At 35.6% G+C, this 72089-nt stretch overlaps 2 protein-coding genes and 1 pseudogene across 7 annotated transcripts; 1 reads left to right on the forward strand and 2 right to left on the reverse strand.

Annotated features, from left to right (window-relative positions):
• Nucleotides 1-9013: 9013 nt before the first annotated feature.
• LOC136203528 (protein DETOXIFICATION 16-like) lies at nucleotides 9014-11683 on the reverse strand. The gene is made up of 8 exons (XM_065994696.1): nucleotides 11203-11683; nucleotides 10464-11014; nucleotides 10277-10363; nucleotides 10150-10206; nucleotides 9828-10066; nucleotides 9626-9744; nucleotides 9441-9527; nucleotides 9014-9357 (listed from the first exon to the last, which is right to left on the reverse strand). The coding sequence occupies exons 1-8, from the start codon at nucleotides 11458-11460 to the stop codon at nucleotides 9295-9297; spliced, it is 1461 nt and encodes a 486-aa protein (XP_065850768.1). The 5' UTR covers nucleotides 11461-11683; the 3' UTR covers nucleotides 9014-9294.
• Nucleotides 11684-16319: 4636 nt separating this feature from the next.
• Nucleotides 16320-34516, reverse strand: LOC136203199 (protein DETOXIFICATION 16-like). 6 transcript variants are annotated; one of them, XM_065994296.1, is made up of 13 exons: nucleotides 34310-34516; nucleotides 33971-34055; nucleotides 25225-25313; nucleotides 24566-25116; nucleotides 24394-24480; nucleotides 24267-24323; nucleotides 23938-24176; nucleotides 23725-23843; nucleotides 22915-23001; nucleotides 22751-22818; nucleotides 18225-18865; nucleotides 17108-17460; nucleotides 16322-17011 (listed from the first exon to the last, which is right to left on the reverse strand). In XM_065994296.1, the coding sequence occupies exons 3-10, from the start codon at nucleotides 25309-25311 to the stop codon at nucleotides 22756-22758; spliced, it is 1290 nt and encodes a 429-aa protein (XP_065850368.1). In that variant the 5' UTR covers nucleotides 25312-25313; nucleotides 33971-34055; nucleotides 34310-34516; the 3' UTR covers nucleotides 16322-17011; nucleotides 17108-17460; nucleotides 18225-18865; nucleotides 22751-22755. The 6 variants fall into 6 exon arrangements, with proteins under 6 accessions (XP_065850365.1, XP_065850367.1, XP_065850366.1 ...); XM_065994297.1 differs by having other exon boundaries at nucleotides 34261-34516; XM_065994293.1 differs by lacking the exons at nucleotides 33971-34055; nucleotides 34310-34516 and having other exon boundaries at nucleotides 16320-17011; nucleotides 22948-23001; nucleotides 25225-26711.
• A 2780-nt stretch (nucleotides 34517-37296) lies between these two features.
• Nucleotides 37297-41968, forward strand: LOC136201970 (protein DETOXIFICATION 16-like; annotated as a pseudogene).
• The last annotated feature ends 30121 nt before the right edge of the window (nucleotides 41969-72089 follow it).

The following is a 72089-nucleotide window of genomic DNA, read 5'->3' on the forward strand; positions in this document are numbered from 1 at the left end:
ACTATGCATTTGTGGCCACCAAAGTCCACTTTGGAGAATTTTAGCCACTGTCCTATCTGGCCCGAAGTGGCCGCCTGGTTCCCTAGAGTGGCACATGTTAATCTCTGACTCTACCTCTTCCTCAGGTATACATCTCCTAATCATGCCATCAGTGCAGAATCGAAATAAATAGGGTTCTTCCCAAAAATATTGTTTGCTTTAAAAAAAAACTTACGTCTTTTGTTTGAATCTAAATCAAGAGGAAGAATGTTACCGACTTTGTAGTTCGCGATGTCTGCAAACCAGGGGAGAGTTTTTACTGAATACAGCGTTTCATCCGGGAATACTTCCTTGATTGCCTCATGCTCTAAGGGTTGACGATCTGACTCTAACCTGGATAGATGGTCCGCTATCACGTTTTCTACCCCCTTCTTGTCTCTGATCTCGATGTCAAATTCTTGGAGTAGTAAGATCCAACGGATCAGCCTAGGTTTTGCATCCTGTTTGCTCATCAGATATCTCAGGGCTGCATGGTCAGTAAAAACAATTAACTTAGATAACACCAAATAAGATCTGAATTTGTCAAAGGCAAATACTACGGCTAGCAATTCCTTTTCAGTTATTGAATAATTCTGTTGTGCATCATTTAAGGTTTTGCTAGCATAGAAAATTGGGCGAAAAAGTTTATCCACCCTCTGCCCAAGACAGGCTCCTACAGCCAGATCACTGGCATCGCACATTAACTCAAAGGGAAGGGACAAATCCAGGCTTACCATAATGGGTGCTTCAATTAATTTCTTTTTCAGTAATTTAAATGCAAGCATACATTCTTCATTGAAATTAAAATCAGCATCTTTTAGCAATAATTGAGTGAGGGGTTTAGTGATTTTTGAAAAGTCTTTTATAAATCGTCTATAAAACCCCGCGTGTCCTAAAAAGCTCCTAACCAATTTCACATTGGTAGGAGGTGGCAGTTTTTCAATCACCTCAATTTTCGCTGGATCGACCTCGATCCCCTTCCCTGACACCTTGTGTCCTAATACTATACAATTTTGGACCATGAACTGGCATTTTTCCCAATTAAGTGCCAAGTTCTTGTCTTCACAACGTTCTAAGACTCGGTCCAAGTTTTCAAGACATTGGTCGAAAGTAGGTCCTACAACATTAAAATCATCCATGAAAATTTCTAGGAACTCCTCGACCATGTCAGAAAACATAGCCATCATTCAACGTTGGAATCTAGCAGGGGCATTACATAATCCGAAAGGCATCCGCCTATATGCAAAAGTCCCATAGGGGCAAGTGAATGTGGTTTTCTCTTGATCCAAAGGGTCCACAGGAATTTGCATATAGCCGGATAGCCCATCTAAAGTACAGAAAAATTCGTGCCCTGCCAACCGTTCCAACATTTGATCAATAAACGGTAAGGGAAAGTGGTTTTTACGGGTGGCATCGTTTAATTTCCTATAATCTATGCATACACGCCAACCCGTAACCTTTCTAGTTGGGATTAATTCTCCTTTTTCATTTTCCATTACCGTTGTTCCCCCTTTTTTGGGCACACATTGAACCGGGCTTACCCATTGGCTATCAGAGATTGGAAAGATGATACCTGCGTCGAGGAGTTTTATAACCTCGACTTTTACCACCTCTTACATGTTAGGGTTGAGCCGTCGTTGAGGTTGGGCAGATGGCTTAATCTCCTCCTCAAGAAAAATTCTATGTGTGCAGATTTTGGGGTCGATACCCTTGATGTCGTGGATTGACCATCCAAAGGCTCCTTTATGTTCCATCAGCACCTCCACCAATTTTTCTTCCTGTTCAACTGTCAACAAAGAAGAAATAATAACGGGTAAATCTGTGGGAGGTTGAAGAAAAACATATTTTAGGTTGTTGGGTAAGGGTTTAAGCTCCAATTTTGGAGGTTCTTCCAACGAGGTCTTAGGTTTAGGTTTGATCTCACGATCAAGGTCCTCTTTTCTACCTTTAACCCAATAACATTTTTCAGATGGGAGATCTTCAAATGGCTCACTTGAGTTTTCACATTCCTCACCACCTAGACCGAGTTCTAAAGAGGCATTTCTTATATCGAGATCAACTTCCTCAACACATTCATCTATAAGTGCATCCACAAAGTTACAACTTTTGGAGCGTTCTTGAGGAAATTTTATGGATTCATAAACGTTAAATGTTACCTCTTCGTCCTGCACCCTTAGGACCAATTTACCTCCATGGACGTCTATTAGTGTCCTACCGGTTGCAAGAAACGGTCTCCCGAGGAGAATGGGGACGGAGTCATCTTCTTCCATGTCGAGGACCACAAAATCGACCGGGAAGATCAGTTTGTCCACCTTTACAAGCACATCTTCAACTATGCCTCTAGGCCGTGCAATTGACCGATCCGCTAGCTGCAGTGTCATGTTTGTTGGTTTAGGTTCTCCGAGCCCTAATTTCCTGAAAATTGATAGAGGCATAAGATTAATACTCGCTCCTAAATCACATAATGCCCTATCTATGTGCATGTTGCCTATCCTACACGGGATGGTAAAGCTCCCTTGATCTTTAAGCTTGGGGGGTCATTTATGGGTGATTATGGCCGAGCATTGTTCTGTTAAAGCCACTATCTCATTTTCCCCAAACTTTTTCTTTTTCGACAACATGTCTTTAAGAAATTTTGCATAGTTCGTCATCTCCTCTAGTGCTTCCATTAATGGAATGTTTATTTCTAATCTACTAAGGATTTCCGAGAACCGGGCAAATTTCTTATCTAGGTTGGCCTTTTTCTGCTTCTGAGGGAATGGCAGTTTTGGTGTATAAGGTCTAACCACTTTTTCTACAGCTTTTTCAGAGGCTGAAGTTTCAGATGCGGGACCGGGGTTGCTTACCACTTCCGGTTCCCTACTTACCTGAGATGACAGAGGCATTTGCGATGGAGATGCCACGAGTGTGTCCATTTCCTTGCCGCTCCTTAGGGCGATGGTTTGAGCCACTTCTTCTTGCAAGAGGAACGCCTCGTGGCGTTCCCTTTCTTCTTGTCTGATTGTGGCGAGCTGGTCACTCAGGGTCCTGCATGCCTCCTCGTTGGCTGCCAGTCGGACGGATATCTCTTTTAGGAGAGTCATTATTCCTTCTGAGTACCCTGTCTGCCTGCCATAAAAAGTAGAGTTAGAATGAGGACATGGAAGGGTATCCATAGGTGCCATGTAGGGCGCCGGTGGATATCGTGTGTGCTCCTGATCGTAGTAGTTGTAAGTTGAGGGTTTAGAATTATACCTTTGATGATTACCCAAATAACTTACATTCTCACCTCTAGGTACGTAATAGTTGATGTGGCATACCCTACCGGGGTGATTCTGGCCGCATCTCTCGCAAAATGGTATCCTTGGTTGGTTATTTTGGTTGCATGAAGCCACCAGGAAGTCCATTTTTGTGTTAAGATCGTTCATGGACGGGTTTGATGCTTTGTTGTCCATAATTGCTGGAAGAACGATCCAATTTAAGTAATAGTATATCAACAAGTGTATATATCTATATAAATATGAATGATATTAACAAGGAAAGTATTCACAAAGAATGCCTAAACTAACAAGTCGACCTTTGGTTCGATATTGCAGAAGAAATAAATCCCCGCCAACGGCGCCAAAAACTTGATGCGTCCTCGGTGAAGACTCACTAAGGGATAAGTGTACCCCGTCGTTATCAAGTAATAAATTTCTGGTTTAAGTCCAGGTTATCGTCCATAGGATCTATTTCTGCAAGTACCAAGCTACTCGGTCTCTGATGTTATCTAGGCTTAGGGGGTTTTGAGTTTGGTTTGTTTAATTAATCTACTCCTAGGTTGAATTATACTAATCCTAGCTAAGTTATCTAATTCTAACTAAATTATCTAAGTTATTCTACGCCTAACTAAGTTACTCTACCCCTAATTGATCTTTTACCAAAGCAATTAACTGAATGAACATGAAGGAATACGATGATAACAATGATAGAATGTTTAAGCAATTGAATTGAAACTAAGTCTCTTGTGTCCAAGGCGATTAACCCGACCTATCCTCCTAAAGTCCCTAGTTCGTGATTCCCTTGTAAGGCCGAAACTAGCTCTAAGGCTCAGTAATTTGGGCTTAATCTTCTATAGGGTCGTCAATCCTATAGGCACTGACTAGGTCAGATTCAGCTCGCAATATGTGCCAACCTAATTTTGGGATTATCGAATGAGTTAAACCAATCAGACAAAGCGTGAGACAAAGATTAAAACATCAAAACAATTGAATGAACAAAAACTATATTATATATCAAAGATGAATGTATTGTCACGAAGTTACAATAAACCTAGAATTCATAGCATGTATCAGAGGCTAGACAGAATATAAAAGAAAAATCCCTTTCAGGGAACCTGTCTACCAATGCAGGCGTCTTTCTAGGATTTAAGGATGGAGCTTGAGTAATCCTCGGTGAACGGAGCTTCGAAGGTATCTTCAATGGAGGTTTGAAGGATATGGAGGAGGTGGAGAGGATTTCTCAAGGTGGAAGCTAAGCTAATTACAAAAGTAAAAGATATTGAATTACAATTGAAAAACCCTATTTATAGATGCGTCTCGAGCCTCGTTTTGACCTATTTTCGTGTCCTAGTTGGTGTAGGAAGACGTGGGGCCGAGCGTGGCTTCGTGGGGGCGGAATTGGTCTTTTTGACCAATTCCCGCAGGGCTGCTCGCCGAGCAGGAAAGGCTGCTCGCGCCGAGCAGCCCCCCTGCTCGCCGAGCAGGCTCCTGGCGCCCTGCTCGACGAGCAGGCTCCTGCTCGCCGAGCAGGCCTCTGGCGGCCTGCTCGGCGAGCAGGCCTCCAGAGGCCTGCTCGGCGAGCAGAAATGGCCCGTAGGGCCCTGCTCGCCGAGCATTTTCGCCCGAAACGCGCTCGATCCAAGCTCGATGAGTTCCGCGACCTTTTTCGTCCGACTTCACACCTGCACACGCATAAAAACTCCGGAAAACATTAGTCCAAAAGCCAAATTGATCCGTCAATCGCTTATTTTGAGCAAACGCTTCGTTTGGTGCGACTTTTGACGGACCAATTAGCTTCAAAAGATAACGGAATTCTAATACGCATGCTATTTCGGCCGTATTTGCCTAAATTGATTACAAAACAAGCCTAAACGACGAAAAGTAAATAGAATGTTCTCAATTCCTAACTTACTCACACAAAAGCATTTAAATGCGAGAATTGCTCGCTTATTAGCCAAATAACCCTAAAAACCGTCCTAAAACCGTACCCAAAGATAGGGGTTTTTGACCCCTATCACCCCCCAAATCAGACATATCAAATTCCCTTAGCATGGAATCTTTAAAATCACTCATCATAACTTCATCATCACGAGTGTATATTAAATCGTCTACATAAACACTTACGACAAGAATCTTACCTCCACTGTCGTTTTTGATGAACAAAGTTTGCTCACTATGACACCTTTGAAACCCTTCACTGACAAAATGTGATTCAAGACGACTGAACCAAGCTCGGGGAGCTTGCTTTAGTCCGTACAAGGCTTTTTGCAATTTATATACTTTCTGCTCCTTCCCTTTCTGCACATATCCCATTGGTTGTTCTACATATACATCTTCACTTATATCTCCATGAAGGAAAGCGGATTTCACGTCAAGTTGGAAAATCTTCCATCCTCTTTGAGCTGCCAAAGCAATGATCATACGAACTGTATCCATCCTTGCTACTGGTGCATAGACTTCTGTGTAATCAATTCCTTGTTGTTGTGAATAGCCCTTTGCCACCAATCTTCCTTTGTACTTATCCACTTTTCCAAGTTCATTGAATTTAGTGTTATAAATCCACTTCACCCCAATTTTCTTGGCACCTGCAGGCAAATCAGTTAGCGTCCAAGTTTCATTCTTCTCAATCGCCTCCATTTCAGCATCCATTGCTTGCCTCCATTTTAGACTTTTTTGGGCTTCTTCAAAAGTAATTGGATCTGGTGGCATGATTTGAGCCATGTTAACTTCAAAATCTTCATCTGAGATTTCCTCGCCAGTGACATAATCTGTCAAGTAAGCTGGAGCTCTTCGAATTCGTCCTCCTCCATCTAAATCATCTTCTGTTGTATCACCAGATGTTGCTGAATTTGACTCACCATTTGATTCACCGGATGTTGCTGAATTTGGCTCGCCATTTGAAGAGTCTGGCTCACCATTTTCTGCAACATTGCGTTCTTCTATTTGTTCATCAGCAATACAGTCCTCATCATCTCCCTATTCCAAATCCACCAACATTTGTTCTTCTAGTTGTTGATCCCAGTCCCATTGTTTCTCCTCTTCAAAAATAACATCTCGACTAACGATGATCCTTTTTGAGATAGGATCATATAGTCGATAGGCTTTTGACTCTTCACTGACACCTAGAAGAACACAAGGAAGGCTCTTGCTAGCCAACTTTGTCCGTCTTTCATCAGAGATATGCACATGGGAGACGCAGCCAAAGACTCTGAAATGTTTCACTGTTGGTTTCACCCCGCTCCAAGCTTCTTGTGGTGTGACATCTTTTACTGCTAATGTAGGACTTCTATTTAGAACATAAATTGCCTAATTAACAGCTTCAGGCCAAAAATTTCTTGGCATCTTTTTTTCAGACAACATGCTTCTCATTAAATTCATCACTGTTCGATTCTTTCGTTCCGCCACTCCGTTCTGTTGAGGGGTATATGCTGCTGTCAATTGTCTCTTAATACCATGCTCCTTGCAAAACTCATTGAATTCTTTAGAATTAAATTCCCCACCTCTATCAGTACGTAAGCATTTAATGGATGAGTTAGCTTCATTTTCAACAAGTTTTTTATAACATTTAAACATGTTGAATGCTTCAGACTTCTCATTCAAAAAATATATCCATGCCTTTCTACTGAAATCATCAATGAAGCATAACGAATACCTTTTCTTGCTATTTGACGCTGGAGAGATCGGACCGCATATGTCTGCGTGGATCAACTGCAACTTTTCTGTAGCTCTCCATGTGGTTTTTTTTGAGAAAGGATCTCTATGTTGTTTTCCCACCATGCAATCAGTACAAGTGACATCTGATGTTGGAAGTAATGGAAGACCATGAACCATCTCCTTTGTTTGTAGTGTTTTTAAGCCTTTGTGACTTAAATGTCCGTACCTACAGTGCCAAAGATGAGATAAATCTGAGGTAGTTGTGTGAAAACATGCCCCCTTTTTTCTATCGAACTCAGAATTAGCCATTAAAATGAACATTCGGTTGGCTGTCATCTGAGATTGAATGATAAGTCCTCTCTCCGGATGATAAATGCTGCATTTTCCTGATTGAATTAGAATTGCAAGACCCCGTTCTTGAAGTTGACCGATGCTTAAAAGGTTATTCCTTAGCTCTGGGACATAAAACACATCAGTGATCACATGATTGTTGCCATTGAAGTATAGTCTCACCCTTCCTTTTCCAAGAACACTCATGTTGGTGTCATTTCCCAATTTTACTGTTTCCCGAAATGCCTCATTCAACTCACAAAATGCAGCCTTGTTCCCACTCATATGATTTGAGCAACCTGAATCAAGAAACCATATCTCTTCACGCAATACATGGTTTACCTCAAGATAAGACATCAACAACATTTCTTCATGATCATTTATTTCTGCATAATTGGCTTTCTTCTCCTAAGTTGGGCATTCGTACTGAAAATGGCCAAGGTCGTGGCACCTATAGCATTCAATTGTAGCCTTATTGAAGCTTTGGCGACCTCTGCCCCTTCCCCTGCCTCTGTAGCTACCTCTTCCTCGACCTCTTCCTCCATATCTATCTTTTTCCATAGTCACCTTCAAGGCTTGCTCCTCACTGTTGTTCTTCCGAAACTTCTGTTCATGCACAATTAATGAACTTTGGAGCTCATCAATTGTGAGTGCATCAATATCCTTTGATTCCTCAATTGAGACAACTATGTAGTTGAATTTCTCAATTAGGGTTCGAAGGATTTTTTCTACAACAGTGACATCCTTCATCTGCTCTCCATTGCTCCTCATTTTATTTGCTATACCCAGGACACGAGCAAAGTATTCTGTAATGGATTCACTTGTTTCAATCTCTAGAACTTCAAAATCTCTCCTCAAAGCTTGAAGAGTCGACCGTTTCACCCGAGCATTTCCTTCGAACTTTGTTTTCATGGAATCCCAGATCTGTTTTGCAGTATCTTTCTCCATTATTTGCTCAAGAATTGTTCTATCAATAGCCTGAAACAAGTAATTCTTGGTTTTGAGATCTTTCAGCATCAACTCTTCTTGTTCCTTCTGTTGTGCTTCAGTCAACACCACTCCTTCAACTGGTTTCTTATAACCAGTTTCAATCAAATTCCAATACCCTTTGGATCTCAACAGATTTTCCATAAGCATACTCCAATGGTCATAATGACCATCGAAACGTGGAACAGAAGGGTGCATGAAATTCTTTTCTTCACTCATTCTCTCGCTTTTCTTCTTGTGTTTGGAAATCACTCAAAAAAAAACTGCTGGTTGTTTTTTTTTTCTTCAGGCCCAGTGGGAGGCTCTGATACCAAATTGTAAGGATTAAGTAAAATACTCTGCACAATATGGATGAATGACTTGTTTATTCAACAACTGAACTTTGCTTAAATAGCAATTACAAAACAGAAAAAGAGAAAGAATAGCCACTAATTTAGAGATACAAATATAACGATAACTCATCAAAAACTTAGCAGCTAACACCTAATAAATAGGGATTTATTCTAACAGCTAACACCTAATAAATAGGGATTTATTCTAACAAAACCAATCCTATGATAACTGAAATATCTTATCATTTTTAAGGGAGAATAGGAAGAAATTACAGCAATAATGTTTGGTAACGTTACAACTATATTTGTTGCTAAATTAAATTTTCAGCAACAACATTGTTTGTTGTTGCCAAAAATACATTTTCTAGAAGAGAAGGCTCTGAATCATTCATTTTTACAAAATTCACTGCTTTAATAATTTATCTCCTAATTAACTGAGTTTTTCACCAAATTAACTAGGAAAATAATCCTAAAAATGTGTTATAAATTATAATATGTATATCCCTTTGCAACTTGCATCTAAATATACTTTTTTTCTTTTTGTACATACATGATACATCTACATATACTACTAAGTAGTGTTCAAATTTACAAGTTTAGACCCTCGCCTTTGACCACGAATATAACCTGACTTTTCACCAATCATTTATTATCATTTGTGTATTATAATGTATCCAAATGAATCCAAGGACCCGCACCCCTGTTTTTGTTATATTAATTTGATTTCACCTGGGTTATGGCAATGAATCTTGAGGAGTAATGCTGTTGTTAAAAACTCTATCGCTGGCTTTCTTTGACTACAAACAAAGATAAAATAAAATAATGAATTAATCCAAATCTAAATGAACAAGAAGGAATTAATTTGGAAAAATTGACATACTTCTTTCTCCCAATCAGTGCTCAAAGTTATTGTCAATAGGCCTGCTGCTTGGGCAACCAGTGCTACTATAATTCCTGTCCACAGCCCCTAAAACCCAACAATTCATTGTCAAATAAGACACCATAGAGGCAAATGACAGACAAAAGCTAATTAATTTGTGAAGAAAAGGACATCAATGAAAGTACCTTTCCTCCAAGATGGTAAACAAAAGCTAAAATGATGGAACAGGGTATGCCAATTAGATAGTAAGCTCCCAAATTAATAAATGCTCCAATCTTCTGCCATCCACAACCTCTTGCAGTTCCTGTCAAAATCAATCAATTAAGAGTTTGTTAGATTGAATGCCATCAAAAACAAAACACTAAATAAATACAAGTGCAGACAGACCCGAAAGCACAGATTGAATGCCATCAATAACATGGAGTACAGCAGTCAATATCAGAATTTGTGCTACATAATTCACTACGCTTTCTTCATTGCTGTATGAGTATCCCCAAAGTCTGCGACCAAGGATTAAGATGGAGGCTACCAAAATGCCTTCTGTAATAACTATTCCCGATGCAACCCAAACTGCTATACGCGCTGCTCGTGGCCGTCCAGCACCCAGTTCGTTTGACACTCGCGTACTAATTAATCATGTATATATATATGAGAAAGTCTTGTCATCAGGACAAATTTAAGTATTTCAATCTTGATGTTCCAGGCTCACCTTACTGCTCCACTGATTCCTAGGGGTATCATGTATATCATTGCAGTTGTGTTAAGACTGGCAATTTACAACAACTGGTTAGAAACATTAGTGTAAAGGATAATTACAATCATTCCATGAGTCTAACCTGATAGATAGCACCGAAGTTTCAAGTTGTGGATTAGGAAGAAGACCACCTAACAGAACCATCATTTCAAATGACCAAATCTCCAAGCTATTTCAAAACATAAAATTACGAAAATTGAACTTAAAATAGAGCACACTCAATTGAATTTATACAGTAAAATTGAAGAGAGAAACAAATTGAACAACACCTGAGCATTACAGCTGAAGGAATTGCTAGTTTAAGGTAACTGAGAATTCCTTGGAGATGTAGAGCATCCTTGGAAAAGCCAGTCCATGTTTTGTTACAGGAAGGAGATTTTGTGACATAAACCATTAATAAGATTGCATTGATCCAATAAGATATAGCATTGGACAAAGCAGCACCTTTACTCCCAAGTCCAGACTTAAACACAAGAGTCCAACAAAGTAATATGTGAAACAAAGTTGTGATTCCTGAGCAAATCACCATTGGAATCACATTGCGTTGGGTCTGTAGGAATCTGATAAGACATTCTTGGATGGCAAATCCAAAAATGCTTGGAATCATGAAACGGGCATAGTGCCCAGCCTCAATTGATATGAGAGGATCCTGTTTGAGAAATAAGAGAATCTGAGCAGCATTTGCCCATATAATTGCAAGTGGAATGCTGGTGAGAAGAAGAACAACTATTGCTCTCTGTAAATGAACACCAAGCATTGAGTATTGCTTTGCACCATAAGATTGGCCACAAAATGTCTCTAACGCACTCCCCATTCCTTTCTGCTCATTAAACAACAAAACAAAGGACATTGTAGATCTGCTTTTGGCAGCACATGGAAAAACATGTAAAACTGGGTTGAATTGAAGAATTAATGGAAACAAAAAAACACTCTAGATCTGCTTTTGGCAGCACATAGAAAAACGTATAAAATTGGGTTGAATTGAAGAATTAATGGAAACAGAAGTACCAATAAGCTGAAGCCGGTGACGGAAGCAAAAGAAGTGGCAATGGAAGCAGAAGAAAGAGGCAACTCACCCAAATGTCCCACAAACATCACTGAAATCACCTGTATCATATACGTGAATAAATTGACACATACTAGACCTCCAGCTAACTTCACCTGCTTCTTCGCCTCCTCTTTTATCTCTTCTTTCTTTATTTTCTCTCTAATTGCTTCTGTTCCACATTTTATCAATGGTGCTTTCAGTACTCCTTCGTCTTCCATTCTCAACTTCTTCTTTTCCCAATTTTTGAGGTCTACAAGTCAATTGGATTTGGATCGTTTTACTTTTGTACTTTTGCTGTGGCTGCTTTTCTCTAGTTTTCAGATGGATCTAGAAAATGAGCTGAACAATATGGTTACGCTTGAGAAAGAAAATGAATCAGGTCAGGATTGGTTCTATCTGCTGAGGAATTCACTCGTGAACGAAAAGAAAATAAGTCAGAACATCTCATGTCAAAGATATCATATGTGATTGAAAAGAGAAATATAAATTAATAAAAAAAATAATTTTTTATTAAGTAATGATAAGAAGACTGAAGAGTTTCCTATTACGATTGGGGTGCATCAAGGTTCCGCACTAAGCCCATTTCTTTTTGCTATTATTATGGATGAACTAACAAGTTTACTTCAAGATGGTATACCATGGTGCATGTTGTTTGCAGATGATATTGTGTTGGTTGATGAGACGAAAGAATGAGTGGAGAGGAAGTTGGAACTATGGAGACAAACTCTATAATCTAGAGGCTTTAAGTTGAGCCGAAATAAGACAGAATATTTGGAGTGTAAGTTTAGCGGCCATAGGAGTAGGGAGGCAGGGACAATCACCCTAGATGGGAGAGTTGTTCAGGCTTCGGATTGCTTCCGGCATTTAGGATCTATTATCCAAACGGATGGAGAAGTAGATGGAGATGTTGCTCATAGGATTAAAGCTGGTTGGTCGAAATGGAAGAGTGCTACGGGTTTCCTTTGTGACCCCGGCATGCCCAATAGATTGAAGGAAAAATTCTACCGGACGGCAATTAGACCAGCATTGTTATATGGTACGGAGTGTTGGGCAGTGAAACACTGCCACATCCACAAGATGTCGATGGCGGAGATGCGTATGTTGAGATGGATGTGTGGTCATACAAGAAAGGATCGGATGAGTAATGAAATAATTAGGACAAAAGTAGGGGTCACATCTATTGAGAATAAAATGAGAGAAAACCGACTAAGGTGGTTTGGCCATGTGAGACGTAGAGCGCTTGATGCGCCGGTTAGGAGAACCGAATAGTGGCAAAGGGATGTAGTGGTGAGGGGTAGGGGAAGACCTAAGCAAACTTGGAGGAGGGTGATCGAGAGTGATATGAGTTTACTAGGAATTGAGGAAAATATGGTAGTCGATAGGACAGAGTGGAGGGAGCGAATTTGTGTCGCTGACACGACTTGATTTTACGGTTTTATATGATGGTTCATGTTAGCCGACCCCGAATCATTTCGGGACTAAGGCTTTGTTGTTGTTGTAAGTAATGATAGGCATGTATATCTAGAGTTGAATAATCAGATTCGATAATTTCTAAGTCAATAAAGATACATGGATAGATAGAATCTTGAAAAAAAATATATTTTTTTACTTAATTACCCTTTATAAAAGTTTATCAAAATAATTAAAGTTATATATAAATGTAGCTACAAATTTTTGTTTCAATGTGATTTTATTTCCAATGTAACCTAATCCACAAATCCATTCCATGACTAATGTTCCAATACTACTCTATTATTAAACTTTTTTTTATTAATGTCATCATAAAACTTCTCAATTCTACATATTAACACCTGTAAATTGCATTCAACTTTTAAGATTGAAAAAATCATATATAAGGGCTTTAGGTGATGCGGGGGGGAAAGTGGTATAGGGAGTGGTGTAGTATTTGGACAATATAGTAGTCGAAGAAGGTGTTATAGGAAGTTTGGAACTAATTTGGGGTTGATTATATTGAGTATAGGAAGTTTGGAACTAATTTGGGGTTGATTATATTGAGTAGTGGGCCATTAGATGGAAGTGGGAAGCTTTGGGATGGGGTGGAGTTATGTGGTGTGAGGTGAGATAGAAGGTAAAGGTAAAAAAAATATTGTTATTAGGGGTGGTAATGGGGTGGGAAAAAACCGAAAATCGTGGGGATTCGAACCGACAGGATCGGGGAAAAACCTAAAATATTGGATGCGGGGTTGGGGACGGGAGAGATTTTAGCCCCGAACATTAAAATTGAGTGGGGGTAGGTATTACTATCCCCGAACCATGAGGATCCGCAAACCGCCCCCCGAAAAACCGACCGTAAAATCCCCGCAAAATCCTCAAACAATAAAATAAAATATTATATATATATCTAAGATAATTAGTATTTAAATGTGATTAAAAAATAATTAGTATTGTGATAAGTTAACTAATACTATTATCTACATCTACAACAATTTAATTTAGTTTTATTATACTGCTCTTGGCATATCACACATATTTAGATATAGCAGTAGTGAATGCTGAGTTTTTTATTATATCAGTACTTTAATTTTGTTTTATTGCTACTCTTGGTATATCACATGTATTTAGATATATATTGAATGCTGAGTTTTTTTTATTATATCAGTACTTTAATTTTGTTTTATTGTTGTTCTAAACTGATATTTTACACTAATAACATGTGGTGAATTTTAAATTTGGGGATTGAGTAATTTTTTAATTTGGAGAATTTTTTAAATTTTATTTGGGGATCGGGGATTCCTCGAAACCCGTAGAGAACCGTGCGGGCGGGTGTGGGTGCCAAAAAATCCCCGAACATTTTTTTGGGGATTCTTCGAAACCGCCCTGAAAATATTGGGGGCGAAATGGGGGATGCAAAACCGCCCCTGCCCCGCCCCGTTGCCACCCCTAATTGTTATCATTCTGTGGGTTGAAAGGTATAAGTATGTGTTCTGAGGGATATTATTAAGAAATTGAGTATGAGGAGGAAATGAGATATAGTCAAAAGGAAAAATATCCTCACAAAATATATGTCACACCCAACTCTAGACGACCTCAATCGGCATCGAGCGTGAAATAGAAAGATCATAGTTCATATTCCTACTACATTAGTCATTCGAGGACCTCAACATATATTTACCAACTCCATTATATTACAATTGAAATACCAAAGTTCTAACCATAATTCTAACAAGGGTAAAGTTCAAATAAAACCTCTGTGGTTTCACTAATTTTCAGATAAAGGACTGTGGTTTACTTTTTGTCAAAACGAGGATTGAAGTTTTTAACTTTAACAAAATAAGGACTTTTTCGATTGATACTATTAAAATCACCTTTGACGACTTCAAAAATGACATATTTTAAGAACTACTAATATTCTAAGCAACTTTAATTCTTCAACTTTTTTATTTTGAGCTTGTTTAGAAGATGTTTGGTAAAGAGAGAGAAAGTTAGTGTTTAGAGAGAGAAAGTTCCAAAAAAGATGATTTTCGAAAATCGAAAATGTAGTTCCATAGAAAATATGACATTGAACAACTTTAATTCTTGAAAATTTTCATTTTCAGGTCGTTAAAGATGGTTTTAATGACATTAGTTTGAAACCTCAATCCTTGTTTTGACAAAAAGTAAATCACAGTCCTTTATCTGAAAATTAGTGAAACCACAGGGGTTTTATTTGAACTTTACCCTTCTAACAATAAGCAACAACTTCCAATCCTCACCTAATCGGTCGGTAACCTGCTCTATACCTTGTACTTTCTCACCTAAAAACATTAAAACATTTAAAAAGGTGAGACAGAAATCTCAGTAAGAAACTATCAGCTATAAAAACCAACTTTATTTAACATAGCTACATATATACATTTATAAAGGGATTTAATCAAAACCTTATAAAATATACTCAAAGCTTAAGTTCATAAAATAAAATTTGTGTATGTGTATCCATCCTCGAATTCCACCCGTGTAGCTTATCATAACATCAATCATATCAATAATCGAGATATCCCATTCATATCTCGTTCGTTGCCTAACGTTAGGACTACCAGCCGTGCACTCTGGCCACACCGCCATTATGTATGGTCTTACAATTACAACCCTACCCCGGGCAATCCTAGATGGATAAAACCATTTTATCTTTCGAAATATCACAACTTATAAAAATCATATCTGGACTTCAATCCTAAACTTTTAATTTACACATAAAACCATCAAATTAACTCCAAACTTTTCCTATAGCACCGTATTAACTTCACACACACAATAATTATAATATATACTAATATCCAAATATAAATTTTAGAAATTTAGACACGGACGTGACAATATAACATCACGTGTTATACAAACTTGACCACTTTGTATATTATAAACTTTATAGGCTTTGTGATCAATTGCATATCCCACAAAAATACCTTGAATAGCATGGGGATCTAATTTATCACGGGTAGGGTGTAAGTTAGAAAAATAACATATTTACACCAAATAAACCTTCAAAAATTTATAATCAGGTAGCCTAGAGTATAATATTTGGTAAGAAGTTTTCCAATTTAAAACTTTAATGGGTAGAATATTAATTAAAAAATAGTTGCTAATAAAGCTTCTCCCCAAAAGGTTTTTGGTAATTTTGCTTGAAATAAAAGAGCTCTTGTAATCTCTAATAAATTTTTATATTTCCTCTCAACTATCTCATTTTGTTGAGGAGTATAAACACAAGATTTTTGACGGAAAATGCCTTTATATTGGAAAAAATCCTTACAATTATTATTGATAAACTCAGTACCATGATCAAACCTTGTATTTTGAACTTTAATTGAAAATTAAGTTTCAACCATATTTATGAGAACTTTTAAGGCATGTAGTACTTGAGTTTTACTTAGTAACAAAACAGTCCATGTAGTACGTGTATAGTCGTCGATAATGGTAAGAAAATATTTAGCTCTGTTAAGGAAGTGAGTTTATACGGTCCCCAAACGTGAATATGTATTAATTGAAATTTATGTGTAGCAGTTATGTTTTTAGAAGTAAAAGGAAGCTTGTGTTGTTTGGCCATGGGACAAACATCACATGTATTTATTTAATCTGAAATTTACAATAGGTATATGTTGCATTGTGATGCAGAGGCATATCCGAGGCGAAGGTGCCATACAGGATCAACTACTGGATCATTTACATAATTACTTGAATGCAAAAAAGAATTAAATTATCCAGAAACATCATTATTACTACTACATTGAGCTAAGATGTGTGGTGAAAAGGATGATGAATTTAGTTTATAAAGTCCTTTATGATATAATCCTACAGCAACAGGTTTATTAGACTGTTGGGCCTGCAGTAAACAAATATTAGGAAGAAATCTAACAACAAACTGAGAATCATGGATCAATTTTCCAACAAATAACAAATTATCTTGAAAAGTGGACGCATGAAAAACATTCTGTATAAATAAATCTGGTCCTAATAGAACGAAATCGATATGTTTAACCAATTTATTACTACCGTCATGTAAGTGAACTCTATTATTAGGTAATACTAATTTATAAGAGTGAAACAAATTGAGATCACCACACACATGTGATGTTGCAACCGTATCTACTATCCAAATAGTAGAACTCGTAGCATTTATAGTATTTGTATTAAAACAGAATGTATTATTGATTAATTGAGAGGAAAAAAAAGAGAATTAATACCTACATAACTAGAAAATCCAAAGAAAGAGTGATTTCCTTCATCAGCATACTCTGTTGGTCCATTTCCCTTCATAACTTTCTGAATCTCTTTCTGAACATACTCAGCAAAACCAGGAGGGAGATTAGTGTAAGATTCTTCATCAAAATTTTCCATTGGAGTTTCAAGTTGAGTAGAAACAAAATTTACCTTAGCTTTATTATTTTTAGATTTCTTCTTAAACTCCTGAAACCACTCAGGATAGTCGTGCAACTTAAAACTTGATTCCTTCTCGTATCCTGGTTTATTACAATGAAAACAAAACTGATCAGATTTGTTTCCTGAGTCACGTTTCTTTCCTCTATCATTAGTATTCGGCTTAGAAGTAGAGATATGCGCTGCAATTTCGAGATTAGAAGTTTCAGAATGAACTTCCCTCTTTTTTTTCACATTCTGAACCATGGAATAAGCTCTATGTTGTCCGGACATGGATACAGATATGGTATCCAACACGGAAACGGATACGGGAAACGCCATTTCTATAAAACACAGAACACGAAAACCTGGAGGAAACATGTAAATATTAAAAATATTGGGGCACATTTATAAATATTAAAAATATATTTTTATGTTTGAGACTCAGTTTTTTGTATTAATTAGGAGTTTCATTGCATTGATTCCCATGTCTTTGGTTATGTGCACTGAATGCAAATGCTCTGTTTCACTCTGATTTTTTATATGATTCGTATCCAATCTATAACTGCTCTAAAACTCTGTCTTTTGGTTTATCTAAGATTTTAATTTTGTTGTACATACAGATCCACACAATCCTTTGCATATTCCTACTCTTTCTTACCTTCAAATAACGATCTATCGATCTTGCTGTTCACCTCTGTTTTTTTCTGGAATAAAATCGACTGGTTTTTTTCTCTGGGACACGCGTTTCCTACACAGACTCGCGTGTCCGACTTTTTGATATTACGAAAACGGCTCTGAAACGTATCCCAGCAGTTTCCGGGCGTTTCCGTATCAGATACATGATACGTAGGGTTGTTCACGTATCCAAGCTTCATAGAATAAGCCTTCTGGATATTTAGTAAAAGGTCCATCAAAAGCATCTGGTGCTTGACATGAGCATACTCATCCTTTAGTCCCATTAGAAACTGGACCAATTGATCCGCATTATGAGAACTATATGTCTTTTTTGGAACAAGATACGAGCACATTTGTGAAGCTTCACAAGTACATGCAATAGCAGGGCACATATATGCAAGCTCATCCAAGAGTCGCTTCAATTTTGTAAAATAAATTGCTACAGACAAATTACCTTGTTTGAAATCCTTTATCTCTCATTTAAGTTGATATAGAAGCGGTCCATTTAATGCACCAAATCGATGCTCCAACTCTTTCTAAAGATCTCGTGCCGACGTTGTAAAAATAAATGCATCAATAAGATCTCGTGCAATGGAGTTCATAATCCACGAAATCACCATAGAATCAACTCGTTTCCAGTGCGAATACATTAGTGAGCCCTGAGTAGGCTGAAAATCATCACATAGTATGTAGTTCAACTTTTACTTAGTTGATAAAGCCAAGATTATGGCTCTACTCCAGGAAACGTAGTTGTTTCCGTTCAACGTAACAGTAACCAAGCTTACTCCAGGATTATCAGTCGGAGAAGCTGATACTGAAAAGATATCTTGTGATCAGGTCGAATAGAGGAGAAATCAACAGGAGGAGGAACCTGATTAAGAAGTTGAGAAGTCGGATCTATACCACGACTGTTATGCTTCTTCTTTTGAGAGAGTTGGAGGTCAAAGCGTGGAATAGGTGGAATCGATAAAACTTGAGGCAGAATCAGTCCTTCCACTAGTGATTTTCCAGCAACCGAGCGAACAGATGAAGAAGGTGAAGAGTCTGATGAAACTTCTTCATCCTCGAAACTAACCCGATCAAATCCATGTAAGTCTGCCATTGTTGATAAATGCAAAAGAAAAATTAAGTGCAGATTTAGGTTTAGGAAGAGGGTATAAAGTAAAAGCAAGTACAGAATAAGAAAGAGGATGGAAGAATTGAGAAAGTTATTGAACCTTATGCTCATTATTTGATTGTCACATCGAACTTTACAAACAAGTTTCTAGATAAAATGGAGTAGTTTCGTGCATCTTAACTTGTGGTTTGTAACTGTATTGATAACATAGTAAATATTTTAGGTTGTATTTTTATGAATTTATATGTGATATCGGAATATCCTTGAAATGTCGGAATACAACTCCTTAAGACCTCTAAAATAGAATGCAATTAAACAGGGGGCCGGAGACCGGCAAACCCTCTCTGATGCCTAAGTTAGTATGTGAATACCAAGCTTAGAGAATATCAATAAGTTTGAGTATATAGAATTGAGTACCTTTCTTTTTGAATTAAGCTCATATTTATAGACATTTGAGCTTAGACCTAGATATATGTGTCATTGTCGTATTGGTCCGGAATCTACATTTCCTCTCCAAATAGCTTTAGCGTGTATTTGAGGTCTGAAGCCTTGTTTCCTTCAAATACCTTTTGGGGATCCTAGATGGGCCGGCCCAAAAGTAGACCATGGGCCCTTAAGAACCACCTTAGATCCAAAAGATATTATTTACCATATCAATATGTAATGGATTTGAAGACTATTTAAATCCGCTTTTTGAAACATCTTTTTAGCTTTTCACTTCAAAAAATAGAGACTATAATGATCGGTGTATTTTACATATCCCCATTTGGTGTATCAGATTCCTCTAGCCCTTGGGAAGACCTCAATAGAGGATACACAAGCATCGGTTGGCGAGGTTCCCTATTTCATCGAAGCAATCAGAAGTTGACGTACTTTAGAGGTGATGATGCCTAGTGGGAAAAGGTTGAGGAGAATGAAATTTTGAGCCTTCTTTCACCCTTTGCTCCTCCGATGCTTATGAGGAACGACACTTGAAATGACCCATTAGCTCCGATACGTGGCACTCAATCCACACGTCAGAGTTAAAGGGTTAGCGGGTCTTCCATCGGTTTGATGTCCCACATCCGCTCTGGGTGGAGAAGCTTTTAGATGATGAAAACGCTTATATTTAAGGGATTTCGGATGATTATAAGATCCTAAATCAAAGGCCTGATAGGTATCCGTCTTCTTCGGATTTAGACAGTCCTTTCATGGGTCCATTGCAGCTGAGGAGCATTGTTTGTGGGAAGTCTTATTGTAAAAGGATCATCAGGACCATCCCTCCTAATTTGCGCCATGTGATACAAACAAGCATTTCCGAAATGGGTAACATGGAGCGAATTCGGAAGGATGGTCCCGATGTGAAATATATTTATCATTTTCACGATTCCAGCACAGTCAAATTGTGGAGGGAAAGTAGAGTGCAATTTACAGCAATAATCTTTTGTCACAGCCTAAGAATTCGTTACTAGAGTTCATTGTTAGTAACCAATTTTCCTATTGTTGCCAAAAAAAATCTTTTATTGTAAAAAATATGCTTATAATAATATTTCTTTAATATCAGTTTATAATATTTTAATATTCAAATTAATAAATTTTACATATATATAATACTTATTGTTATTAATATTTATAACATATAAATAAACTAAAATAGTATGTTATATATTTTGTAATTCAATTTGAATTGTATATAATTTACTAAATTTTAAAAAAAAAATTGAAAAAAAAGTTAAAATTTATTTTGTATGTATTTAATTTTTAAATATTACTTAAATCTATTAATATTACAAAATAAAATAAGAAATTTACAGTAAATTTTTGATAACATCACAACAATATTCGTTGCTAATGTTCCTTATTAGCAACAAGATTTTCTTGTACATGCAAAAAGAAAAGGCTCTGATCATCCTTTTTTACAAAATTCACTGTCTTCATAATTTATCTCCTAATTAACTGAGTTTTTTTTACCAAATTAACTAGGAAAATAATCATAAAAATGTATTATAGATTATAATTTGTATATCCTTTTGCAACTTGCATTTAAATATAATATTAAGTAGTGTTTTAATTTAGGTTTAATACATTATTTGCCCCTTAAACCTGTCCAAAAAGGTTGATTGGCCCCTGAACTTTCAAAGTGTCCCGATAGTCCCCTCAACTTGTATAAAATGTTCAGTTAGCCCCCTGAACTTGCGCAAAATCTAATCAATCGATCACTCGATTGCAAAAAAGTAAGTTAAATGTAGAAGATGTATTGCACGCGTCTTAAAAAAAAGTAAAACAACCAAGATCGGGGGTATACGGCTTTAATATTAGCGAAGACAAGTTTTATAGTTGAATAAGTAATAACTTCTTTTTTAATTTATTTTTTAATTATGTAATAACATTTTAAGATGCGTGGAATACATTTTCGGCATTTAATTTACTTTTTTACAACCAAGTGATCAATTGATTACATTTTACGCAAATTCAAAGGGCTAACTAGACATTTTACGTAAGTTGAAGGAACTATCGGGACACTTTGAAAGTTCAGGGGGTCAATCCAGTTTTTTGGACAAGTTCAAGGGGAAATAATGTATTAAGCCTTTAATTTACAAGTTTAGTGTGATAAAAAAAAAAAAAAAAAAAAAAAAAATTACAAGTTTAGACACTCGCCTTTGACCACGAATATAACCTGACTTTTCACCAATCATTTATTATAATTTGTGTATTACTGTTGCCTTTTTTAATTCTATCTTGAGATTGGACATTACCAAAAATCTTAAAGTACATTTTCCTACGCACACAAAAGGAAAAAACAAAATTATAATTAAAAAGTTATAATAGGAAAAACTAAGAATTAACGGTTAAAATGACCCTCAAACTTGATAATTATGAAAAATTTAATCCAAATCGAAGTTCAGATATCAACTTACTACTTAAGTTACCAAATTTTGACAAATTGATCAAAAATTTTAATATTAAAACTGATTGTATTCAGAACATTTTGTCAAAATTTGTCAATTTCGATTTGGATTAAATTGATCCACGTTGCAACATTATGGAACATTTTGACCCTAAATTCGAAACGCACCATCCCATTATTGGAGTCTAATGAGGAAATTGTAAGCAAAATAATATTTTGGGGACCAGTTTTTGGACAGATGTTAGAAAGAACACGGTCATTTAAAGGGTTAAGATGCAAAAATACCCCTAACGTCTAAAATGGTGCAATTTTACCCCTAACGTTAGAAGCCAAGAGCAATTTTACCCCTCACGTTAGTAAATTGGATCAATTTGAGAAATAATTCATCAAACTATCTTCTCGGTCATGAATCTTGTTATCTACACTTCATACGTTTGTTATTTTATCAGTAACAAATCACAAACATTCGTTGAGATGTGAAAAAAAAAATAAAAAAAATACTGTCTTTTTGTACGGATTAGACAAAAAAAATTCAAAAAATCTACCGAATTTATAAATATTAATCTCAAATTCTATTATTAAATTATAAAAAAACATGAAATCCTTTTTTTAGAACGAATTATTATGCAATTGGTGCAGAATAATGAACAAAAATATCTATGTTTTATAATAGTGTCTGAAATTGACCTAATTTATTAACGTTAGGGGTAAAATTGCTCTTGGCTTCCAACGTTAGGGGTAAAATTGCACCATTTTAGACGTTAAGGGTAAAATTGCTCCTGGCCCAAAACGTTAGGGGTATTTTTGCACCTTAACCCTCATTTAAAAGGACCCCAATACATTTTGCAACATGGTTGTGAAGTACATCTTTCGCGACATGCGTCGCAAAATGTATCCAAGGTCCCGGACTCCTCACGAAACCCTCTGTTTTTGTTAAATTTTAACTTTGGATTGTTGAACTTTAATGTGATTTCACCTGGGTTATGGCAATGAATCTTGAGGAGTAATGATGTTGTTAAAAACTCTATCGCTGGCCTTCTTTGACTATAAACAAAGACAAAATAAAATAAGGAATGCAAATCTAAATGAAGAAGGAATAGTAATTGGTTGTAAAGAAATAATTTGGAAAAATTGACATACTTCTTTCTCCCAATTAGTGCTCAAAGTTATTACCAATAGGCCTACTGCTTGGGCAACCAGTGCTACTATAATTCCTGTCCACAGCCCCTGTCAACCACATTTAACAACTTTCAACGTGGCTTAATACATCATCTGCAACTGAAATTGTCCAAAAAGCTCAATTGGTTTGTTAAACTTTTAAAGTGTTCCGTTAGCTTTTTCAACTTGCTTAAAGTGTCTCGATAACCCCCTCAACTTGCTTAAAATGGAGTCAATTAATCTTTTGGTTGCCAAAAAAAAGTTAGCTGCATGCTTAAAGTTGTTGCACTCGCCAAACTTTTCATCTCTTATATATTAGAAACTCATACTCCAACCTTGGTCGTTTTACTTTTCTAGACGTGTGCAACACACTTTAGCATGCAACTAACTTTTTTGTAACCGAATGATCAATTGACTACATTTTAAGCAAGTTGAGCGTTCTATCAGGATATTTTAAGCACATTGAGGGAGCTATTGGAACACTTTGAAAGTTCAGGAGATCAATCGAACTTTTTGAACAAGTTCAAAGAGCAAATGATATATTAAACCTTTCAATCTTGTAACCCAAATATCATATATAAAACACATAACTCACTTTGATTTTATTTCAACTGTGTTCTAGTAAAATATATATATAGGTCATTAGAATTAAACATAATTTTTAATTTCTGACTACTTAAACGGAACAATTGATTGTCAATTGAAGTTTAAAGATAAGATTTGTGAAGACACTATGGAGGCAAATGGCAGACAAAAGCTAATTAATTTGTGAAGAAAAGGACATGAATGTACCTTTCCTCCAAGATGGTAGACAAAAGCTAAAATGACAGAACAAGGTATGCCAATGAGATAGTAAGCTCCCAAATTAATAAATGCCCCAATCTTCTGCCATCCACAACCTCTTGCAGTTCCTGACAAAATCAATCAATTAAGAGTTTGTTAGATTGAATGGCATCAAAAACAAAACAAAACAAATACTACAGTAAAATACAAGTGCAGACAAACCTGAAAGCACAGATTGAATGCCATCAAAAACATGGACTACAGCAATCAATACCAAAATTTGTGCTACATAATTCACTAGTCTTTCTTCATTGCTGTATGAGTATCCCCAAAGTCTACGACCCACAATTAAGACAGATCCTACCAAAATGCCTTCTGTAATAACTATGAAGGATGCAACGCATACTGCTATACGAGCTGCTCGTGGCCGTCCAGCACCCAGTTCGTTTGACACTCGCGTACTAATTAATATGTACACATATATGAGAAAGTCTGTCATAAGGACAAATTTAAGTATTTAAATCTTGATGTTACAGGCTAACTGAGCTTACCTTATTGCTCCACTGAGTCCTAGGGGTATCATGTACATCATTGCACTTGTGTTAAGACTGCCAATTTACCACAACTGGTTAGAAATATTAGTGTAAAGGATAATTACAATCATTCCATTAGTCTAACCTGATAGATAGCACCGAAGTTTCAAGTTGTGGATTAGGAAGAAGACCGCCTAACAGAACCATCATTTCAAACGACCAAATCTCCAAGCTATTTCAAAACATAAAACTTAAAACACGCATACCCAATTGAATTTATATAATTAATTTGAAGAGAGAAACAAATTGAACAACACCTGAGCATCACCGATGAAGGAATTGCCAGTCTAAGGTAACTGAGAATTCCATGGAGATGTAGAGCATCCTTGGAAAAGCCAGTCCATGTTTTGTTACAGGAAGGATATTTTGTGACATAAACCATTAATAAGATTGCATTAATCCAATAAGATATAGCATTGGAAAAAGCAGCACCTTTAGCTCCAAGTCCAGACTTAAACACAAGTATCCAGCAAAGTAATATGTGAAACAAAGTTGTGATTCCTGAGCAAAGCACCATTGGAATAACATTGTGTTGGGTCTGTAGGAATCTGATAAGACATTCTTGGATTGCAAATCCAAAAATGCTTGGAATCATGAAACGAGCATAGTGCCCAGCCTCAATTGATATGAGAGGGTCTTGTTTGAGAAATAAGAGAATCTGAGCAGCATTTGCCCATATAATTGCAAGTGGAATGCTGGTGAGAAGAAGAACAACTATTGCTCTCTGTAAATGAACACCAACCATTGAGTATTGCTTTGCACCATAAGATTGGCCACAAAATGTATCTAAGGCACTCCCCATTCCTTTCTGCAGATTAAACAACAAAACAAAGAACACTGTAGATCTGCTTTTGGCAGCACATAGAAAAACATATAAAAATGGGTTGAATTGAATAATTGATGGAAACAAAAGTACCAATAAGCTGAAGCCGGTGACGGAAGCAAAAGAAGTGGCAATGGAAGCAGAAGAAAGAGGCAACTCACCCAAATGTCCTACAAACATCACTGAAATCACCTGTATCATATACATGAATAAATTCACACATACTAGTCCTCCAGCTAACTTCAACTGCTTCTTCGCCTCCTCTTTTATCTCTTCTTTCTTTATTTTCTCTCTGGTTTCTGTTCCACATTTTACCAATGGTGCTTTCAGTCTTTCGTCTTCCATTCTCAACTTCTTCTTCTCCCAAATTTTAAGGTCTATTCGCAATCGCTTTTATACAATGGTATCTTTCTTGTTTATATTTATTTCAGGCTAAATTTAATTAGTTTTCTTGAAAATACAAAGCATCAAAGTAGTTCAAAAATTCAAAACGCTACTTGATTTAACGCTCATAATATGCTGTCTTTCTCGATGCTGACGAGGTTTGTTTTTCTTTTTTTTTTTTTTTTTTTCTGTGGCTGCTTTTCTCTAGTTTTCAAATCAACCTAGAACTGAAACTTGCAAGTTTTTTTTTTTTTTTTAATATGAGCATAACATTCAATGATGAGTCTGAGACTTTTTGGATTTTTGCCTTTTTTAATTCTATTTTGATTGAAAACGGGCCAACAATCGAAACTCATCGCTTTGTCATGACTTTAGTCGGTTTTCAGCTAAATTCCATCAATTAGGATCTAAAAAACGCAAATTACTAATTTTTGGGTCTTTATGTAATTTTCCTTTTTCTTTATCATTAGGATTAGGTTTTAAGGTTTGCTATATAAAGCCCTAAAATTGATGTACTAGACAATTTTTTTTATTAATAAGAATTGAATTCGTTTTTTCCCAAGTTCTTGTTGAATTTTGAAGGTTTCAATAGAAAATCATGCACGATTCAACGATTTGGAACAAGTCTGTTTATTTTGCTGCGTTAGTTGGTATCAAAGCCTAAGCATATTCACCATGCTCAAAGAGACGAACGGTAGAGGAGGTGTATGGTCGTGAGGATCTACAACAGATCGAACAGAGTCTTGGATAGCAGGTTGTGCAAGTGATAGGTCAACGGATGGACGCTATCATGGATCAACTGACACGGAGAACGGGCGTTTTGGTCATTGAATAGGAGCAAAAAACCCTAATCCGCAATAACCTAATCATGACGATCGATGAAACACGAATCATGATGATCAAATGAATCCTTTCACTCAAGAGTTCGACGGTGAGGAGGAAACAGATGATGAGTATTTCGAAGCACCGAGGGGTCGTCGACATCCGCACGCATATTGCGAGAGATGATAGATGTTGGCAGGCTGGCATGCGGACCGAGATCCTTGAGTTTCATGGTTCCCTTCAACCCGAGGAGTTTCTTGATTGGCTGGCCATGGTAGAGGAGATTCTGAAATTTAAGGGTGTCCTGAAAGATAAAAGGATCCCTTTGGTTGCTACTCGACTCAGAGATAGAGTCATGGCGTGTTGGCAACAACTGAGATATATGAGGGTTCTGATGGGAAAGTCAAAAATTACAAGCTAGGAAAAGATAAAGAAGCAGATGTGGGCAATGTTTCTGCCATAAGCGACTAATATATCAGAGGTTACATAATTTGAAGCAGGAAGGTCGTACAGTTGATGATGAATACACAATTGAATTCTATCATTTGATTGGTGTAGAACGACGTGCAAGAGACAGAAGATCAACTGGTGGACAGATATATTCGGGTATGCGGGAGCAGATCAGAGAGACTGTCAATCTTCTTGATCTAGTGTCAATTTCAGCAACACATCAGCGGGATGTACAACTTGAGAAGAGGCGTATTAGTGGTATCAGACAAGCGCTTAGCTAAGGGTTCTCCTCGAGTGGAGGTTTCAGGGATAAAAACTTAAGCGAGATACAAAGGCAACAACCCCAATGGGTGCGGGTCCTGGTGCAAATAGGAGGGCCAGCCAAGGAAGCAGTGACATAATGTGCTTTGCATGTGGTGAGGTGTGGCACATGCAGACTAACTGTAGGAGGGTAGGTAAGAAGGCGTGGTTTGCTAATATCGACGAGGATGACGAAATTGATAACGACCATGTGTTTGTTGGTGGTCTAGTTTTTTATGAAGGCTCTGTCGATGAAGATGAATGGATGCAGAGTAATATCTTCCGGTCGACCTGAACCATTAAAGCTAAAGTGTTTAAATTCATGATTGATTCTAGTAGTTGTGAGAATATAATTTATGCTGATGCGGTCTAAAAGTTAGAACTCGTAGCTGAAAAACAAATGAAACCTTATAAGTTAGCTTGGTTGAAACAATGGGGAGAGATTACTGTGTCCAAACGGGTGTTAGTATCATTTTCAGTGGGGTTTCGCTATAAAGATGAGGTTTGGTGTGATGTTGTGCCTATGGTTTCATGTCACATGCTGTTGGGACGTCCTTTGCAGTTTGACAAGGTGTGATCTATAATGGGAAAACAAACACTTACAGATTCGTGTTTGAGGAAGTGAAAAATATGCTAGTGCCTAATGGAGAAGATAATAAAAGCGGTATTAACCTATTATCCTTAGCTCAGTTTGAAAGAGAGTTGCAAGAGACTGGGGTAGTATATGTGTTGGTTGGGAGAACAGTAAAGAGCGAGGCGTTGGTTCCAGATGTGGTTAGGCCGCTTCTAGAAGAATCCAGTGATATGTCCCCAAAGGAGCTGCCTGGATTGCCCCCAATGCGAGACATCCAGCATCAGATTGACCTAAAGAATATGGCTGCGATACCCAATCAGCCCCATTACAGAATGAGTCTCGGGGAGCATTTAGAGTTGAGGAGGCAAGTGGAAAAGCTGTTAGCCAAGGGTTACATCTGGGAGAGGTTAAGTCCTTGTAGAGTTCTAGCTCTGTTGACCCTAAAGAAGGATGGCACATAGCGGATGTGTGTCGACACTAGAGCCATCAATAAAATCATAGCCATGTATCGTTGTGTTATTCCTTGATTGGATGATCTTCTGGATCAAATTAGTGGTGCAATTGTGTTTACAAATATGAATTTGAGAGCGGGTACCACCAAATTCGTATCCGAGCAAGTGATGAGTGGAGGACAACCTTTAAGACAAGGGAGGAGTTGTATGAGTGGATGGTCATGCCATCCGGGTTATCCAATGTACCCAGCACTTTTATGCACATTATGAATCAGGTTTTGAGGCTTTTATCGGCAAAAGTGTTGTAGTGTACTTTGATAATATTATGATCTATAATGCTAACCCAGAAGATCATCTTGATGTGCTGCTGGAGGTTCTTATCGTGCTATGAAGAGAAAAATTGTATGCAATAGTGGAAAAGTGTGTTTTCCTCACATCCATGGTGCTCTTCATGGGTTATGTCGTGTCTGGTCTGGGATTGCAAGTCGACAAGTCTAAAGTGGAGGCTATGAAGCACTAGGGGTGAGCAAAATAACCGGTAACCGATTACCAAACTGATAACCGAACCGAAGTTTTAATTTGGTTCGGTTATTTTAACATTTTGGTTCGGTTCGGTTTTAATTTTGGTTTAGTTTGGTAATCGGTTCGGTTACTGAAAAAATATATCGGTATACCCGATAACCGAACCAAACCGAACTTATTATATAAATATAAAAAAATATAAAATATAAAAACCAACCCCTAAAAAATATACTTTTATCTTTGTATATATAAATTTTGGTTCATTAGTCTTTAATTTCTTCAATTCTTCAATTGTAACTTTTATACAAAAGCATTATTTGAAAACCAATTAAACAAAAATATACAAAAAAATATTATGAGTCTTCGATTATTCGGTCGGTAACCAAACCGAAAATTTTCAATTAAATAAAATACGGTTACCAATCTTGTTCGGTTCGGTTATGAAAATAGCACAAACTTCGATTCGGTTACTAACCAAACCGAACCGATGCTTACCCCTATGAAGCACTTGCCAATTGGATTCTTTTTATCGGCATTTCATTCCTCACTTCAGCAGTATAATGGCTCCTATAACTGATTGTATGAAGCAGGGTGGCAAGTTTGCTTGGACAGACAGGCAGAAAAGGCATTTGAGCTCATCAAAGTGCGTCTAACTACAACTACCATTTTAGTACTGCCAAATTTCCATCAACCTTTTCAGTTGCATTCTGATGCTTCCGAACTAGGAATTAAGGCTGTTCTGAGCCAACACAAGAGATCAGTGGCGTTTTTTAGCAAGAAATTGTCGTGTGCGAAGCTACGGTATAGCACCTATGATGTTGAATTTTATGTGGTGGTCCAGGCTATCAAGCATTGACGCCATTATCTGTTTCAGCGGCAGTTTATCTTATATACAGACAACGAGGCTTTGAAGCATTTGCATAGCCAAGATAAAGTTTCTACGAGACATGCGAGCTAAATTGCTTACCTTCAACGGTTCACTTTTGTGGTGAAGCATAAATCACGGGTGACTAACAGAGTTAATGATGCGTTGAGCAGGTGTAGGGGGTTGTTAATGAAGCTTTCTATCAAGGTACCTGGTTTTGCTTCCCATGCTGAGTTGTATAAATATAATCCATATTTTTCTAGTGTGTTGACAATGGTTCAAGCAGGCGAACGAACAGATTTCCACATACATGATGGGTTCCTTTTGAAGGGGAATCCATTGTGTGTTTCAGATTGTAGCTTGCGGGTGAAGATTATTCAGGAGCTGCATGGTGAATGACATGTAGGGCGAGATTGTACTTTACGGTTGGTGCATGCTAACTATTGTTTGGCCTACAATTCGAAAAGAACTAGAGAAGTTGGTGTAGAGGCGTTGGGTTGCCCAACTGTCTAAGGGAACAACAACAAATGCAGGCTTATACATGCCACTACCGGTTCTATCTCAGCCTTGGATGGACATTAGCATGGATTCTGTGCTTGGATTGCCACGCACTCACCGGGGTAATGATTTTTTCTATGTGGCGGTCGATCGATTCTCTAAGATGGTGCATTTTATTCTATTTAAAAAAGACCACAGATGTGTTAAGGTGGCACAATTGTTCTTCAAGGATGTTTACAAGTTGCATGGTTTACCTGTGTCTATTGTTTCTAATCGTGATACCCGGTTCCTTAGACATTTTTGGCATAGCCTGTCGAAGATGGTGAATACGAGTTTGAATTTTAGAAGTGCCTACCATTCGCAGACAGGTGAGCAAACTGAGGTTGCGAATCGTTCTCTAGGGAACCTGCTGAGGTATTTGGTTGGTGAAAATGTGAAGAGTTGAGATTTGAAGCTGTGTTAGGCAGAATTTGCTCATAATGATGTAGTTAACAGGAGTACTAGTTTTATTCCATTTGATGTGCTATATTTGGTTCTTCCTAAAGGGCCACTTGATCTGGTGCCCTTACCGGACAAGACACGGGTTCATGCAAGGGCTGAGACTTTTGTGCATGAATAGCATGTACATCCGGTAGTTCACGATAATCTGCTGAAAAATCTACCAATAAATATAAGAAGCGGTTGATAAGAAGCGTCGCCGCGTGGAATTTGAGGTGGGAGATTTCGTATGGTCAGTTCTTTTACAAAAGATAGGTAAGCTATCAGCCAAAAAGATTGGGCTCGTGGAGATCATAGAGAAGATTAATCTGCATGCGTATCGTTTGCAACTGCCTGGCCACTTTCGTACTGCCAACATTTTTAATGTCAAGCATATGTTTCCTCAAAAACCTTTATCTAAGTTGGTTTAAACTAATCAAGAATGTCTCTGAATAGAGTGACAATGATTGTGTTTGCTAGAAATTCTAGTTTCGATTCCTTAATCTTGATCCTCTCTCTGCACTGAATTTTGTCTCGTATTTATAGGAAAAAATAGGGTTTCAGGGGCAAAAACATAAATTTAAACCCCCTAAAAATAACCCTACAAATAAAAGGAATGGTCAAACAGCCCAAATGTAAAAAAGAGTCGGGTTGTCAGCCCGTTAAATGGCCCAACGGACGACACATCTACAATAAATAATTTGTCTATGGCGGTTGTCCCTTGGGAAACGCACATAGAAAGGCGGACATTGAATTTCTTATCTTACATGTAATGATTTGAAATACACCTGGGGGGCATCTGTTATGAATCCTCTAAATTAAAGATCCAAAACCAAATGTGCCTGAAGCTTTCAACATCCCTCTGAGGGATCCGAAAAGCCCTCCCTTCCTATACCGACCTACAGCCACTGTCTTACCCAAGGGTAGCAAGGTAACTTCACTCCTCGGGACCCTATAAAAAGTTATTTTCCCCTCTTTCTATGAAATATTTTACTTTCCACTTATAGTAGTTTTCCTCACAACCTTACTGATTTTGGCATCAGAGTGTAAGGTGGCTCATCCCAGCCCAGTCAATCTCTGAAGACAGAGTCAACAATTGAGCTTTGGGGCCAGAGCCAACACAAAATAATATATTTATTTTTATTTTTTATTTTCAATTAAAGTTTATATTATAATAACAATATATATTGTTTAAAAACGCATCAACAAAAGACTATAAAAATAGAAAAACGTGAAAAATCGAAAACAGGTGAAACGTGGAAAACAAGAAAAAAAACATGATAATAGAAAAATGGAAAAATGAAATAAAATATTAAAACAGGAAAACGAACAAAAACAAACACATAATTTGTTTTTTACCATTTTTCTTGTTTTTCACGTGTTTTTACAATTTTAAAGGGTTTTTTTTTTATTTTTCACATATTTCACTTTGTTTCCGTGAAAATATTTTGTTACGTTTTCCTTTTTTTTATGTTTTTTCCTTTTTGCGTCTTTTTTGTTTTTTTTTTTTACCATTTTTCTGGTTTTTCACGTTTTTTACAATTTTAAACGAATTTTTTTCCTTTTTCACGTATTTCACTTTGTTTTTGGTTTTCACGTTTTTTTACCGTTTTCACATTTTTTATTTTTCATGTTTTTCTTTTTTAGAGATAAGGATCAAATTTAGCCCTAACATACCAAATGGTTCAATTTTAACCTTAACGTTTTCAAGAAAGATCAATTTTAGCCCTACATTATCGAAATGGCAAAACGGTTGGTTTGACTGTTATTTAACTGTCACATCACACATTCCAAAGAAGTTAGTCAATAAATATAAGCAATTTCATACATTTTTGGTTCGTTATTTGTAACTATATTAGTAACACACTAAATATATTAAAGAGTTTGACAAAAAAAAAAAATATTAACTTAGGCCTTGTTTGATAACTCATTTAATTATTTAAATTAAAATGTTAAGCACTTATTTAATTTAAGTGCGTTTGATAACGGTTGTTCCTCTGCCACTTAAATTAGTTAATTAAGTGAAAAATCACTTATTTTGATAAGTCAAAATATTTAACTTAACATTTTAAGCTAAATATTATCAACTAATATTTTTATAAAAGTTACATCATTCAATACATTCAACACTTATATTATTCAGCACTTAAAATTCAGTACTTATTTTTTCAGCACTTAATTTTCAATTTTATCAAACAGCACCTTAGTCTTTGTTTGATAACTCACTTAATCACTTAAATTAACATGTTAAATACTTATTTAATGTAAGTGTGTTCGATAAAGATTATTTCTCCACCACTTAAATTAGTCAATTAAGTTAAAAATCACTTATTTTGATAAGTCAAAATATTTAACTTATCGTTTTAAGTTAAACATTACCAACCACTATTTTTTTATATTCAACACTTATTTTTAGTATTAATTAAGCAGTTACATAGTTGTCAAAAAAAAATTAAGCAGTTACATCATTAATACTTTCAGCACTTAAAATATTTAACACTTAAAATTCAATACTTATTTTTTTTCCAAAACTTAATTTTCAATTTTATCAAACAATACTTTAGTTTTTAGCATTTTAACATGTTTTTTTTTTTGTAATTGTGTTAATAACACATTAAATATCTTACGCATAATTGATATTTGAAAGGTCTAATAAGACAGTTAAATAACAGTCAATCCGGTCTTTCCAAATTTTAGGTGACATAAGGCTAAGATGGACATTCCTTGAAAAAGTTATGGTTAAATTTGGAACATTTTATACTTTATTAAATCTGTATTTCATAAAAAACGTTAGGGTTAAATTTATTTCTAATCCTTTTTATGGTTTTTTTTTTCTTTTGGCTTATTTTTTCCTTTTTTTAATGTATGGTTAAATTGGTCTCATATTTAACAAAGGAAAAAATGTAGAAGAGAGTTGGAGTTAAAAAAAAAAAGTGTTAAGAAAATATTTTACCATTAATAAGAGGGTAAATTATTCCTTTAATTTTCTTTTTATCTTCGTTTATTTTTTCTGTTTTGATCAACATAAATTTCAAGCACTGTCTATGCATCTAAGCTTATTAAATTTAAATCTTACAATGTTTTAAATCTCAGGTTAAATGCATCATTGGTCACTGAACTTACATGATTGTTTCAAAATGGTCACTCAACTCTAATTTGTCTTAATAAAATCGCTCAACTTTAAGTTTTGTCTCAATTAGGTCACTCTGACGATTTCAGTGATTAAAAAACATCGAAAATGATGACATAAGTGATACACCAATATGAGAAAACTCATATTTCTAACCGAAATGAAATATGACATCCACATGTCAGGTATTTAAACCTTTAAATCTCAGCCCTAGAATTCTAATAATTAAGATCCATGAATCAATTAAATTTCCCCTTCTACTAATTCTATTAATCAAACCAGCATTGAAAAATTAGAATGATATTTATCTGCACGTTAACAAACAAGACTAAATGTAGAAAGTAAGCACATAATTAGAAGTTCACCTAATTATGTACATCCCATCAAATGGGATGCAGTGTCAACTTCAAGCAAGACGTGCAGAATCTGAAACATACTTGAAAAGTGAGCCTACAAAGAAGATCAGAAATGAAATCAGTATGGGTGAAAAAAATCAAAGATGAAGTGAGAAATTAGTACATGAAAGATGAAATTCAAAATCACCGAGTTAGATAGTAAGAAATTTAAGCAATTTCGGTTGGGCAAATTCACAAGCACTTGGTGTTCAACCACAATACGTTGATCAACGAAGAAGAAGAAGGACGAACAAACTGACCTTGTTGAATATAAATTGCTGAGTCGCATGTGCTACAGATTTAACATACCTTCTAATTGTTCATTTTTCCGCCGATAGCAACGAATGAAAATAGCTCTCACGTATCCTTTGTTGAAAGGATTGCTAGCCAGTAATACATCTCTCTAAGGCTTCTCGCCCGGATAATTCCTCATTTGGAAGAATTACAATCTAATTTCATTTCAGAATTCTTTATCAAACTAATATGCCGTAAATTGTATAGGCTGTATTGACAGTCACATGGCAGCAAAAGATATAAAAATTATTTTTACTATTCACTTACCGTTTGAATTTGAAACTGGCATGCGAAAGCAAACAAATTTTATCTTTTATTTTTGGCCTAGTATAACAACGGTTCCTAAACTTATCCAAACTAGTTGATTGGGTTCCTGAATTTTATAAATGTTTCACCAGCTTTCTAAACTTGCTTATTTCGTATCACTAGCTCTTTAAACTTATCCATAAAAATATATTAGCTCCCTGAACATTGCAAGTGTCTCATTAACTCTCCAAATTTGTTTATTCTGTAACAACTAAATACAAAAACCATAATATTAACTTTCGATCTTCATCCATTCAATCTCTCAAACCTACAACACTAACTCTTATAATAGGATGAAATGTATGAGAAGCGAAAAAATTACCTCTCAAATAGATGAGGATATATTTTTAGAATTTAGGTTCAATAAGATTTTGTATTTAGTTGTTACAGAATAAGCAAGTTTAGGGAGTTGATAAGACACTTGTAAAGTTCAGAAAGCTAATCTACTTTGATGGACAAGTTTAGGGAGCTGGTGATACGAAATAAGCAAGTATAGGGAGCTGGTGAGACACTTGCAAAGTTCAGAGAGTCAATCTACTATTTTGGACATGTTCAGTGAGCTGGAAATGTATTAGGCCTTTATTTTTTTTAGGTTTAATACATCATTTGCCTCATAAACTTATCTAAAAAACTTGATGGGTTTCTGAATTTTAAAGTGTCTTTATAGCTTTCTCACTTGCATAAAGTGTTCAGTTAGCCCTCAATTTGCCTAAAGTGTAATCAATTAATCACTCAATTGCAAAAAAAAAAAAAAAAAATTAAATGCGAAAGATGTATTGCACACGTCTTAAAAAAAGTAAAACGTCCAGGTTAGGGTATGCGGTTATAATATTAGAGATGATAAGTTTTACAGTTGAGCAAGTAAGTACTTCATTTTTAATCTATCATGTGAATTATGTAATAACATTCTAAAGTGTGTGCAATGCATCTTTCGCATGCAGCTTACATTTTACAAACCGAGTGATTAATTGATTACATTTTACGTAAGTTGAGGGGGCAAACTGAACATTTCATGCAAGTTGAGGAGGCTATCGAAACACTTTGAAAATTCAGGACGCCAATCTTTTTGGATAAGTTAAGGGGGTTAATGATGTTTTAAGCCTATTTTTTAAGTTGTCATGTGTATATCATATAACATGTAAAAATAAATTCTTTTTAACGTGATTGTCATGTCATTATTCCAATGAACTTCAATCGCATACGCTAGGATGGAGCTGCTGTCGAGTGAGGATTGGTCGAGTGGAGTGCCATCATGTAGCCGGGTACAAATAAGCCAGTGAAATAGGACTAGGAAGTGTACGACGAGGCACAAGTCACGCGTGGTACGTAAGCGAATACGGATCACGTGGATTTGTATTGATCCGCTTACGTCCCCATGGCCCTTCCGCGTGGCGACGTAAGGGCGAAAAAAGAAAAGAGAGGGATGAGGTTTCTCTCGCTTTTGACATGGTCTTTTTTTTTTACCATTGATCAAGTCAAAATAACCAATGACGACCTTTAAATATGGAAAAGTCCAAGATTCAAAGTTTTTTAGAACTTTGTTTCCATGAAAACAAGGTTTTAGATTTTTCTAAATCACAATTTTCAGAGTTTTCTCTTTTTAAACAACTATTTTATCATTCCAACCAAACAACGCCTAGTATCTTTAAAATTAAAAAATTAAATTTAGTTAGAATATCATATTCATCAACTCTACAATTAAGTGTTGTCTATTAGTAATCATCTTAATCAACTGTAAAATAGATTATTATGTTAGTAAAAATGCAAAATTCAAGAGCCATAAATGTATGAATTTAAAGTTCACGGGCCATAACAAAAGTAAGAGAAAAATGAAGGAGTCATGAGTGTAATTTAACATGGGCTAATGCCTAAAAAAGTGTTCTTGAAAAATATTGAAAAACTTTCATACTCTATTGAAAGAAAAAGGCATAATACCTTCCGAGCGTGCAACTGACCCTGAACCTAGACTTGTGATATCTTTGCTTGTTTGGAACAAATAACCCCTCAAATGGGTTAATATTTGTAATTTCGGAAGTTTTTCTTTGCCTTTTAGTTAATGTATCACTAGATTAGTTAGATGTAGCAACCGATAATTTGGAAATCTCCTTATTTTTTATGTAATATTATGTTGAATGTTTTTTGGGTTTAGGGGTTATTTGTTCCAAATAAGCAACTTGACGAGTTATTTGTTCGAATGGAGCAATTTGAGAGGCTATTTGTTCTAAATAAACAAGTTGAGAGGGTTAGTTGTCACAAGTTCAAACAATTTGGGGGATTGTGTTTGGGCTAAATTATTCATCAAATACAAGTTGAGAAGCAAATTGTGATTATATTTGTATCCAATCTGGAATTACTTTTGTATAAGGCAAATTTGTTAGTTTTTGAAAAATTAAAAACAAATACAAATACAAACTCTTGAGTTTAAATTTTATAAGAGAAAAGGTTAACAAATTTTAGAAAATAAATAATATACAAAGTCTGATCCTATTTTTAGCTAAAAAAACTAGCATTTTGTAGCAACAAACTTATAAACATCTTTTAGATTGCGTTACCAAAAAATATAAAATAAAGGAATTCAATTCTTCTTTCTTGTATTTCCAAATCAATTATTTTAAAAATACTTCCACCGTTAGAATCTTCATATGGTTACTAATTTACTATATAAATGAAGATGAAACAATCAAGGGAATATAAAAATGGATATAGAAAAACATGAACAATGTCCTAAACCACCACATGAAACTCAAAAAAACACTTGTATATCAATAAAAGGATACGTGAAAGATGAGATTACGGCGGAGCTGAAGCATCAGCTAGTGTTAGCAGGACCGCTAATATCAGTTTTCTTAGGCGTAAGCTTAATACACATGATCGGTATTATATTTGTCGGTCATCTCGGCAGCTTCCTCTTTCGGGTGCCTCAATTGCCACTTCCTTTGCTTCTATGGCAGGTTACACTTTGTTGGTAAGTAAGACATTTTACACATTTTACACATTTTTTTCCTTTCTTTTTCGCGCTTTTCGCGCATTCTATAGAACGCTGTAATTCACTATCTGATCCATTCTTTTGTTGTGAATAATAAGAGAGGATTCGGAGGTGCATTAGAGACATATTCGGGGCAGTCGTTCGGGGCGAAACAGTTTCACTTACTTGGCATACATTTACAAAGAGGAATGTTAATCCTTATTGTCATTAGTATTCCTATTAGCTTCATATTTGGTCACGCCGACGAAATTTTGAGGCGTTTGGGGCAAAATCCGGATATAGCGGATGAAGCTGGGAAGTACATCCGTTTCCTTATACCGGGACTGTTTGCGATCTCACTTTTTGAGTGTCTTATCAAATTCTTGCAAACTCAAAACAAAGTAATGCCTTTGATGATTACTTCAGGAATTGCAACAGCTTTTCATATTTTTCTTTGTTGGGTTCTTGTGTTTAAATCTCAACTTGGAATGGTTGGGGCTGCTCTTGGAATTAGCATTTCTAATTGGGTTATTTCATTGATGCTAATAGTTTATGTGTGGTTCTCTCCAACATTTAAGGAAACTTGGACAGGGTTTTCTAAAAAGGCATTCCATGGAATTCCTAACTTCTTAAGACTAGCCTTTCCTGCAACTATAATGCTCAGGTGATCTTTTTTTCCTTTTCGTAAGAATGGGGTAGAAATCAACTTATTTCTGAGTTTAGGGTGAATTTAATTCACCCTGCTGCGAGTTGTATTGGCGGACGAGTCCGCTCCGTCAATGTAAACGAGAGAAGTCAGAAAAATCTGAACTCACATACTAAAGTAGGGGACAGAGATATCCTAGGCCATCCGCCTTTCGACAGGCAGATGCACACTGTTCGCCTGCATAAAGGCGGTTAGAGCATGTCTAATGGTGGCACCACCAAAGTGGTGCCACCTAGACATAAATTGGGTCCAGAAGTAACAAGCCAGTAGAGGCTATGTAATTTTAGTATTTTTTTTAGGCCAAAATAAATTTAAAAATAAATAAAAAAGGATTAAATTATTAATTAATTTGTAAAAACAAGATAGTGGAATCTTTAGTCTTGTACATCTATACAGGAATAAGAAGAACAAAAACATTAAAAAAATTATGGTGGCAGACAAAGTTCACATGGTTCAAGAATTCAAAGTTACTATAATATGTAACTTACCTAAATTAGAAACAAAGATGCAACCTACCCTCTACTGGTTGGGTGTTGCAAGCAACAAGCTTGCAACACCCATTAGACTTGCTCTTAGGCATAAAGTTCCACTGAAGAGTAAATTGGTGGAACTAGCATAAGGGTGGAGGCAGGGTTGGTATCCCAACATCTTATAGGCCATGGGCAAGATAACAAATTTGGGCCTTTTATGTATATTCTAAAATGTAAAATGCATCATCTTTAAAAAAATTCTAGCTGCCATAAGTATTATCTTCAAATCTTGAAAATCCGAGGAGATGATAATTTGATTAAATCTGGAAGCGGACTTGAACTTGAAAAGGCAAAAGGTTAGTAATTGCGAGATACAAGGGGATTAGAATTGAGCATTTAATTTATTTATTTTTATCTTTTCGTGAGAATCAGATAGGGAAGGGAGAAGTTATGTAGTAACTCTATCAATATAATCTTCGATTATTTGTCATGTGTGGAAAGTGAAAATGTTTTTTTCTTGATGGACTTTTAATTACTTTTAAAAGAATTTTGGACCCTTTTAGTTTATGGGCCCTAGACAATCGCCTATAATTCATAGCTGAGGTCTGACCCTGGATATACGTATGAAGCTTGGTCGCCTTTATAGCAGGCGGATAGTGTGCACCTGTCTGCCACAAAGGCGGATGGGGAGCAGGGAATGTCTGCCCTTACTTTAACACATGAAATTATACTTTTCTTACTTGTCGTCGTTTATATTCAGACGTATTATGTCTGAACATGACTGGCAGGGTGAATTAAATTCACTCCTAACTCGGAAATAAGTTGATGCCATATCCGTGTAAATAAGTTAAAAATTACCCTTAGATTCCAATTAATCACTTTTTTTTTTGCTTGAACCAGCTTGGAAGTATGGGCACTTGAGATAACAATTCTGCTATCTGGTCTTCTTCCAAATCCTAAGCTTGAAGCATCGGTTCTGTCCATCTGGTTTGCATTCCAAACCATCTTTAAACACATGTTTTTTTGTTTCACAATAGTCCACAACCATACCATTCAGGTACTGATATGTCAACATTATTGACATGTTATCTCCTGAGTGATCCAGGACCAGTTAGTACCAGAGCACATTTTAACTTCTCTATCATATGAAATTATTATCATCTTAGAAATGAATCCATATAATTTCTTTTTTCACAGCTTTAACTTGCACATGTTCGTTTACATGTTACCATTTGGTCACAGCGGAGCTGTAAGGTACCAAACATATCCAATCAAGAAAATTTCCTTTTTCTTATGGGTTCTAATTAAGTCATCTTCTAAAATGTTGTGATTAGTACAAGAGTTTCAAATGAACTGGGAGCTGGACGACCACGGTCAGCACGTTTAGCAGCCTATGTTGCAGTTACAATAGTTGTGGTTGAGGGCATTTTAGTAGCAACCATCATTGGATCAGGTCACAAAGTTTGGGGCTACATATTTAGCAACGACAAAGAAGTGGTGGATTATGTAGGAAAAATGTTACCATTGCTTGCATTTTCACACTTTATCAATGGAATTCAAACGGTTCTTTCAGGTCCGAAATATTCAACCTCAAAACTTGAAATAGTGCAAAAGAAAAGATATGATATGACTACAAAATTGACAATTGTAGGAACCTGCAGAGGATGTGGATGGCAGAAAGTTGGGGCATTGATTAATTTCGGAGCTTATTATCTTGTTGGGATTCCAATTGCCATAGTATTAGCTTTTGTGTACCATATTGGAGGCAAGGTATATTCCTTTAGGTTCTATTAAACATATGCTCACTCGGGATAAGTTCCAATTTTTTCCCTAACATTAATTATTAGAGCTGATCAATACGATCTCTAACATGTAAAAATGAAGAAGTTTTATAGTGGACAGTGTGCAATAGACTCAAGACAATAAAAATAAGATGCATACAACTTCATTGGTAAATGATTGGTGTAAAAAATAAAATTATACGGTTGTCATAATTTCATTGGTAAGATCCAATAGACCGGGATCATACTTTTTTTTTTTGTAAAATATGCACTGCCACCCTTATGATTAAACGAGATCTTCATCAAAAAATTATTCATATTAGTTCATCTTTAAGTTTGTCAATATTTACTTAAAAGATGTGTATATTAAGGTAGAATTTGCACCATATAATAGAGGAGGAGGGAGGGGGAAGCTGGGGTGCTCTAGCACCCCCACCCATCATAAACCATCCTTCTCTAGTGTGGTTTCAGCCTTTTGTCGCTTTAGTTAGGGTGAAAAATTACAGCCCCACACAAAAACACCAATTATATGGGTTGGACATTTTTTCCATCCCATACTAAAATAATGTTGCTTTTGATATGGGTTGGGCAAAAATAATTAAGCTCAATCTTTTTTTTATCTAAGCCTAGGCCAAAATGATGTTGGTTAGGTTTAGCTAGAGGAGCGGTAGAATTTTTTTTATGTCCAACCGTAAAGTCAGCTTTTTTCTTTATTCTTTTTTTGAACATATGATAGAACATTGCTTACCCCTACTAATAAAAAAAAAAAAAGGGCGGCCCGGTCGCATTACGCGTCCCCGCTGAGCGAGGGTCCGGGGAGGGGTCCCACCACAAGGGTGTATTGGGGGCAAGCCTTCCCTTGCCAAATTAATTGGCAAGAGGCCGCTCCTAAGACTCGAACCCGTGACCTCAGGTCACACGGCAACAACGTTTTACCGTTGCGCCAAGGCTCGCCCTCTTGCTTACCCCTACTAATATTGAACTAAATTTATAACTTACCTTTATATATATTGAAGATCCATGTTAAGGCTAACAATGGTTTAACTACAGGGTCTGTGGATTGGGATTATGGTGGCAATGTTTATACAAGCAACTTGTCTTTCAATCATAACTTCATGCACTGACTGGGAGATACAAGTATATATGCACATAAAATAGTCCATCTTCTAAACATTATAGGTACAATTGAATGCCATTAATTTCATGCTCTTGCTTTTCATTCTTTTGCAGGCAAGGAAAGCCAAAGACAGAGTGCAGAGTGCAATGTTTGTCATAGATGCTAATACACTCAAATAAAAATCCAACATTTAGGTATATAACATTAAAGTTGATATTGATATGTGTTGAATTTGCAAAGAGTATATTGTACTTACTGTGGTTTTGTATATAGCAGATTTACTCATTCATAGTTTGTTAGCAAGTTAGTTAAGCTTGGTGAGAAATGTAACTAAGTGCCACAAAAGCTTTCTATGTTGCTATATAAACTACTTATGTGTATTTCTGCAAATAAGGATGAATGAATAATAGATTTCCTTCTCAATTCACCGTATTTCACATGGTGTGGGAGCTCTTTGGTTAAAAGCATCCTTGTTTTCAAAAATGGTGAAGAAGACAGGAGAGCCATTGTATGTTGGAGTATTTGACAAAGCCAAGATCCATAATAGTGAAATTATCATGAAGAAAATATTCAGTGGTATAATCTGATCCTTTGAAGAACATGTATTAACATTGTTGAATTGTTAAGTGATTAACATATAATTAATCATGCAAAAGATCATAAAACATGAATCAAACATCATAATCATATTACACTAACGACGAACTATGAAAGTTACTTTCATGGTATAAATACCTCTTAAGTAGAAACTCTGTTGATCAATTGCAAAGAAGAAATTTGAGAGATGAGAGGAAGAGTTTTATGTTTCTTAGTTTTATTTAGTTATAGTAAAAGGTCATGTCTTTTCATTCAATTGAGTCGGATCCCATCAAGGGTGACCCACCTGGAATATCCAACAAACATAAATAATTAGAGTTGTAAATTCTATATTCTCCTCTTTTTATATGGACAGTGGTAATGAGGTAATATTTGAAAACCAAATTGAAATAATTTCAAACATTTGTTGTTCTACTATCTCTCAGCATGCTTTAGCCCATAGAATGACTTAATCAACTTGGTAGTTTGTCCCTAAGCTGCTATTTTATAACCTTCTTGTGGCAGCATATAAAAATCTTCTTCAATAAACCTAAGAAATAAACATGTTTAAAATCATATACTGCTACTATGGAAATAAACTTTTTTACCATCATTACTTTAGCCATAGGTGAATATGAATCACTGTAATCAAAGCCATAAGTTTGGTTATACCTTTTGGTTACTAACATGGCATTGTAGCTATGAATAGAGCCATATTATTTATGCTTGATGGTCCCAGATAGAGTATAATATATTATAAAGGGGTGAATATGATATATTATCAAATAAAAATTATTTGTTTGAAATAAAAATATTATTAAAAATAATCTTTTTAGTTCAAATGTATTATACCCTTAAAACAAGTGTTACAAAAGATGCGTAACTGAGTGTTTGTAAAACTTATTAAAACAGTTTAAATATGATTGACTGGATATATTAATTTCTCTAAATGTTTAAGAAGTAAATAATGACAATCTTGCTTGAATAATAAAAAGAGTATGGATAGAGAAATTGTGGCACAGAGAAATTTATAGTGGTTCGACAAAACTGGGTCTACTCTACTCCTTAAAACTGCATCTTGAGATTTGTATTGCGATCATTTAACAGGTACAAATCAAACATTCTTTAAGCTTACGAGTGCTTAAGAAATCTGAGTTAATATTACAGGTGCTTAACAAACTTGAGTTAAGCTCACGGGTGCTTAACAACCTGACAGTACTTATTACAAGTTCAAGTACCAAAAATTTCAAGACTTCCATGTGCTTGACAAACCGGTACAATTAGTTTCTCCGGTGAGAATCAAACCATTGATCACTTTTATACCTTGAGTGATTAAACTATTCTACACACAAACTAGTGTATTTATAATCTTACTTTTAGAGATTAAGTAAGAAACTTTACAAGATGATTGAATATTTGAATTACAAAGAAATATAAAGACTCAATCTTTGATCTGTTGAAGAATGTTGGAAAAGACTTTAGATTAACTCAATATAACAAATTGTTTTAAGTCTTCCTTAAGTTGTAAATGAACTTTTGATCTTTTTTTATAATTGAAGAAAGTTTGTCTGTTGTAATATGACTATTGTAAAGAGTATGTTATTTTGTCTTTAGTGATTAAAGCACTTTACAAATAAATGTCTTAGATAAGTCTCTTGATGATAAAGATCTTGTATGAATTTTTTTATAATAAAGAACTTTTGAATAAGACTTTTTATAATAAAAAAACTTTATTGTATCCGGCCCAAAAAGGCTTGTTTTATAAGAATCCTATTTTAACAAAGGTCTTCTTTTGTAAGACTTTTATGTTATGTTCATTCTTTTGAAGCTCTTTATAAGTATACTAATTCTTTGTCTCTTATCACGTCAATTCTTCAATTTAGATTGTAGGAGGTCTCTTTGTCTTTACTATTATTTTCTTTAATTGTACATTGAGTGTTCATGTAATAATATTTTGTATACTTTAAGTACTTTTGTATTTTGCTATTTAATTTCATACTCAGAGTAATACTAAAAAATATTATTTTTATAATTATTAATTTACTCAATATTCGTAAAATATTTATCACTATGGTGAATAATTCAACTGTTTATGAATAGTGATGTCATCAAAATATATCATAAGTCAACAATGTTTAATTTTGAAAATCCACTTGGAAGTAATTTCCTTCTTCCCTGGTGGTAATGTGGTGAGAATTTAGATTTATTTCTTTTCTAATGCCTTTAACTCTTGATTTATGGCTTGATTCATGGCTTCCTGCCATCTAAGGTTTGTAGATGAGATGTAATAAAAGAAGGTAAACGACATATAGCTTGAGAGGAAGCTCGTAAAATGGGTTTTGGACACAGAATTAGGCAAACTGAAAGACTAAATTAAAGTTTAGGAAATCAAGAACAAGTATGTATAAAAATCAAAAGTATAAACGGACTTTAGAGGGTCAAAAACGGAGATGCAAAGTAGTTGGGCAGAAAGTGTAAAAAAACAGACAGAATATGATTTTAATGAGTTTTGATCTATGAAATTGTTAACTGTTAGACTTAGGATTTGACAATTGAACGTAAAGAACTTAAAAATGGTTTGCTAAAGAATCGAATTAGGGCTAAAAAGAGTTTGTGGACTGAAAATATGGTTGGAAATTATGAGGCACAATACTAGAAATCTAAGAAGAATGTGACATTGTGTAAGTGTTTTGTGGGATTGTTAGTTTGGGGTCTCTATCTATTTATAGTTTTTTTGGGATTTTTTTTGGTGGTTCAATATGTTTCCCACTTCCCTTAAATTTCTCTCATCTTCTTCCCATCACTTGCATTCATCCCTAAATGCCTAATTTTGCTCCATGTTTGTGCCATTTCATCCCACTTCTCTTTGATTTAAGGTTTAGTCTATGGAACGTAGTGGATGGCCTTTTTACATATGATTAATTGAGGTGTTAGACTTAAGTGGCTAGCATTTGGTCTGGTTGGTGGCTCATTGTGGTGTCCCAGTCGTCTTGAATCTTTGCTATTGCGTATGAATCATTCCTGATTTTCTGTACCACACGACGTGTGAGCTAAGTCACATGGCGTGTAGGTTGATTCCTGCCTAAATATAGGCTAACTCTCAAACCCACACGACGTGTGGCATACCTCACATATAATGTGGTTCGATCCATTTAAGAGCAGGGACCTTACATCGAACTCACACGGCGCATGAGTTCTATTTTTTGAACTTTAGACTAAATTTACTATATGCTTTCATTTAAATACAATTAAAAATAAAATTTATTTTTATGGCTTAACATCAGGTTTATAAAAAATTTGCTGCTTGATTATGAGAAGGCCTCAGGGCAAGCTGTTAATTTTGATAAATCAAGCTTTATGTGTAGCGCCTATGTGGTTCTGAAATGGCGAATGGTGTATCTCATATTCTTGGAGTCTCTAATCTAATCAATATGGGTCGATATCTTGGGTTACCGTCAATAGTGTCGAAAGAAGATGGCGATTTTTCGTATTTTAAAGATAGATTGTGGTAGAAACTCTAAACTTGGCATAATAAACCTCTTTCAAAAGTAGGTCGGGCTACTCTTATTAGAGCGGTGGGATATGCAATTCTCATCTTTTTTTATGAGTGTGTTTTTGCTTCCTATTTCTATAGTTGATGAACTTGAAAAGATGTTAAATTCTTTTTGGTGGGAAAATAAGAGGTTGGGGGGAACGAAGTTTGAATTGGCTATCTTAGGCTAAACTGTCATCTCCAAAAAAATTGGCGGGTTAGATTTCCAAAATTTTACTGCTTTTAATTTAGCAGGATTAGGGAAGCAAGATTGGAAGCTTGTTATAGATTCCACTTCTCTCGTTAGTCGTGTTTTCAAAGTTAAATACTATCATTAGGGGGACTTCATGAATGCTCGATTGGGTCATTCACCTAGTGATATTTGGAGAAGTATCTGATGTTCTCAGTGATATCGGACTATCCTTGAAGTGTCTAAATGTTACTTCCAAAGACCTGGAAGATAGAAAATTGTCAAGTAGGGGGCCGGACACCGGTAAACCCTCTCTGATGCTTAAGTCAGTATTGAGAATACATAACTTAGAGAGAATGTAATAGTATTCAGTTATTTAGAATTGTGTACCTTCCTTCTTGATCTTGGCGCTTATTTATAGACATTTGAGTTTGTGCTTGGACACACGTGTCACTATCAGATTGGTTCGGAACCTAAATTCCCACAATAAGTGACTTTGGCGTGTGCTTAGAGGTCCAAGGTCTTTCCTTCTTTCTGTCTCCGTAAAAGCCCTTGGAGCTCTGAGTGGGCTAATTGATAACATGAGATAATGGGATTAAATGATCCTCTTTAGGCCCAGTTCACATTTCATACTATATCACTCAGTTTTTGCTGAAAGAAGGGTATATGTGGAAGACTGGAAATGGTACTTGTTAGGACCATATTATATAGAGTCTCGGGTATAGTTTAGGCCTCATTTATGTGCTTTTATCAGCTTTATGACATGGTTTATGGTGTCTTCTCTCTATTATCTGTCTGATGTATGTTTTGAGTTGTTTCAGGACCAATCGAGCAAGAAACAAAGTGAAACGGAGTAAAAAGAGACCAAGGCTATAGGATGCTCGGTGAGTAGTCCACACTATGCTCGGCAAGTAACCTCATTGCTCATCGAGATTTCTCACCAAACAAGCAATCAACCAGTGCAAGACCAATTCACAAAGTCAACATTCAAAGGCACGATTTAGACTTGTTACTCGGTGAGTAAAGCAAGCCTCTACTCGATGAGTAACAACGAATTACAGATATATTGCTACTTCAACTCTTACTTGGATGTTCCATTCTGAATCAATCTCAATCTTCATAATCCGACTCTAATATGGAAAGAAGACCGAACTAGGCCAGGGATAGGAATCAAAGCACTATAAATAGAGGCATATGCTGTGTAGTTTAGATATTCAGTTTTTATCATTAGTTTAGTTTAGTTATATTTTACGCTTTTAGTTCGTTTTTACTTTCAAGTAAGTTCAGATTCGAATTTTGTACAATCAGCCAAGGTACATTCGTTCCTTAATTGTAAGATATCAATATCGGTTTGTTTTCACCCTGTGTTCATTATTTACTTATTGAATTCAATTCTTTTCATCTCGTATTCCATTAACCATCTTGAATTTTAATAACGTATAATCAATAAACTGGGATCATCCTCTATACATCTTTCCCACATTCTGTGTTTTAGATCAAACATGAGCTAAATCACCTTTGGCTAATATTATAGTGAACCGTGTTTAACGAGTATGGTTTAATTTAACTATTGTTTAAAGTGTGTTGTAAGAAGTATTAAACGAAAGATTTAGCTAGGATTCTTTACTATCTTATGCTAAGAAACCTAAACAAGTAATTAGCAAAAGGGGTTGAATTGTGAAACCTAATCAAATAAACAATTCAACAGAGTAACCTAGCTTTACCTATACCTTAACCAGATAGTGCGGCTTTGTAGTCTAAGTTACGGCTTAACTTTAGCTTTCACCATAATTCATGCTTCTTAGTAACTTAGGGATTTTGCCTAACCAAGCATCGACCTAAGGAATTAGGAATAGAGTTAGTTCTACACCGAGATTATTATCTTTTTAAGGAAAGCTACCATCTTTAGTTTATATTTTTATTGCAACACTACTTAGTTAAATAATAGGAGTTAGACATGGGGACCCTACATCTTAGCCTTTCACTCACTCATTAGATAAACCAATATAAATCTTTGCTTTTATTTATTCTTAGTCTTAGATCACATAACAATTCAATCAACTTTATTACTCCTTAGTTAACATAAAACTTTAGTCGGGTAGGGAAATGGAAACTAGTCTCCGAGGGATCGATACCGTTCTTAGAAATGTTTACTACTTGTAACGATAGAGTCCACTTGCTCTTTAGAGTTAGTCATACTTTATTAGGCTATCAATACTACTATTAATTTCGGAAAGATCCTTGGTATCGTGATAACAATCAACTTCGTGTTCAAAATCCTAAAATTTATATGTTGGAAGCGCTAAAAATTTGCGATCTTTTTATTACCAACTCTTTTGATTGGGATGTTGAGCTCATGAATGAGCCATTTTTGCCTAGGGATATACATGAGGTGTTGAAACTTCCATTGCGTTGGCGAAATGCGGGTGGATAGAGTTATTTGACATGTTAACACATCTAATACCTATACAGTAAAAAATGCTTATAAACTTGCCATTGCTTTGGTTGCTATGGAGCAATATCACATTCAAGGAGAGTGGGAATCTATTTGGAGAGCTGAAGTCCCTTAGAAAAGTTTGCATCTTCGCATGGAAGCTTGCCCGAAATTGTCTTCCTACTAGACCTTCTTGGAAAATGAGTTATGGTTGATACTCTTTGTGTGCATTGTAATGGGGATATTGAAGACTCTTGGCACTTATTTATTGAATGTCCTATCGCTCGAGACGTTTGGCGTTTGGCTAGTCTTGCGAATTCAATGGTGGGTGCGGCTCGAAATGCGGACAACTTCACTCTTTTCTTCTTCTATTTACTCTCTCGTCTGTCCAAAGTAAACTTTGTCATATTCTTGATGTTGTTGTGGAGCCTTTGGATATTTCGTAATGACAAATTCTAGAAACCTATCTCCACATCGCCGGGACATATCAAATTGGTGGCCATGGATACAGTTTGTTCTTGGTTATGGGCGAAAGAAATTCGGTAGCTTCACTTCTTTGCCCTAAGGGCTACCAAGCTTGGAATCCTCCTCCTTCACCCTTTTACAAATGCAATACTGACGCTGCATTTTTTTTTGCAATGTCTGCTGAAGTGGGTCTTGGGGTTATTCTTCATGATGTCCAATGAGGTTTCATCGTCGCTCGGTCGACAATCCTTCCAAGTTTGCTGGAAGTAAAAGAATGAGGTTTTGGCGTTGATCCAAGCAATGGAATGGATAGCGGATCAAGGGTACCAATATGTTATTTTTTTAGACCGATGTCAAGTTTGTTAATGCTATTTATTCTAGTAATGAAGATCAGTCGGAGTTCGGTGATTTGGTTGGTCGGTATCGATTCTTGCTTCTTCTAAAAATGTCACTTACTCAGTCAAGTTCATTCGAAGACAAACTAATGAGACGACTCATGTTATTGCTTAATTGACTTGTTTATATCCTTATTTTATATTTTTCTCTAATATTCCGAATTTTATTACTAAAATAAAACTTGATATGAAAAAAAAACTCAAATAAATTTTAGGATTCTTAGTTTGAAAGGACTAAGGTGCTGTTTGATAAAACTGAAAATTAAGTGCTGAAAAAATAAGTACTGAATTTTAAGTGCTGAATATTTTAAGTGCTGAAAATATTGAGTGATATAATTATTATAAAAATATTAGTTGATAATGTTTAACTTAAAATGTTAAGTCAAATATTTTGACTTACCAAAATAAGTGCTTTTTAACTTAATTTATTAATTTAAGTGGTGGAAAAATAATTGTTATCAAACGCACTTAAAATAAATAAGTACTTAATATTTTAATTTAAGCTATTAAGTGGCTTATCAAACAATGCCTAAGTTTAAGGCCTAAGTTTGATGAGATTTTTACATAATCCATAATTTTCTCGATATAAATTAATTAAAATTTATCAAGATGAACTTTGAGAGAGTATGTTTTAAATTGGAAAAATTACACAAAAATTCATCTTCTAAAAACTATTTACAATTAACTATGTCAAGTTATAATTGTGAATTATGTCAAACTAGTAAAATTAGTACTTTTAATATACTTTAAGGATTAGAATTTATAAATTAGAATTTTAAAATATATTTTCTAGAGTTTATGATTTATAAATTGAAATCTAAATTTTTTAAATTATAGTGTAAAATCATAATAAATAGAAAATAATAACATATTTTTTTTGGTAAGAAGAAAATAATAACATATTAATAATAAATAGAAAATAATGACATATTAAAAATTAAATTTAATGATATAACTTAATTGTTATTATTGTATTTGACCTTTTTAAATTCCGTTCAGTTATGAGTTTTAATTCATCAAAATTTCTGTAAGTGATCGATTTATTTGGACAATGTCGATTTATTTCCAAAAGTATGAAGTAAAGTGAAATACTACTTTTTGGACAATATCGTAAAAGGTTCTTTTATTCGGTTATCTAAAAAAAGAAAAACGGTTCATTACTCTCCTATGAAATTAGCACGTAGCGTATGATTAGCACGTAGCGTAACTCATACACTTCCGTTCACCTTTATCTTTTCTTTGCCATGTAAACAAGTTCATTTGATCAACGTTGACTTGCAAGTCAAGATTGTTTCTCAGCCATTGAATTTCAACTTGACGGCTGATATTCCGTGCCTATTATAATCATCCATGCGGCTAATTTTTATTTATCTGTACATAAACCGTTGATCATGGTCTCTTTGTCTTCAACCACTATAAAATCCTACTACTAGACCATTAAAGAAACCCTAGCTACCATTTTCATCTTTCACTTTCTCACTCGTCTCCAACAATCCGAAGGTAACAAAAGAAGCTCCTTAGCCTCTTCTTCTTATAATGCTTTCATTTTCTGTTTCAGATGCTTTATATACTGTATCTTCATGGTGTTTATCCATGAAATGGGTTTTGTTGCGCGTAAAAATGTTTCGTTTCTTTCGTCCTTTATCGTTATTTTAACGTCAAGCTCTAGTTTATGTGTTCGATTTACCGTCCCGTTTCTAGAAATGTATCGTTTAATTTTTCTATTATGAACATGCATCTATTTATGCAGTTTATCTTGGTAGATTAGTGATCGATTTTATTTTGGAAGAAAGTTTCCGTTCTTTTACAGTTGTCTATGTGATTATAACGACTTAGGTTGTTTTAGGTAAGATTTTTGGGGGTTTTCGTTGTTTTAGCGGGGTTATACTTCAAGGTGTCACGTATGAGGTTTCAGATCCATATAGTATGACTATATTATGAACTAATAATGCTTGATTTATGATTGGTTTCAAAGATCTGTAAATGAGTTTCAAAGACTGTTGGTTGTATGATACAACCGTTCTTGTTTGTTTGCGGCTAATTTTTATTTATCTGTACATAAACCGTCTCTAATGCATGTTTACTTGAATCTGTAAGCAAATTGTTAGCAGATGTGACAAAAAAAAACTAGATTATTTCATGTGATTCTATTTTTCGGTATTAACAGATTTTGCATGCGATATTTCTTGTCAATATTTTTTGAGGATGATGTGTTAATAATGGGATTTGAGATTAAATGCATAACAAATACTAATAAATAGTCTTAGTCACATTTTGCTTTAGATGCTTGTGGCGTTTTGCTGATCCTTAGAAAATTAGTTGTTCTTGATGGTTTTCTTAATCATTTGATTAGCGGATTATTATTTTCAATTGCTTACAAGGTGAAATGCACTTTGAGTGTTTCTTTTAATTTGATCTACTTTTACCATGTACAGAGAGCAATGGAATATTGTGGTGTTATTGAGGTGGCTAAGCCAAAAGGAGGAAACTCAAAAGCGGTAACAGGGCAGCAGTCGAGCAGTCACCGATACATCGAAAGGGACAACATTGTGGACAAGCAGACTGGAGCCTATGAAAAAGCATGGTATAAGGAGAACACTTCAACTGGGGATGTGTACAAGGAAAGGTCCACTGGAAGGGTTGGTTACAAAGATGAGATGACAAGGACTTCAACTTACAAGTGTGGTGACAATAGCGGCTTTGCTGAGTATCAGGTTGAAGAGAGGTTCCGAGTTGTCAATTATGGGAATAGCAGTGGCAGCAAGGGAAAGAATACCTCCAGCAGCAAGAAGTATCTGAAGTGATTTGTGCTTAGGGGGATGTTCAATGCCAAGCACGTTTCTAGTAATTAGTACTTTCTTTTTATATGATAAGATGTTTTGTTTTAAGATACAGAATGCTTTTGCTTTAGCTGTGTAGGTAAGTATGACTGGCCAAAAACTCTAGTATGGTTTTGGGTGTGCTTGGTATATTACTATCTTTCTATTATCGTGAATGCAATGTTATTAGGTAAAAGTCTCTTGTTATTTAGACTTTCATACTTTAGACAACTGTTGCTCGTCTTTTATGCACTTGTGGCAGAGGGAAATTCTCTACTCAACTTTACTTTTTCCTGGAGCTAAATGCACATTGTGTTATGATAGTAATGCATTATGCAAATTCATTCCTAAATTTGGAGAAATTTTACAAATATCACGGTAAAATTTTACTGTGATGTTATTACAGTGCAAACTAATATGCAAAATAATACAAATTTAATCATAATGGACTGGTTTGGTAGTTTGGATTTTGAAATAAGTTTGTCATAAATTGAAGTAGTTTGTAGATTACTAATTATATTAGTACCATAATGAATATTTTAAATTTTAATAATCTTCATTTTTGAATCACTCTCATACACGGGCAAATGGAAAAAATGCCTTGAAAATTAAGAAAATTTAATGTGACAATTATTTGAAATGAAATTGAGTACTTTGTAGTAATGTGTAAAAAAATTTAACTGTTTTTATAGCATTAAATATTTTAGAAATAATAATTTGAAATGAAATGGAGTACTTTGTAGAAATTTGTGTGAGTTATTTTAGAGATAATTGTTGTTCAATTATTTGTAAAAATAAGATTTTTTTGTAAGGTTTAATATGAAGTTAAATTAGCTTTTTTTTATTTTTTTTTGGGTGTAATATTGTGGTAAAATTGATTTATTTAAAAATGTTAAGAATGTTAGTAAATGATGAAATACGGCCAGATATAGCCAAATCTGCATTAAAATAAAAAAGCTAAATACTCTCAAAAAAAAAAAAAAAGCTAAATGATACTGTATTTTTCTTTCGTTCAATTTTATATTATTGATCTGCACTTTCCTAAAAAATTATTGATCTGTACTTTCCCAAAAACAAGAAGAGTAAATTACTGGTAAATGATTTGTATTTCTTTTTAATTGATTTGATGTATTGTATTTATTGCTCAGGCGGTATGGCAGCAATTCTCGTCCTTCCTTTCCTTTCTTGCCCCTGTTTGACTTGATTTAACTTGGTTCTAGCAAGAAAAACATAAAAGACCAAAGGAGTGGGGAAGCTTTCCTCCTATATATTTGTGGTTTCACTGAAAGAAAAAGATTTTTGTGATTTCAATAATTATTTAATTGATTTCTACCAAAAAAAATAAAAATAAAAATTTAATTGATAATTGATCTTGTAATTGTTTAGGTCACCCAATTCTCCTTCGCATTTAATAATTATTTACGAAAGTTTGTTTGCAGCTGCTGGAACAAATAAATTAATTCAACGTCTAAGAGTTGTGATAGTAATTGAATATTAGGCAAAGTACGGGAAAAAAAGTTCGTGGTTTGTCTTATTTGTAAATAGAAATCCGTGGTTTAAAAGTTTGCAAATAGAGGTATGTGGTATGTTTTTTTTACAAAACAAAGTATTTAAAATTAAACTTTTAAGTAATTGATGACAATAAGAGCATTTTTTAATTTTTTTTCAATTATATTTATATATTGACAAAATACAGATCCCAATATCAAATTGAAACGGTGTAAAATGAATTTAAATATCAATTTAGTTCATAAATTGTCAGATTTGTAAAAAACGTAAAATTCTACCATATTATTTATTGTTTCGATGTAGGAAGTTTTTTTCGGGGGTTATGTTTTGCTGATATGTAAGAGTAATTTCTTTTAAGATAAAAATATATCTAGTTGTAATTAGAACTTAACTGTGTTATTGTAATACTTTGTTTTGTAAATAAAACATACCACAGACCTTTATTTGTAAACTTTTAAACCACATACCTCTGTTTGCAAAGTAGGCAAACCACAAGCATTTTTTTTCGTACTTTTCTCTTGAATATTCATAATCTTTTTATTTTTTTTCATATGATTTTTCGGGTGATAGACTCCTTTTAAAATCAATCAAATTTTAACATAGCAGAAATTCAAAATTTCTTATCCAAATTTAAATTGTTCTCTTTGTTATTTGCTCATATATGATAAATTGACTTTCTAGACAATTTTCTAACATGACAAATACATTTATAGACAGTTTCTACATGTTTGATATGATTACAATTTTGTTGTATTTATTTTGGTTAGCTACAGATGACAAATTGGTTAGCATTAGGTAAATAATTTATTAGTTGTTGCATATTACTCTAACTAAGTCTTCTGTTTTTTAAAAACATATTATAAATTTTATAAGTTTTGATAAAACTAATTATTTTATCCCTTTATTTTTTTCTAGAAACTGTAGCGTTTTGGAGCGTTTCACGAAAAGCTCCTATTTGGAGCTTTTCATAAATAGTTGATTGTAGTTTATAAAAAAAAAAAAGATGTTTGTAGTTATTTGTTATTGACAAAATTATCTTCTTATTTCCACAAAAATATGTTTATCCTTTTACATTATTTTATATTTCTGCAACATAATTACCGAAAGAATAAAGTTTTATTGCGTTCATAATTTTTCTATTTTTTTATGTAGATTGTTTTTATTAATTTGTGTAACACATTTTTTATTTTATAATAGGATAATGTGCAAAAATACCCTTACCATTTATAGCTAGGAGCAATTTTACCCTTAACGTCTAAAATGATGCAATTATACCCCTAATATTGGCAGTCAAAAGCAATTTTACCACTAACATTGACAAGTTGGGTCAATTTGAGAAATAATTTATCAAACTGTCTTCTTGGTCATGAATATTGTCATTTACACTTCACATGTGCACCATTTTATTATCGCCAGTAACATATCACAAACATATAATTAGACATGAATTTTTTTTTAAATAAAAAAAATATATTGTCTTTTGTACAAGTTAGACAAAAAAAATTCAACCATTTTGTCGAATTTATAAATATTAATTTTCAATTTTATTATTTAAATCTCTTTTTTAGAACTACTGGTATGTGCAATTGGTGTAGAATATGAAATAAAAATATCTATGTTTTTTAATAATATCTGAAATCGACCTAACTTGTCAATGTTAGAGGTAAAATTGCTCTTAACTGCTAGCGTTATGAGTAAAATTATACTATTTTAGACGTTAAGAGTAAAATTATTCCTAGTTGTAAACGTTATAGGCATTTTTTCACATTTTTTCTTTTATAATTTCATCGTTGATTAATTTAAAATATATCAATTTTAGATATTTTAAATTCAAACAGCAACAATTCAACATGATTTTACCAAACAGTAGTAATTAAACAGCTAATAACAAACAACTATCAGCTTACTGTAAACAGCTAACAGCAACCGCAACAGCTATTAGCTAACAGCTGAATCAAACATGTCCATATTTTATATAAATGATCAGTTTAATATTTTTTCATTAATTAAATTATATTGATATTTTTTAATTACACTTTATATAAAGTTTTTTTATTATATTAATGCATGTAACAATATCAGTAATAAAATTATATTATTATTTAATATATTTTTAATTAAAAAAAGAAAAAAGAGTTTAGTCGATTGAAAAGGAGAACGGCGAACATGGAGGCGATCACTCAGATGATTGGGATTTCAGAACCGTAGCTTTCCTCTTCTCACCGGGGCACAGATCTTTGGTCTAGACGAAATGGTAATATTGTGAATTCTGGCCCAGGAGGAGTAGATGATGGGAAAATAAAGGGAAAATTACACAGAAATTCATCTTTGAAAAACTATTTACAATTATATCAAATCATAATTTTGGATTATGTGAAACTAATAAAATCAGTACTTTTAATATATTTTAAGGATTAGAATTTATAAATTAAAAGTCTATAATATATTTTCTACGTTTATAATTTATGAATTGAAGTCTGAAATCTTTAAATTATGGATTAAAATCATAATATATAGAGAATAATGACATATTAAGAATTAAGTTTGGTGATATGACTTAGTTGTAATTTTATACTTATTATGATATTCATGTATTTGACCCGAAAATAAATTAATCTGAGCTCACAAAGAATAAAATACTTCAGCATCAAAAATTGATAATACAATTTCGGACTCAAGTGCTAAATTATTAAACAACCAAATGAGATGCTGCATGTTTGATGTTGAAATGGCAGGGGAAGTATCAGTCAATGCTTTGACTTTTGAGACACTTCACACAAATGACCGCACAGGAAAATATTTCTATACTAAATGAATTGGTAAAATTTCCGTGGCAAGTTGTGTAACATAAAAAGAAAAAGAATAAAGCTTGGGTTTCGCCAGAGCGCCCTAAGCGAGCGAGTAAGTTCCCTACTAAGTATCAATGTTTAAAATCCTTTATTAGAATTGTAGAGACTTCGAAAATGCGGCCACTCAATGTAATTTGGATAATCTTTATATTAAACGTTATCCTCACTTTGTTTGTATTGCGGAGCTTATGGTACACTATATATACGTCTATTCAACAAAGTTTTTGGACTTCTTTAGCTTTAAATTTCAATGTGTCGAATTCTTAGGACTTGCCTTCGTTTGGGCTTTTCAAGCTTGGTTCTGCTCCGACTCCGTCTCATATCTTCATTCACGAACATGTCACTATTGATGTTGAAGTCTACAGTAAGGTTCACATAATATCTTTTGCCTATGGTAGTGTACATAGTACCGCCAAAAGAAGTTTTTGGGGGAAAATTCTTGAACTTCATAATAGTTCTAGTAGCCCTTTGAAGCGATTGCTGATGGGAGACTTCAATACTGTATTAGGTTCCCATGAGAAAACATGAGCACCTCCTCCTTCTTTTTGTTGGGACTTTAGAGAATTTTTAGATTTTGAAGATTTACTTAATATTCAATCTTCGGGTTCAAACTTTACATGAACTAATGATCGTCGGGGTTCTTGCATGAGGATTCTCATCTTGATAGAGTTGTGACTTCATCTAGTTTCTTGCATTAATGTGATCATGTCTCTTGCAATATTTTCACTCGTCATCAGTTTGATCATAATCCTATTTTGTTTTTATGTGATTAGGGCAACCGTACCTACTCTAAGTTTCGGTTTTAGAATATGTGGATTTCTCACCCTTCATTTCACAGTTTCATTGAGAGCTCATGGAATGAGCCCACGGACCGTCTTCCGCCTATGCAGCTTATCATTAATAACCTTCGGTGACTTTGTTTTGGTCTTTGATCTTGGAAACAGGAGGTATTCGATAATTTAGATGTGAAAATTATAGCCGCAGAAAACAACTTAATTGCTGCTCAGAATGCTCTAGCTTCAAATGGGATTAATGAGGAGCTTCATCAGGCAGAATTACACGAACATCAATCATTAGATACATGTCTGCTTCAGAAAGAAATTTTTCTCACAGACAAGAGCCTGATTAAATGGCTTAAGGAGGGGGATAGGAATTCAATGTTTTTTCACAATTATGCGACCAACAAAGGTTCTATTTCAAGAGATCCCTCGGAAATTCAACAACATATTATTGCATCTTATACCGAATTGTTCACGAGGACATGTATTAGACTTGATGCCTCTGCCTCAACTTTAATTAAAAATGTTTTTTCCTCTCTGGTTACTCAAGAAGAAAATATGAGTTTGTTGATTTGTCCATCTCATAAGGATATCAATAGAACGCGTTTCTCCATGGAAAGGTAGAGTGCGCCGGAACCTGATAGCTTCAGAGGGAGTTTTACCAATCTTTTTGGGGGCGTTGTGGGTTTAGTTTTTACCTAAGCTTCTTTACCTCTAGGTTTATGCTACCTGGTCTAAATTCCAATCTCATGGTGTTAATTCCCAAAACTTCTGATGCCAGTTCTTTGGATCAATATCGCCGTATTGTTCTTGGTAATTTTCATTTTCAAAACTATAACAAAAAATTTAGCAGGCCACATATCAAACATATTAACCATAATTCATTAATATTTTCAATTTAACCCTAAACCATACATTTTTATCGATCAAAATTTGCATTGTTGAATTAAATTAAACCACCAAATAGTAATACTAATTCATAAAAAAAACATCATATTAAGTTGAATGAGGTAAGAAATTCCCAAAATCTTGTAATTCTCATTAAAAATAAAATTAACTAACTATTACATTTTATATTGTAACTAGGTGTATTGAGCAAGCAATCTTGGGGACTAAGCAAAAAGGACATAACAAGTGGGTGAATCACCACCATTGATCAAATCTGGAGATGATGAATGGTGGTGATCACTCTAGGAGATAATTAGGTAAGGTGGTGCTCATCACAAGGAGATGGGGTTCTTCTAGAATGCCCTAATGAGGGTAAATGTCTGAAATAACCTCCAAGCCTACGGAATGACCGAATTACCTTTGGTTAAGTGAAAAGTCACTAACCCTTTGATTTATTATGTTCACTGTATTTGAGTCAGATGCTATCTTCTCTCAATACGTAAACTTGAGACTTGTGACTTCAAAAGCCTCTTCTCCTTCCTCTCCTTCCATTGAACTTCGAACTCCATCTTCAACCCTTGTTCTTTCGTTTTCTTTACTATAATAGCCTCCCTCAAACTAGGCTTGATAGGGATTCTTCAAGTCGAGTTTGTCAATGAGAAAACGCAGATGCGGTGAGTGTTGAGCCTTCATAAAGAGATCCGCGAGTTGTAAAGATGAGGAGATCGGCATAAGGCGGATGATCCCAGCCTGAACTCGTTCACGAATCACATGGCAGTCGATGTCGATGTGCTTTGTGCATTCGTGGAAGACGGGCTTTTGTGCGATGTGCATGGCGGAGGTGTTGTCGCAGAAGAGCAAAGAGGCCGTGGTCGGAGGGAGGCAGAGATCCTTGAGGAGATTCCTAATCCAGTGAATCTCGCAAGAGGTGGATGCCATGGCCCTATATTCTGCTTCTGAGGATGAGCGGGAAACAATGTTCTGTTTCTTAGATCTCCAGGAGATGAGAGAAGTGCCGAGGAAGACAGCGTAGCCTGCAATGGATTTTCTGGTCTCTTGGCAAGTAGCCCAATCGGAGTCGGTGAAGGCTTGAAGTTGTAAGTCATTGCATGCCAGGAAAAAGATGCCCAGACCTACCGTCCCTTTAAGGTACCGTAATATTCTGTGAACCCTGTTTTGATTGTCAGTATTTGGCTGATTAAGGTGTTGTGAGAGTTGATTGATGATATATGAGATGTTTGGCCCTGTATGCGTGAGATATAATGGTTTGCCTATTATTTTTCTGTAAGATGTGATATCTGTGATGAAATCTGTGTTTGCGGGTGGTTTGTGGTTTGGTAGTGCTGGTGATGATGTTGGTTTGCATGCCAGAAAATCCATTTCTTGTAATAGTTCTAACACGTACTTTCTTTGTGACATGTGGAGTCCCTGCTTGTTCCGAACGAACTCGAAGCCAAGGAAATAATGGAGGTTCCCAAGGTCTTTGATACTGAAGGACTCGTCGAGGTGTTGTTTTGCCAAGGTTATCATGTGCATGTTGTTCCCTGTCAAAATAACATCGTCGATATAAATGAGTAAAAGTGCGATTTGATCACCTTCATGCTTGGTGAAGAGAGATGGATCGGCAACGGATTGAACAAAACCCATGTTTATGATGGTGGTTGTAAGTTTGGCATTCCATTGGCGGCCTGCCTGCCGGAGGCCATAGAGCGATTTGTTGAGTTTGCAGACCTGCTGTGGATTCTCAAGGATCATCCCTGGCAGCAATTGCATGTAAACGTCTTCGTTGAGGTCTCCATGGAGGTATGCGTTGTCTATATCAAGTTGGTGGATGTACCAATCTTTTGATATTACAATTGCAAATATTGCCCTAATGGTTGTGAATTTGGCTACAGGTGCAAAAGTAGCAGTGAAGTCCACTCCCTCTTGTTGTGAATAACCCTTGGCCACGAGGTGGGCTTTGAATCGTGCAATGCTGCCGTCGGTTTTATGCTTGACCTTGTATACCCATCTGCACCCGATAGGTTTCTTTCCCGCAGGTAAAATTGTGAGATCCCATGTGTGATTTTCTCTGAGGGCGTCAAGCTCCCTTTTCATGGCTTGTTGCCAATTTGTATCTGACTTAGCTTCTGTGTAACTTGCAGGTTCTCTGTGGCATGCGAGGTTGATGGAAAAAATATGTTTAGCGGGAGATAACCTTTTGTATGAAAGGTACTTTGAGAGGCTATATGGTGAATTTGTGGGACAAGGCAAGGCAGAGCCTTTTATCAAGGCCATGTGATAATCCTTTAAATAAGATGGGGGCTGTCTTTCCCGTCGAGGCATGCCTGTTATATTCTATGGTTGTTCATTTATGATATCTGTTGTGATGCCTGTTGTAATTTCTGTTGTGCCCTGGTTCTCCTGTGCTTGTGTGATGTCAACATGCTGTATCATGTCTTGCAATGTATGATCTTCCTCTGTGTCAATCTCATCATCTTGCATAGATGCCAAGTGTAGTATGTCTAGTTCACCCTCACTGCAGTATGATGTGATTGCTGTTTGATTGTTGAAGGGAAAGTGTTGTTCAAAAAACTTGACATTCCTAGAAAAGAAAACAACATTAGTCGTTAAGTTTAATAATTTGAAGCCTTTGGTGCCATTTATGTAGCCTAGGAAGATGCATTTGATTGCCCTGTCCGTGAATTTGGTCTTATGCCGGTCAAGTGACGAGGCGTAAGCCAAACAACCAAAAACTTTGAGATCTTCTAGGCTGCTCTTTTCACCGTATATGCGTTCATAAGGTGTTTGTCCCTGAATTGGTGTCGAGGGTAATCTGTTAATAAGATAAACAGCATGACTGACTGCGTCTGACTAGTATTCTTTGGGTAAGCAACTTTGAAACATGAGTGCTCTAGTAGTGTTCATGATGTCTAGATGCTTTCTTTCTACCCTGCCGTTTTGTTGTGGTGTTTCTGGACAGGATGTTTGATGGATGATACCGTTTTTGGCATAGAACTCCTTCATGATGAACTCGAGCCCATTATCTGTTCTGATTGCTTTTACATTCTTGCCAAACTGATTGCTGATATACTTACAAAAGCACTGTAGTGCATTGCTTGCTTCACCCTTGTTATGTGATCCATGTATACCTGCTGTGATCGTCAAGTATGGTTAAGAAGTAATGCTTGTTAGAATGTGATTCTCTTACGGGACCCCAAATATCGGCATGAATTAAATCAAAACATTCTTTGCCATGCTGTGACTCAATGAAAATGGTTGCTTTTTCTGTTTGGATCTTTGACAAATATCATATGGTATTGCCTTTAGGGAATCAAAGTCATTACAGGGTAAGTTTAGGCCTTTTAATCGCTCGTAAGAGGGATGGCCAAAACGTAAATGCCATACATCAGTTTTGATTGAAAAAACAGAATGAAAACTAGGGACTGGGTACTCCAGGTAATATAGGCCTTCATGCTCTTTAGCCAAGCCAATCCTCTTCCAGCTGGTTGTGTCCTGTATTGCACATACCGAACCCGTTATTACTATGCATAGTTTCCCTGTATTCAATAGTTTGCTGGTTGAGATTAAATTGTAATCAAAGGCAGGTATGCATAACACATTATGCAAGATGAGTTGTGGGCTAAGAATCACTGTGCCTATATACTGAGCCTTGACCCTATCCCCATTTGGCAAGTTCACCCAACATTTATCTATCTCTGTATATGAACTGTATGATTTGGTATCACAAATGATGTGATCTGTAGCCCCGATGTCTATTATCCAACATGATGAAATAGAGTTAGGATTTAAGGCTTTACCAGAACTTTCTCCTTTAACAAAGGTGTTAACGCTGCTACCCGAGGCCGGAGCTTTCCCTGAGGGCTTCTGTGGCAATAGGGCAACCAGCGTGTTGTACTGCTCTTTGGTGAGGGAAAAAGATTTTGTGCTAGGTTGCCTGTTATCCTCCTCTCTTGAGTCTCCGCAATCCCTGTTCTGGTTCATCGTTGCATTGGCTTTGGGCTGAGTTATTCTGAAAGGAGCTCCTTTGTTTCTATTGCCATAGTTTGGTGGGTATCCATGTTTTTTGAAACATATTTCTTCCGTGTGACCTGTATTGCCACAATATGTACACAATGGTGAATTTTTGCCATTTGTTTTTCGATTGTTATACCTTGAGTTACTTTGCCTGTTGTTCTGCCTATTCTGAGTGTTGGTAAAGCCTGCGAATACGTTGCTTTCATCTCCTTCGTTGTTTTTTGCAGGTGCAATGCCTATTTTCCGTTCATGCTGAGTGGCCAACGCGAAAGCTTTGTTAAGAGAAGGCAATGGTTTGATCAATAGGATCTGTGAACAGATCGTAGAATAAGATTCGTTTAGCCCTTGGAGAAAGGTGATGACTTGATCCGCGTCTTGCTGGTCACGGAGAGTGTTGAAAGCGTCACAACTGCACGTCTGCCTACAGGTGCACTTGGGCATTGGTCTTAGATTCATGAGCTCGTCATAAAGAATCTTCAAGCAGGTATAATAATCCGAGACGTTGCCGTTTCCTTATTTCAGATTATGTATTTCTCTGCGTAACTCCAGTATTCTGATCGAATCTATTTGTGCAAATCGTTCCTTCAGGTCTGCCCAGACTTGATCTGCCTTATCGAGCCACATGATGCTCCGAGCAATGGATGGTGATAGTGCGTGATGGATCCACGACATAACCATATTATTGCACCTTTCCCATTGGGGTAGATGATAAGGGCTGCTGGATGTTATCAAAGGAGCAGCCATGTTGTTTCAAGGATGAAACCTTTTTAGAGAGAGATTTTCTCTGATACCATATTAAGTTGAATGAGGTAAGAAATTCCCAAAATCTTGTAATTCTCATTAAAAATAAAATTAACTAACTATTACATTTTATATTGTAACTAGGTGTATTGAGCAAGCAATCTTGGGGACTAAGCAAAAAGGACATAACAAGTGGGTGAATCACCACCATTGATCAAATCTAGAGATGATGAATGGTGGTGATCACTCTAGGAGATAATTAGGTAAGGTGGTGCTCATCACAAGGAGATGGGGTTCTTCTAGAATGCCCTAATGAGGGTAAATGTCTGAAATAACCTCCAAGCCTGCGGAATGACCGAATTACCCTTGGTTAAGTGAAAAGTCACTAACCCTTTGATTTATTATGTTCACTGTATTTGAGTCAGATGTTATCTTCTCTCAATACGTAAACTTGAGACTTGTGACTTCAAAAGCCTCTTCTCCTTCCTCTCCTTCCATTGAACTTCGAACTCCATCTTCAACCCTTGTTCTTTCGTTTTCTTTACTGTAATACATCAAATTAGAACTATAAAATCAAATTAGAATTTTCAAAATAAAATCTATACAAATAATAATAATGTAGAAAACTAAAAATTAAGTAATTAAGAGAGATGTTCCTACCAAAAAAAAAGTAATTAAGAGAGATGAGAGAACAGAGAAGATTACTTGTTGAATGGAGAGCCGTTTGAGTTAAAAAAAATTGAGAATATGGAGGTAGAAAGTTTTGGTTCGAAGAAGAAGATTCAATTTGAAGAAGAAAAAAAGAAAGTGAAAGAAGAAGTTTCAGATAGTTTGTGATTTATTTATTCTTTAAAATTGGTCTCCAGCCAAAACGGCATGGTTTTGGTTGGACTCAATGTTTTTTTAAAAAATTGTGTCCAATATAAGGACATGTGTCGCGAAAAGAGTTTTCACGTCAAATTGAATCAGGATATACAATTGCGAGGCTATGTGGACTAATGAGAGAAGAATTATGAAACCACACCAATATACATCCCTGATTCTACGCCTAAAAAACTGGATGAAACACAAACTGTGCTTCTTATAATGAGTACTTACCACTCAGAAGTTGACATGTATTCTCTGGTAGAACGTACATTTTGACCAACTACTGGATTTACCTTTGATACCTTATAAATAGAACAAGATATTGCACAACTAAAATGCAATATGAAAATTCTTTACAATATAGACTTAATAGTTTACTAAGCATTAAATAACTTTAGTATCGGTGTGGGGTCTCCGGCCTCCGACCCCTCATTCAATCTTCTTTTCCACTCATATGTCAAACATTGAAAAAACCTTAACTGATGTCATAGAACTATTTTCCCGTATCAATAGCAATAATAATAATTTTAATAATAATAATAATAATTGGTAAATAAATAAAGGGTATTGCTATATACCGCAAAGGTTATACTTTCCATCGCACCCTTTTGACATTTATGCCCTCCTCACAATTTCAAACCAATAACCAAAAACTCTCAAATCCTCTCTAGCTTTTGAAGCTTTTCATAAAACCCGATCTAAAACGACATGCCGCCAAAGGAAGGAAGGGAAAAAGACTTAATGAATCTTCCGATAAGTTTTTTAAAAAAAATATGTCCGAAATCACGAGTTCCGCCTCCGAAATCGGAGGCGGAACCCTTTTTTTTTTTTTGCCTAAACGGAACTCCGACGCTGTTGCCACCACAGGCGGAACGGACGAACTGTTCGTTCCGCCCGTGGTGGCAACGGCGTCGGCCATACTTTGCACCGTAAGGTGGAAAGTATGGCGCACCCGTTCCACCGTAAGGTGGAACTGGGTGGCGCATCCGTTTAGGCTTATTCCTTGAAAAAAATTCAAAATTTAAAAAACGAATTTTTAATTTAAATTTATATCGTAAGATTACTTCGTGTTCGAAATCATGGTCTTCGGGAATACTCGGATCCATTTTCGTCAAATTCGGGTTTTTAGGCTTGGGAGAGAAAGAGAGAAAAAAAATTTTGAGTTTTTGAAAAAAATAAAATTAGAAGAGCATAAATGTCAAAAGGGTGCGGTGGATAAAAAAGAAGTTGCAGTATATAGCAGCCCACTAAATTGAAGTGGATGCATATGTATTCTAATTGGGTCGAGCTCCTTTATCTAGTTTTATATATCTGATATAATATTCACATATTTAACTAGTGAGTTTTTTTTATATCACTATTAACTAAAATAAACCAATCCTTATTTTCCTAGCTGTAGGATAAATGGAGTAAATAGGTCTTGGTCCATTTACTGATCCGTTTATGCCCGTCCATAACCTAGTCAAATTAGATTTAGGGTTAGAGTTAGGGTTTTATCCTAATTATAAATAGATAGCTAAGGAGGTTAAAATCCTAAGCTGGTTGAGATATAAGAAAAGAAAATAGGACTTTCTCACTCCTATGCGCCACCTTTTCTTTCTTTGTCTTCTACTCAATTACTTCCACTGCTATTCAATAAATCTGTGCTACAAGTTTAAATCTTTTGATTTACTTATTGATAGATCCGGGTTCATTAGAGGTTAGAAAAATTCATTAGACTTCTACATTGAAAACTTCCCTAGCATATTAAATACTAGAACATAAATATAAAACGTATCTTTTCATTTATATATGCTCCAATTTCACACGGATTTTTTTAATATATTATATATATATATATTAGAAAAATATTTTTTTAAACAAGAAAAATATTTTTCATGTACTTCATAGTGTATTTTTCTATGAATTTTATATTTTCTTTTTTGTTTCCTTGTCAATAGTTTTTTTTTAAAATACTAGTTTTTGGCCCGTGCGATGCACGGATTCATCTTAACATATAAATATTAATAAAAATATAATCTAATAATTACAATTAATGATATAAATGTGCTATATAAATTAAATATTATTATTTTATTTTCACATTTACTTTAAATAATCTTTTTGTTGATAAATATAATAATATAATTAAAATTAATATATTATATATTATATTATATTTTTTATCAGTAAAAAATGAGGAAGTGGCACCTCAGGTTCAGCTCCATCATTACTGTTTTATATTATATAGATATTTTTTTTATAGAATTTGGGAAAGTCGGAACTTGGGCGGTGGGTGAACACTCATGGTCCAAGAACTGTCAAACCACAATTTATATATCATTACAAAAAAAAGGGTATCTAATGACATTTTTTTAAGGACGCTAAACGAAATGTGTCCCTACATTTTCTAACTTAACCACACTCTTTTATTTGTGTCGGTTTCTATTGTCACTTAATGACGCTTTTATGAATTTGTTGGCATTTTAAAAAATTTAACTACGCTTTTGGAAAAAGCATCGGTATTTTAAAAAAATTAAAGACGGTTTTGATTTTGTGTCTACAAAAATATCCGGACTAAAGGACATATTTTTATTTATTTATATATCTAAAATTTACCAACAATTTTTATTTGCATTGTCTTTTATAGTAAAGACGTATTTAATTTTTTGTTGGCATTTTTTAATATTTAACTACAAATTAAAAAAATACGTTGTTATGTCTTTTTTAAAAATTGAAATGTATATCACTTTAAGCAAGTTCCGGGGCTAATATATAACTTATCAAATTAAGAGGACCAATATATCAGTTTTTTTTTTTGAAATAAGGTAAACTTTACTAACTAAGATCAGAAGCGAGAATGTCAAACATAAGCGGTGGTGGACAGGCCCACTCACCACGAACAGATCTAGATGTAACAGCCTTAGCTAAGCTATGAGCTGCTAAATTCGCTGAACGTTTTACATATGAGACTGAACATGAGTTCAAGGCTCTTAACAAATCACAATAATCATTCACTACATCTGATAAATAAGATAATTGACGTTTTTGCTGATGTATGGAACTAATAACCACGAGACAATCTGATTGGACCTCCTTCCTCGAAATCGAAAGCTCTTCTTCGACTTGCAGGTTCGATTTTCTTTTTCGTTTTCATTTTTGCTTTCAATCAGCGGCTCAAAAATGTAGATCTACTCAAACCGCCAGCCTCGCATCTTCGGCTTCAATGATTCTGTCGCCATCGTCGATGCAAGGGGATGATTCTGATCTGAACATCCGTAGGGCTATCTAAATTCAGTTGGTTCAATTGTCTCCATTGATATCTCTGCTGGAAATAAAGGTCTTGTTCTGCTTTATTCACTCTAGGTTATGTTTTACTGGTTATGTGTTAAATCTGTTCAATAATTGGTTGAAAGAGGCAAAACTAGCTCCTGCCTTTAATATTGATGATGCTCTCAAATAGAAGAGAAAATGTTATGGGATTAGTAAAAGTTGTTGTATCTAGCAAACTGAAGGTATGTGGACTTGTAGGAATTTGATTTTCATTAGGAATTGTGTTAGTACAGGTTTAGTTAACTTAAGTAAGAGGTGACAAATAGAGCTGCTATTGTCTGTTCAAATAAAATGAAATCTGGTTTTTTGTTCGATCAGTTGGGTTAAGTATAAAAATAAGAGTCTCTCCTATTGGAGTGTTTTTAGGTCTTCTCTTCTGAGAAATTTTTCCGTAGTTCTTTTAATGAGTGTCCTGAGCTGGAACTGTCGTGGGCTAGGCAACCCACGCACAGTTAGCGTTTTGAAGGATCTTGTAAGGATCCATAGGCCTATGGTTACGTTCTTAATGGAAACTATGATCAAAGAAGACAAGATGAGAGCGGTTGGCAGGAAAATTGGGTATGGAGGGTCTTTTATGGTTAACGGACAAGGTCACGGGGGTGGATTAGCATTATTCTGGAAAGACAATCTGTCTGTTTCCATTCAATCTTCTTCCATCAATCACATTAGTGCTTTAATAACACTCCCAAACGGTCCTAAATTCAAGTTAACTGGTTTTTATGGCTTCCCCGAAAGGCAACGACGGAGAGATTCTTGGGAGTTGCTGCGATCCCTCAAGGACCAAGATGATCTCGCCTGGTGTTGCATCGGGGACTTTAACGATATCCTTTATTCATGAGAAAAGCGGGGGGGGACCCCAACCCAACTGGTTGATGGAAGGTTTTAAAGAAGCTGTGGAGGACTCTGGCCTAACTACAGTTAGTATGATTGGCCATCCATTCACTTGGGAGGTCGGGCGAGGTTCAGACAGGTGGATTGAAGAAAGACTAGATCGGGCTTTTGCTAATATCAGGTGGAAAGAGACCTTCGTGGAAACTAATTCGAGGAATCTTGTTACTGTCTCGTCGGATCACTCGGCAATCCTCTTGGAATGTAAGGTTTGGATACAAGGTTCTAGTATTAAACGCTTTAGATTCGAAAATTCTTGGTTACGGGAGCAAGTTTGTGCGACAATTGTGAACGAAGCGTGGAAGTCGGCCCCAGATGGCAATATTACAAAAAAATCGCTGTGTGTTCAGAGGCTCTCAAGAAGTGGAGTTCGACCTTAGAATTGAATTTCAGTCGGTTATTAAATTCCTTTCGAGTTCATATACAAGAGGTTAAGGGGAGACATGATGCTTATGGTGTGGATAGGTTCGAACAAGCTGCAAAAGCATATGCTGAGACGCTAAGGAAGCAGGAGGACTTCTGGAAACAACGGGATGGAGATTCTAATTCTAAATATTTCCACGCATATGCTACGGATAGGAGGAAAAATAACAGTTTCTCACAACTTAGAGATTCAGATGGAAATTGGCGAACGAATGGCAACGGGCTAGACGATCTGTTAGTAGATTATTTTAGCGATATTTTTACAAGCCAAGGAAACAATGATGCAGCTCTGCTCCCATTTATACAAGTAAGAGTAACAAGAGAGCAGAATGATCAGCTATCTCAAAGGTTTTCTAAGGAGGAAGTAAAAGAGGCTTGTTTTTCCATGCATCCGGATAAAAGTCTGGGTCCTGACGGGCTGAATCCGGCATTTTATCAACATTTTTGGAACATAGTAGGGGATGATGTGTGCGAGGTATGTTTATCTATTCTCGGGACTGGAAAACTCCCACAAAAGTTGAATGATACCCTGATCGTTCTTATTCCGAAGATTAGTAATCCTGAACAAGTTTCAGATTTACGGCCTATAGCACTATGCAATGTCCTACTCAAAATCCTCTCAAAAATGTTGGCGAATCGTCTCAAAGCAATCCTTCCATCCATCATCTCAAGTACACAAAGTGCGTTTATTAAAGGAAGATTGATTTCCGATAACATTATTGTGGCCTATGAGACAATTCATAAACTCCGCGGACTAAAATATGGTAAACATGGTACGGCTGCCCTAAAACTAGATATGAGTAAAGCCTACGATAGAACCGAATGGAGTTTTCTAGAGAATATGTTACAGAAATTAAGGTTCAGAGACAGATGGATTCAATGGATAATGTTGTTGGTGTCTACTGTGTCCTATATGGTAGTTCAAGATGGTAGAGAAATTGGACCGATAATTCCAAAGAGAGGTCTAAGACAAGGAGATCCCATCTCCCCGTTCCTGTTTCTGATCTGTGCTGAGGGGCTTTCGGCACTGCTAGCTGCAAAGGAGCAAGCAGGTCGAATTCACAGCTCTCAGGTATCACGTAATGCTCCTATGGTGTCACACCTCTTCTTCGCCGATGATAGCTATTTATTCTTCCGGGCTAATTCGAATGAGGCAAAGGAGGTTCAAGCATGTCTACAATGTTACGAACAGGCATCAGGTCAGCGTGTCAACTTTCAGAAATCCTCCGTATTTTTTAGTGGCAATACAAAGATTGATGCTAGATCAGCGGTGTGTAATGAACTTGGAGTCTCTGAAGTCAATGACATGGGCTTTTATCTAGGAGCACCGATTGTAGTAGGAAGAAGCAAAATGCAAACATTTGGCTTCTTAAAAGATAGAGCATGGAAACACATTAATAATTGGAAAGAGAAATACATGTCACGTGCCGGAAAGGAAGTCCTCATCAAATCTGTGCTTCAATCGATCTCAACCTATCTGATGAGCATCTTCCTCATGCCAAAGGAATTCTGTGACGACTTCAATAAAATGATGAATAGGTTTTGGTGGAACTCATCAGGATCATCATCTTCTGGGCTTCATTGGAAATCTTGGGAGAACCTTTGCTGGCCTAAATCAAACGGAGGACTCGAGTTTAGAAATACCCACCTATTCAACCTTGCCTTACTTGCAAAATAAAGTTGGAGGATATTGCAGAATCCGGATTCACTGGTGACTCAAATACTTAAGGCTCGGTATTTTCCTAACTCTGATTTTTTGCAGGCTCCTTTGGGTCATAACCCTTCCTTTGTGTGGAGGAGCATCCTGGCGAGATGTGAATTGCTTGTGATGGGTCTCCGAAGGAAATTTGGGAATGGTGAAACCAGCGCAATCTGGAGCTCCCCGTGGCTTCTTGATGATTCCCTCCCTCTCCCTACCAGCCCTCTCGATACCACACTGCCTACTGGTCTGGTGAAGGATCTGCTAAATTAAAATGGCGCTTGGAACCTTGATCTCATCAGTAGAATCTTTAATAGAAGGGATGTCCAATTGATCTGTTCAATTCCGGCGCGAAGGAGGCAGCGGGAGGATGACTGGTTCTGGCTTGACGAAAAGTCCGGTAATTACTTAGTAAAGAGTGGTTATCTTAAAGCACTTGGATCCCGCCCTTCTAACACGGCAAATCTCTCTATGATTAACTGGAACTTAATCTGGAATTTACAGGTGGCCCCAAAAGTTAAAAGCTGTTTATGGAGGATCTGCACAAGCTGCTTACCGACTATGAGTAACCTGGCTTCCCGGCGAAGCTCCCTCCCAAACTGTTGTCCGATATGCAATGCTTATAGGGAAGACGATCTTCATGTGTTTATCAGCTGTCCGCGAGCCTACCGAGTGTGGCAAATCTTCTTTCAGGACAATAGGGTATCGACGGTCATAGATCTCATCTTTTGGCTTTCAAATTGCATCGGAGGGGCGTCAAGGACGGGAAATGAAGTAGCGATGCTTTGCTGGAGTATTTGGAAAGCGTGGAACGATAAGGTTTGGAATAACATGGAACAGACACCAGAGGAAATCCACCGTATGGCCTTATCGGAATTGCGCAACTGGAGAGAAGCTCAAATCGTCAATCTAAAACACCCCCAGCCACAGTCGGTCGTAATCGCAAAATGGAAGAAACCGTCGGAAGGAAGCTATGTGTGCAATATTGACGCAGGTGTGGATAACCAGAATAAATTCAGCTCCTATTGGTGTCTGCTGAGGGATCATCAGGGTAGATGTTTTGCTGCTAAAATGGGGCACCTTGCGGATGTCACGGATCCCCCATTGGCAGAGGCAATGGCGGTAAGAGAGGCTCTATCCTAGATTAAGGATTTTAACCAATATATCAGTTTAAGCAAGTTTACGAGGCTAACAAAACATTTAATGGGCCAATTGAATTGTTGAACCCAAGTTCACGGACTAGTCATTATTAAGTCTTCAAATTCAAACCACCATCCCAATTATTATTCACGTAGATGTGGATACTCTTTATTAAAAAAATATATTTGAGTTAATCTCAAATCTTTTTAGTTAACTAATTTATATCCTTCTAAGTGTTTAAATAGGAAAAATAGATTTTTATACGTTTAGGTCTCTTCCTGGATATATATAAAAAACAAAATCCTTTTAAATTTTTAAATATCTAATTCCTATCTCCTAATTTTTCCTCTTTTTATCTTCTAATTTTCCCTCACCTTCACGTTTTGCTTTCACATTTTTCCCTCTTATTTTTTCTGATCATAACACCATATAAATGAGGTAAAAATTGCTTCTTCTTTTTTTGATACAATAACACCATGGTTGTGTTTTTCTTTTTTACATGTTTCTTGTTATTTCATTGTTGAGAATTTCTTAGTGTAATCATCTTTTACTTTTATATTTTGAACAGAAATATCAAGTTAATTTCAGCAAAAATACATGGCAAGGAGAAGATTGAGATGTATTCACATCAGTACAGATAGCGAAAGCGCGAATCAGATGGATTAGACAATCTGAATTTAGATAGTGAGACTCAACTACCAAGTGAAAATGAATTCGATGACTCTCAAAATCCAAATCTAGAGAGTGAGACACAAACTCCTAATGATTCTCACTCAAACAATGATCCGGAGCAAGGATATTCGGCAACCTATAAAGTCAATATTGAGGTTGAAATAAGAGGTTAGATTTTATATGTTGTTAGATTTTAATTGACAGAACATTCATTTGCAACATTCATTTATTGAATAGAATTTACAGAGTTGTTAG

This window comes from Euphorbia lathyris, chromosome 8 (genome assembly GCF_963576675.1).
Source record: "Euphorbia lathyris chromosome 8, ddEupLath1.1, whole genome shotgun sequence".
In the NCBI taxonomy this organism is placed as follows: Eukaryota; Viridiplantae; Streptophyta; class Magnoliopsida; order Malpighiales; family Euphorbiaceae; genus Euphorbia; species Euphorbia lathyris.

What these genes read in the sequence shown, in the direction of transcription:
- LOC136203528 (XM_065994696.1), bottom strand. Translation starts at nt 11,460, where the DNA reads ATGGAAGACGAAGGAGTACTGAAAGCACCATTGATAAAATGTGGAACA. An exon ending in ACTTCGGTGCTATCTATCAG is followed by an intron (nt 10,207 to 10,276) that starts GTTAGACTCATG and finishes GTAAATTGCCAG; the next exon opens with TCTTAACACAACTGCAATGA. An exon ending in TTTACCATCTTGGAGGAAAG is followed by an intron (nt 9,528 to 9,625) that starts GTACTTTCATTG and finishes GTTGGGTTTTAG; the next exon opens with GGGCTGTGGACAGGAATTAT.
- LOC136203199 (XM_065994292.1), bottom strand. Translation starts at nt 25,476, where the DNA reads ATGGAAGACGAAAGACTGAAAGCACCATTGGTAAAATGTGGAACAGAA. An exon ending in CCTTCATCGGTGATGCTCAG is followed by an intron (nt 24,481 to 24,565) that starts GTGTTGTTCAAT and finishes GTTTTGAAATAG; the next exon opens with CTTGGAGATTTGGTCGTTTG. An exon ending in ACTTCGGTGCTATCTATCAG is followed by an intron (nt 24,324 to 24,393) that starts GTTAGACTAATG and finishes GTAAATTGGCAG; the next exon opens with TCTTAACACAAGTGCAATGA.